Source organism: Ornithorhynchus anatinus, chromosome 1, assembly GCF_004115215.2.
Source record: "Ornithorhynchus anatinus isolate Pmale09 chromosome 1, mOrnAna1.pri.v4, whole genome shotgun sequence".
Taxonomy (NCBI): domain Eukaryota; kingdom Metazoa; phylum Chordata; class Mammalia; order Monotremata; family Ornithorhynchidae; genus Ornithorhynchus; species Ornithorhynchus anatinus.
In genome coordinates this window covers 118,506,064-118,578,152 of record NC_041728.1, presented here as the reverse complement: position 1 = coordinate 118,578,152, position 72,089 = coordinate 118,506,064, and positions in this window count along the sequence as shown.

Genomic DNA, 72,089 nt, shown 5'->3' with positions numbered 1-72,089 from the left:
TCTGATATTGTATTGACAAGGAAAAAAATCAAAACCTTTGATGCAGTTTGGTTTTTCAAAATTTCAGAATCTTTTGTGCAATCACTGGGACTAAGTCTTTTGACAGAATCATAAATGGATATAAATCAGTCCTGTTCTAAATTTGAAAATAGCTGATATCTTAGTTCAAACCAGATGTAGCCAAGAGAACAAAATCATTACTCCTGCAAAAAGCACTTGTTCATTAAAAATTACTTTGTAAAGAAGTGGAAATTAGGTTTGTGAAAGGGCTTGGTCCATATATGGGAGATAAAGTTAATGTTCTAAATCCAGGTGACTAGTCAGTGTGAGTATTGGGGAATAAATCCCTTAGCCTCTAAACCGTAAGCTTGTTGTGGGCAGTGAATGTGTCTACCAACTCTCCCAAGTGCTTAGTCCAGAACCATGGACACAGTAAATGCTCAATAAATATCACTGTTGGATATTTGAATAAACTGAGTCAGTTAGACAGCATGAGTGACCCCATGAGTGACAGAGCCTGTGTCTGATAGCTCATTGTGGGCAGGAATGTGTCTTGGCTATTTGTTGTTGAATTGTACCTTCCCAAGAGCTTAGGATAGTGCTTTGCACACAGTAAGAGCTCAATAAATGATTGAATGAATGAATGAATCTGAATGTATTGTATCTAAACCAATATGGGCACATAATAGGCACTTTACAATTACCACAATACTTATTATTTTTACCCCAACAATAATCATATTATTAATATATTAATTATATTATTGAGGATATATTATTGTATTATTGATAATAAAACTCCTTTTTCTGTTCTAGAATTTCATTTACTAACCACAAAATGCAAAAGCAACACAATGACTAATTTAGATTCTAAATTAACGATTTGGACAAAAATGGGGGCAAGGTTGCAGTTCAATAAATGCAAGTAGGTGACGTGGAAAATTTTGTCCACTGATAGACTCAGGTCTGTGCCTGCATTCCCAAGGGAAGGCCACCAAAGAACTATTCTGAGCAAGAAATGATTCTAGACCTTATCAGGGTTATGCTACATTTTTCTGTTGACTCAGCAGCACTAAATAAAGTATAAGTGTTGAAGCAAGAGTTCGACAAGATTCCACCTTCATGGAAATGAAACAGATAACTGAGAGGTGCGGGCAACTGAAAGACCTGTTCCAGTGTCAATGGAGAAAACTTCCCACAGGGACAAATATATAGGAACAAAATTCTGGGCTCAAATTCATTAATTTCCTGTAATCAATTTCAGAATCACCATTCGAAAATTATTGAAACAATCTGAGATGCTGTGGTGCCATAGTTTGCTTTCAACTCTTCCCTTAATGGATACTTTTGAACAAATCCTAAGACTATCAGAACATAAAGAATCTGGTAAAGAATTAGGTCAGTTATGGAGTCGTGGGCAAAGGAGTCATTTGGGGCCCCCAGAGGCTGCATTATGATGACTGCAAGCCAACCGGACATTTTCCATTTCAATTGAATTTGCTCTAACTGTATATTTGGGAAGGAAAACAGTTTTTAATATGTTGGAGAAAAAGGTTTTTTTTAAGTCACCTCAATTTTAGGTCCAGTAGTCTTTATGTTGGAGACCCAGGGGGTCATTTTGTTTGCCTGCTGCTGAGGCAGCTACTGTTCAGATTCAAACAAAGAATCAAAATTCCCGCTCTGAGAAGTGATCCAAGTATCCAGGCTGGTGAAGTGGATCACACATTGCACTGTGCTCAGCTCTGAGTAATACAGATAATAGAAGGCAACAAAGGTGGAATCTGACGACAGAAAACAAAAAGGTAATCAGAGGAAAACCCTTACCACAATCAGCTTCATCAGATACAAAAGCTGATATTACCTGTAGGAATTCAATGTCATTCATGCTGAACATACTTCATGAAAAGATACATTAATCACTGCTGTTCAAGGCAGATTGTTTTTAGGAATGCAGAAGAGCATGAACTAGTCAGTAAGGCTCAACTTTTGTCATGTTTAGCTAATTTCACCCCAAAGGAATAATAAGCACATCCTATGTGCCAAGCACTGCTCTAAGCACTGGGATAGATGCAAGGTAATCAGGATGTCCCTCATGGGGCTCACAGTCTTAATCCCCATTTTACAGAAAAAGGTAATTGAGGCACAGAGAAGTTAAGAGGCTTGCCCAAGGTCACACAGAAGAAGAGTGGCAGAGCCGGGGTTAGAACCCACATCCTCTGACTCCCAAGCCCATGCTTTTTCCACTAAACGAATGAGCTCAGATAGAGCCATTAGAAAGCAGGGTCTCTTTTTTATACACCTTTCTGGAAACACCATAGCTGTCTGAGCATGTCTATCTGTGTCTCACAACACTGGGAGTCAGGAGACCTGGCTTCTAATCTAGGCTCCTCTCCTTGTCTATGCGACCTTGGCCAAATCACCTCGCTTCTCTGTGCCTAAGTTTCTTCATCTGCAAAATGGATTCCCTCACCTTTATAAGCCCAAGTGGGATAGGGATTAATTGTATTATGATCTAATTGTATGATCTAATGTATTGTTTTTACCCCAATACTTGGCACAGTGATTGGCACTTAGCACTTAAGAAATACCACATTTAATATTACCACGATCAGAAGCAGGGCTAGATTAACGCATGAGGCAACAGCATGGCTTAGTGGAAAGAGCATGGGCTTGGGAGTCAGAGTCATGGGTTCTAATTCTGACTGCCACTATCAGCTGTGTGATTTTGGGCAAGACACTTCACTTCTCTGTGCCTCTGTTACCTCATCTGTAAAATGGGGATTAAGACTGTCAGGCCCACATGGAACAACCTGATAACCTTGTAACTACCCCAGAGCTTAGAACAGTGCTTGGAACATGGAAAGTGCTTAACAAATACCATTATTATTATTATTATCAGAGACTTTAGGGGGCTGGGCCTTGGGCTAAGAAGGGAGCTCTGGACATCCCCAAGTGACATGTGACTCAAGTTGCTGCCTCTTCAGATGGCCATTACACTTAGTAAATAAAATCAATTGTATTTATTGAGCACTTACTGTGTGTAGAGCACTGCACTAAAAGTTTGGGAGAAGTACAACAGAAAAGAGTTGGTAGACATATTCCCTGTTCACACTGAGTTTATAGTCCAGAGAGGGAGAGATACTTTAATATAAATGAGTAAATTATTTATGCCTACATAAGTGCTATGGGGCTGAGGTAGGGATAAATAAAAGGGAGCAAATCAGAGTGATGCAGAAAGGAGTGGAAAAAAGAGGAAATGAGGGTTTAGTTATGGAAGTCTTCTTGGAGATGGTGCGCCTTCAATAAAGCTCCGAAGGTGGGGAGAGTAAGTGCCAGTCAGATATTCATTCATTTATTCACTCATTCATTCATTCATTCAATTGCATTTATTGAGCACTTACTGTGTGCAAATCACTGTACTAGTGCTTGGGAGAATACAATATAGGAACAAACAGATACATTCCTGCCCACAACTAACTCACGGCCTAGAGGGGGAGAAAGGCATTAATATAAATAAATAAATGGATAGATAAATAAATAAATTACAGATATATACAAATATATGCATATATGTTTGGAGATGGGAGGGAGGATGAATGAAGGAGCAAGTAAGAGTGGCACAGAAGGGAGTAGAAGAGGAGAAAAGGCCTTAGTCAGGGAAGGCTTCTTGGAGGAGATATGCCTTCAATAAGGCTTTGAAGTGGGGGAGAACAATTATCTGTCTGATATGAGGAGGGAGGGTGTTCCAGGCCAGAGGTAGGATGTGGGTGAGAGGCTGGTGGTAAAATAGATGAGATCAAGGTACAGTGAGTAGGTTGACTTTAGAGGTGCAAAATGTGCGGGCTGGGTAGTAGTGGGAGAGTGGTCAGGAAAGGTAGGAGGGGCCAAGGTGATTTAATGCTTTAACACCAGTGGTAAGTAAGGAGCTTTTGTTTGACAGGGAGGTGAATGGGCAACCTCTGGAGGTTTTTGAGGAGTGGGGAAAAATGGAGATCCTGGAGGTCCAAGAAAAGATATTGTGAGAAAAGCAGCATCCGTGTTTAATATTTATTTCAGTAATTATTCTGCACAGACCTCTATAATATGATCTTGGGAAAGTACAATAGCGTTAATAGTCTTGATCCCTGATCTCTAGGACCTTATAATTAGAAGGGAAGACAAATACTAAAATAAATTACAGGGCTGGAGAAGAAACAGAGTTTCAAGATACATATATAAATGCATTGGGGACCTGGGGCATGTGAGGGCCTAAGTGTTTAGATGATACAGAAGTGCTAAAGTGGTAGTAGCAGGGGAAATAAGTTAGGGGAGATGAAAGAAGAATCAGGGAGAGCCTCCTGGAGGAGATGTGATTTCAGAGAAGCCTTGAAGATGAGGAGAGCAGTGATCTATTTGATGGGAAAGAAGAAGTTCCAGGCAGAAGGGAGTAGGTATGCAAGAGGTCAGTGGCAAAAAAGACAAAAATTAGGCCGAGGGAGGAGGCTGGCTTGAGAGGAGTGACAAGTTTGATTTAGGGAATAGTAGGTGTGGAACAAGGAGGATAAGTATGGGAGAGAGAGCTGATTGAGTTCTTAAAGCAAGTGTTCAGGAGTTTATACATGATGTGGAAATAAATAATAATAATAATAATAATGATAATGATGGTATTTGTTTAGCGCTTATAAGGTGTCAAGCACTGTTATAAGCGCTGGGGTAGATACCACCTAATCAGGTTGGATGCAGCCCCTGTCCCACAAAGTGCTAACAATCCCCATTTTACAAATGAGGTAGCTGAAGCCCAAAGAAATGAAATGACTTGATCAAGATCACACAGCAGACAGGCAAAGCCGGGATTAGAACCCATGACCATTAGACTCCCAGGCTCGTGCTCTATCCACTACGCCGTGCCGCTTTGCAGAGGCAACCACTGGAGGTTTATGATGAGTGTGCAAAACGGTATTTAAGAAAGATGATCTGAGCAGCAGAGTGAAGTATGGAGAAGGGAGAGACTGGAGGCAGGAAGTTCTGCAAAGTAAGGGCTGCAGTAGTCAAATTGGAATATGACAGGCCCTTGGTCCAGCATGGTGGCAGGGTAGGGAGAAGGGGGGGAGAATAGAGAAAGTGGATTCTGGGGATGTTGTGAAGGATTAATTGACTGGATTAGTTGACTCAGTGGCTATAAGGGGTTAGACCAAGAAGATATATCATGGATAATGCCAAGATTGTGGGTTTGAGAGAAGTGGAATATGGCTGTAGTGTCATCATGGCTGTAGGGTCAACGAGTGGTGTCAATGAGATGATTGTAATGTCAACACACTGAGAAGCAGTTTGGCCTAGTGAGAATCAGTCTGATCTAGTGGAAAGAACATGGATTTAGGAGTCAGAGGACCTCGGTTCTCATCCCAGCTTTGCTATTTGTCTCCTGTGTGACCTTGGGCAAGTCATTTAACTTCTCTGTGCCTCAGCAGAGACCTAGCAGATAACTGTGTTATAAAAGCCAAGGTTAGATAGTGCTTCTAGGAGAAGAAAGTGGTCCAGAGTGATAAAGGCAGCTGGGAGTTCAAAGAGGATTAATCTTGTTGGCTTTATCAATGTGGGCATCTCTAAAAACATTACAAAGCTGGTACCCAGACCTAGCCTTCCCAGAGTGACCATCATACATGTCCAGTATCAGAAGGGATGGGATGGCACTGGAAATAACTGCAGTTCCAGCCGCCTGATTCCTGCAGCTGCCTCTGATGCTGTTCACCTGTGTGGCAGCCATTTAATTTCTCTGTGTGACTGATGGAGGAGGGGAAGTGGAGACAGCATGTGCCTCCACCATCCTCCAATCCAAGCACATCCCCAGGGAGGAGGAAGTCAATGTCGGCAGTCTGCTGTGTGACCTTGGACAGATCACTTCACTTCTCTGTGCCTTACCTCATCTGTAAAATGGGGATTAAAACTGTGAGTCCTAAGTGGGACGGGGACTGTGTCCAACCCAATTTGCTGGTATCCACCTCAGAGCTTAGTACAGTGCCTGGCACATAGTAAGCACTTAACAAATACCATAATATCAATATTATTATTATTATTAATAATGTGTGCCAGAGCTTTGGAAGTCAGCATGGTCCTAAAGGGTCACCACCCTTTAATAATAACAATTGTGGGATTTGTTAAGTGCTTATTCATTCATTCAATAGTATTTATTGAGTGCTTACTATGTGCAGAGCACTGTACTAAGCGCTTATTATGTGCCAAGCACTGTTCTAAGCGCTGAAGTAGATACAGAGTAATCAGGTTGTCCCCACATGGGGCTCACACTTTGAATCCCCATTTTACAGATGAGCTAAGGCACAGAGAAGTTAAGTGACTTGCCCAAGGCCATATAACAGACAAGTGGCGGAGGTTGGATTAGAACCCATGTCCTCTGACTCCTAAGCCTGTGCTCTTTCCAGTAAGCCACATTGCTTCCCATAAGCCAGGCTGTTTAAAGTGGCTTGGCTAGGGCTGGGGCTAACAGGGAATGGGAGGCCTGAGAGAGCAGCTTGGATGTCCTCCAGTCTGGAGTCAGCAGATAAAATATGGCTTTGGGATTCCACTGCCTCCTCTCTCCCACCCTGGTCCCCAGTAAAATATATCAGGGGAGTGAGGTTCTGGAGGGCATTGTATTCTCTCATGTGCTTAGTACAGAGCTCTGTACACAGTAAGCACTCAATAAATATCTTTGTTGGTGGTGATGATGATGATGCTGATGAAAGGAGAACTGGGGCAGGAGCAGTGGTCTTGGCTTGTCAGAAGGTCTCCCTCTGTTGCTCATGTGCATTCGCTCACTCATTCTCCTGCCTCCTTCCCACCACCAGGATCAGAGAAGGGTACTGTGTTTTAGTGAGAAAGCATGAGCAAGGGAGGGAGAGTCAACAGGGATAACGATTGGCAAAAGCCAAGACAACCAGGCACCCACTACCAGACTACATAGCTTCCATTTTCCCCTCAGCTTGGCTCCTGCTCCCCTCCTGGGCACCCCCCGATAGAAAGCAGCAGAGACCAAAGTTCCACCATCCATATGGAAGAGGGAAGGGTCTCTTTGGTGAATAGGCAGGGAGGGCAGCTCACCCTAAACTCTCCCTTGACTGTCAGGTCAGAGATTTCTGATGCCCAACCTATTTTTTGGTACTGAGAGATGCCCTCCTGTCAGTTCCTGGTAGGGGTCTGCAGTGGTGTAGAGAAAAAGTACACAAAGGGGGATAGTACATGAGGAGGGCCCACAAAACTGATCAGACGCAGGTCCCATGGGGATGATTAATCTGGCCCCGGTCAGCATATACCATGATCAAAACTTTCAGGGAAACGAGATCCGATATAAAAGTCACATTTTAAATAATTCCTGGCTGCCTACTGGCCACTTAGAAATAATGTGGGGGTTTTTTTGTTGCTGTTTTGCTATGTAGAAAACAAATCAAACATTTTCCAAATCCTTTGTAGAGGAGTTACAACATTTCTAAATTTGCACCCTGATTCAGCTTCACAGTACTTCAGTTTTAAATTTAGGAAACTATCCCTTTTCGGCACTAACTCTGTTTACTGCCTACAGTACAGTGCTTGATTGGGGGTGGGAGTGGAGAGTGCTTGATCCGCAGGGAAATGAGGAAAGAGCTTTAAAAGCTACACCATGGGGAGATTAAAGGGGGAAAGTTTAAAGAGGGTGGAGATCAGAACAAGAAAGATTGGGTTAGGGAGTAGTTTACCTGATTTCCAGGTGCGATCACTATACGAGGTTGTCACATCCATCTGGGGAAGCAGCAGACCCTAGTAGACAGAGCACAGGATTGGGAGTGGAGTGAACCCGAATCCTGATTCTGCCACCTACCTGTGGTGTGACCTTGGGTAAGTCACTTCTCTTCTCTGGGCCTTAGTTTCCTTATGGGTAAAATGGGGATTGAATACCACTTCATCTCCCTTTTAGACTCTGAGATCCAAGTGGGACTGGGACTATGTTTGAGAAGCAGTGTGGCTTAGCAGAAAGAGTACGGACTTGGGAGACAGAGGTCATGGGTTCTAATCCTGACTCTGACACTTGTGAGCTGTTTGACTTAGGGAAAGTCACTTAACTTCTCTGTGCCTCAGTTACCTCATCTGTAAAATGGAGATTAAGACTGTGAGCCCCACGTGGGGCAACCCGATTACCCTTTATCTACCCCAGTGCTTAGAACAGTGCTTAGCACATAGTAAGTGCTTAAGAAATTATTATTATGAATGAATCTATTAATGGTATTTAATGAGTGCTTACTGTATAGGGAGCCCTGAACTGGCTCTTGGGAGAGTACAAGAAAGCAGAGTTAGTAGACAAGTCTCCTACCATTAATGAGTTTACAGTAAACAATTATTACCTCCAAGGAAGGTGATAATGCTAATAATGATGAAAGCTCTTTGGTGGAGACTCGCTGCCTTTATCTAAATAAATTAATGAAACTATATTTTTCATCTTGATTAAGCACATACTTCTGAATATCTTTGGTTAGAGTAGGATATTGACTTTGATTCAGGAATCAATCCCCAATTTACAATATTTTTCCTGTGAGAAAATTAGTTCTGACTTATGATGTGTTGATTTGAGAGTTTTCGGGAAACACTGTGGCTGTGGGTCTGAGGACTGCCTGAAAAGGACAAATCATACCTTATCTCTGCCTTTCCTATGATGAAAATGTGGCAATTAGGGCTAAAAGTAGGTAAAACAGTCAATTACATGATATCCTCTTCTGGATCAGTAAAAGAAGAGAAAGCATACTTCTCACCTGCCTGCTCTTTGGCCTCTTCTGAGCCAATGTTCTACAGAGAAGATTTTTCTAGCTACTAACCATAAACCCGTGATTCCGGTTTACTTCTGCCAAAACAAAACATTTATATTTTTAAATAGTGTAATTATATCCTATGGGGTAGAACAAGGAGGTGGAAGCGATTGTTGTTATTTGTTTTAATTGTATCTAATCTCATGTGGGGAAAACAGGCCTTTTGAACACTTCACAGGATCTTTGACTCTTAGGAAAACAGTCGATAATCTGGAACCCAACAGAAGAAACAAGTCCAGGGAGTGAGAATTGGACAAATATTTGCAAAAAATTAACTTCATAGCTGAGTAAACCTAAGTGCAATTTTACCTTTCGCCACTCGGCCCATCTGTTTGTTATTCTTTGCACCAAACTGAAATGGATACCTTAAACATCAAAACAACACAGCCATACATTCTGCTTACATGCCACTAACAATACCTCTTCCCACCTGTAGGTCACTGGTTCAGAGGGGAACAGGTCAATCCTGTCAGATCTTCAAAACTCAATCTGGGAATCTTTATAATGCTCAAAGTTGGAGATCAACTTCAGCAAGTTGGAGTAGTTCCTCCTCACAGGTGCACGCCTCTGTTGAAGCTAATTGCTGCCAAGACAGTGGGGTTCTTCCTCTCTTTCCCTTTTAAGAGAGGGCTGTTTGAAGTTGACTTGAGCATTTTCGCCGCTACCTTCCTGCAACTCTATACCATGGATTAAACCAGGGCCAAGGTACACACAATAGAGAAACACATCCCTGTAGTATATGCATCTTGTAACTTTGGAGACATTGTTTAAACTGAATAAAGGCAGATTATTGGAACTACAGGTCACTGTCTACCATAAAAGCAAGATGAATAGAGAATGTAATAGTTCTAAGAATATTGCGACCTCAGTGTATGAATAATTGGTAGGATAATGTCAGTGCTGTATTTTTTTTTCTCTAGATATCATTTACAGATATTTACAGATATCATTTACTTCTCTCTATAGTCCAAATGAATGAACGAATGAATCAACCAGAGGTATTTATTGAGTATTTACTGTGTGTAGAGCCCTGACCTAAGTGCGTAGGAAGGCTGCTAGACTAATCCCTGCCCACAAGAGGCAATTATTTGGTTAGTGTCCTGTGTTGTATGTCTATTATGTCAAAAGAGCCTTTAGCATTTAAAATGGTATTGTTTATGCTCACAGATCACCAAAGTCTGCTGGTTACCTTACAAAACTATTGTTTTTGGATCAGCAAAATGCCAGTAACATCTTAGACTGTGAAACAGTGTTCTTCCTAATGAAATTTTGCTGCATTTGCCAGGAGTCTTGGTTTGCTAGCTAAATCTTCAGACAAGTCAGGACTTTAATTAATTCATTCATTCATATATTCATATTTATTGAGCACTTACCATGTGCACACCATTGTACTAAGACTTCAGCTGCAAGACACAAACTCCATTTGCAGATTGGCAATGAGAGTGAAGAGTGAGAATTTGAATCAGTCAGTAGTATTTATTGAGCACTTATTCTGCAGAGTACTGTTCTAAGCACTTGGGAGAGTACAATAGAGTAAGTAGACATGAACAGATTTTAAGCTCTTGAGATGCATTATGATATAGTGGAAAATGTAAGCACCAGAACGTAAACTCATCTCTAGGCTGTAAGCTCACGGTAGGCAGCGATTCTGTTGTATTATATTTGCCTAAGGCTTTAGTAATAATAATAATGTTGGTATTTGTTAAGCGCTTACTATGTGCCAAGCACTGTTCTAAGCACTGGGAGGAATACAAGGTAATCAGATTGTCCCACGTAAGGCTCACAGTCTTCATCCCCATTTTATAGATGAGGTAACTGAGGCACAGAGAAGTTAAGTGACTTGCCCAAAGTCACACAGCTGACAAGTGGCAGAGCTGGGATTAGAACCCATGACCTCTGACTCCCAAGTCTGTGCTCTAAGCCATGCTGCTTCTCTGAGTGCTTTGCACACAGTAACTATTCAATAAATGCCATTGATTGATTGACTGTAAATAAAGCAGGCCTGGGAGTCAGATGACCTGGGTTCTGCTACTTGTCTGCTGTGTAATCTTGCTGTGTAATTGGCTGTGTGACCTTGGGCAAATCACTTTGCTACTCTGAGCCTCAGTTCCTTCAACTGCACAACAGGAATTCAATACTTGTGTTCCCTCCTACTTAGAATGTGAACCCCATATGGGACCTGATTACCTTGTATCTATACGAAGGTACAATGCTTGGCACATAGTGAGTGCTTAATAGATGATATTATGATTATTATTGTTGACAATAATAATGACTTTGGGCAAGTCAATTAACTTGTCTTTTCCTTAGTTTTCTCATTTGTAAAAATGGGGATAAGCTCCATTCTTCCTCCTCCTTGGACGGTGAGCCCCATGCAGGACAGGGACTGTATCTGATTAGATTGTTCTGTGTCTACCCTAGGCTTTAGCATGGTGCTTGAACTCTAGAAAGTGCTCTGGAATGCCTCTCTCTGTAAACGAAAACGAGGTGCTTACATTTGTACCATTACAATACAATACAGATGAATTTAGAAATCATCTTTTGCTCTATTCAGAAATAACAATAACTAGTATTATTATTATTATTGTACTTGTTAAATGCTTACTATGTGCCAAGCACTGTTCTAAGTACTGGGGTAGGTACAAGTTAATCTGGTTAGACACATCCCTGTCCCACATGGGGCTTGTAATAATAATAATCATCATAATAATAATAATGATATTTGTTAAGCACTTACTATGTGCCAAGCACTGTTCTAAGTGCTGGGGCAGATGCAAGATAATCTGGTGTCCCAGTTGGGGCTCATAGTCATAATCCACATTTTTCAGATGAGGTAACTGAGAGACAGAGAAGTCAAGTGGCTTCCCCAAGGTCACACAGCAGATAAGTGGCAAACCTGGGTTTAGAACACACGTCTTCTGACTCCCAAGCCCATACTCTTTCCACTAATCCACACTGTTTGGGTGTTGGGTAATTCCCTTGCTGTCAACTTGTTTAAATTCTGAGCCTCTGGGAAGGAGATGGGTTCACAATGGGGGTGTGATTTGCATAAAAGAAATTTGGTAAGATTACAAATTTGTCCGGGTGTCCGTGGCTTAGTGGAAAGAGCACAGACTTGGGAATCAGAGGTCATGGGTTCTAATCCCAGGTCCGCCACTTATCTGCTGTGTGACTTTGGGTAAGTCACCTCACTTTTCTGTGCCTCAGTTACCTCATCCGTAAAATGGAGATTAAGACTATGAGCCCTTCGTGGGAAAACCTCATTACTTTATACCTACCCCAGTGCTTAGAACTGTGCTTGGCACATAGTAAGGGCTTAACAAATACCATTATTATTATTATTATTGTTATTATTATTGTTATTGTTAATACTACCAGTCCCTAGTAGAAGGGGTTGAATTATGAGCCAACAGGGGACGATTCCCACTGCCAGTCATATGTCCCGTTCTGGTGCTGGCCTAGTGCCAGCTTCCTGAGTGTGTCAGCCCCCTGAGTGTGTCCATGTAACTGCAGTGGAGACACAGGCATGGTCCCAGCACCCCTCATCCCAGGGTTCCCCCCCTCCTGACAGCTGCTAGCCTTAAGGGAATATATTTTTGTTCCCCTATTTAAAATAAAAACAAAACAAACGTGAGCCTACTCATTTTGTCTCCTCTCTCCACTGTAGGGCAGAGGGTCCAGAGTCTGACCAGGTATTGCCCACTCTGCTCCAGCCGCTGCTCCAGAATGGGGAGATGGAACTCAGGCGGCTCGAATCTTCCTGAGGACGTGGTGACCGCTCTGGAGCCCTGGCTGATGAGTGGGAAAATGGACCTCAGTCCTCCCTGCCCAGGCCAGAGGGTGCCTCTGTCCCATGGAGAGAGGCATGAACACTCCTGAGGAGCTGGGATAATGGGGCAAAATGCCCGCATGCATCCCCAATGGATGATCTGCCTGTTCTATCCTCGTGCCTGTAGTCAGCTCAGGTCCCTTTGCAAATCATTGAAAATCCTGCCTCCCTCTTCCCTGGTGACCTCCTCCAGCTCCATCGGAAAATGGAGATCCTGTAATTAAAACTATGAAGACAACTATGGAGCCAATACAACCAGCTCATTTATCAGATCATCTTGAAGGACTTCTCCTGACTAAAGCCCACCTGATGGAATGCTGACTTTCTGATATCTGGATGTGACCAAAAGGTCCATCTTGGTGATATTTGAGAACGTAGAAGGGCATTTTCCCTGGTTTTACTGATTCTAAATCTCCATCCAACCCGGGCAGGTACAATCTATTTGGAGGTCAATCCAGCAACTAATGTTCAATTGTCTATTAGATAAACCCACATAACTCGTCTAAATCCCATCAGACAGAGGAAACTGTGAACCTGTGACCTTGGACTTTACAGGGATTATTGCAACCCATGATCCCAGTTGTTCAATGGAATCGCCCACCCAGAAAAGTAAACAGTGTCTGGTATAGAACAGTTGTAAGGATTCTGGGGGAAGCTGCCCCTTTACTGTTTAAAGGGCCATTCACCTGTTCCATTCGGATGAACGGAAATCCAACACACATCCGACCCAACCAAGCATTCCCCCCGGCACTAGCTTCCAGAAGCAGTACCTCACCCTCCCCCCAGACAAGGAAAAGGCTCTCTCTGGCAAAAGGACAATAAGTTCAAATCTCTGAGTTACCATTTTTCCATGCAAAACAAAACTCTCTTTTTCATAGCTGGCAGTGGAAACAGCCTGAAACAACTTGTAAATATCATGTTATCTGGGGGGCAGTTATTCAAATGTATGTGTCAATCAATCAATCAGTCAATCAGTGACATTTATTAAGAGCTTATCATGTGCAGGGTACTTGGTACTGAGTGCTTGGGAGTATATCATACAATGGAGTTGGTAGACAGGGTTTCGGCCTTCTGGAACAAAACTGGCAACTGATATCAATCAATTGATCGGTGACATTTACTGAGTGCTTACTATGTGCAGAGCACTGTCCTTGGAAGAGCAAAATGCAACAGAGTTGGTAGACACATTCCCTGCCCACACAGAGCTTACAGTCTAGAGGTAGTACAGTGCTTCACACACAGTAAGCACTTGGTAAATTCGATTGAATAAATGAATGACAGGCCAGATGTTGACTGAGAGAAAATGGGAACTCTGAAATGCCAAGAAAAGCCTTTATGACATGGCTATGCTCAATATCAAATGATCCTGGGGTTTTCATAAGAAAGAAGGAATTATAAAAGAATATTTAGGGTGAGAATCATTTTTCAACTGTTTACATATGATGAGTCTGCACTAGGCAAATGTATTTTTGAGGGTGGATTTTTCTAATAGAATTTAAAATACATATACATAACTAAAAATAAAATTCCCCTTGTGGCCCGCGTCAATGTCGGATAAACACCACCGAAACTAGTTGGTGGGTAAGTCCTGTTCAGGATGCATTTGCATTTCTGAGCTCACTTTAGACTATGACATTGAACTGCTGATTCATTAGGGACTATTGTTCAATCTGGGCACTCACTCTGCCCCTACAGTGCTCTGCAAACAGAAAGTGTTCAATCAATACCACTGATTAATGATGGTACTTGTTAAGCGCTTACTATGTGCAGAGCACTGTTCTAAGCGCTGGAGTAGACACAGGGGAATCAGGTTGTCCCACGTGGGGCTCACAGACTTCATCCCCATTTTACAGATGAGGTAACTGAGGCACAGAGAAGTGAAGCTACTTGCCCACAGTCACACAGCTGGCAAGTGGCAGATCCGGGATTTGAACTCATGACCTCTGACTCCAAAGCCCGGGCTCTTTCCACTGAGCCACGCTGCTTCTCTGTCAACTGCACTTGCTGTGGGCTGGGAACGTGTCTAATTGTTATATTGTACTCTTCCAAGTGCTTAGTACAGTACTCTGTACAAAGTAAGCGCCCCAGTAAATACAATTAACTGACTGACTGACTCCCCACCCTGCTTGCCAGTGTGGGCCATTTCAGTCTCCCAGAGCCCAGAGGTTCATCGGTTATTGTGACCAAGATGTCATTCGCTAATAATAGTTCAGATGGAGTGAAAATGGAGCACATCACCACTGCATTGTTGAAAGCTCTCCCCCTTTGGGAAACTTGGCAATGTCACCCTCTTTTTGAATATCTGATTCCCTGAGGGTTGTGCGGAGCCAGATCTTTTGCTTGATAACAAGTGTATATGCTGCGGAAACTGAAGTTTTCCTTTAAAGAACTTAGGCAGGGATTGTCTCTCTTAATTGCTGAATTGTATTTTCCAAGCACTTAGTTCAGTGCTCTTCACACAGTAAGTGCTCAAAAAATACAACTGAATGAATGAAGAGGCCAAGTCTGCAAGGTGCTAAGATATAAATTGTTGAAAAGACTTTTCTCATGGAAAATTCCTCTTGTGGCCTGAATTGGGAAGGAGGAAGGATCTAACTTTTATAGCTTGGTCCTGCAGCAAAACCTTCACTGACTGTCCTCTCCTAAACATGCCTTGCTTGACCGACAGAAGACATTTTAAAAATAGTATTTGTTAAGTGCTTATTATGTGTCAAGCACAGTTAACTGCTGGGAAGCAACATGGCTGATTGGAAAGAGCATGGGCCTTGGAGTTAGAGGACTTGGGTTCTAATTCTGACTCAGCTGCTTGTCTGCTGTGTTGGGCTAGGTGAGCAGCCCAGGGATCCCACAGGAAAATATTATCACACAACAACAACCCTGCATCTGAAACCAACAGCTTACATCCCAATTCAGCTGTTTATGAACCATTTTCTGATTGGTCAATGCCCTTTCAGTGTGGGTGAAAGAGGAACATGGGGTTGGGATTATTTCAGGGAACAAATATTGATTTTATCAAGAACTAGTGTGCCTCAAATTATTTCTATGTGATAAATGCACAAAAGATTTCAAGGTAGAGATGTTTAAAATAGGTCTTGGTGGCTGCTAAGGTCTTAAAAGGGCATGTGTTTTCAAGAGGTTTTGGAGGCATGAATGGCAAGTCACTTTGTTTGGGAAATGAAAATTGTTCCAGATACAGGATATGAAAATGGATGATTGTGGTGTAGGCAGGATCTTGAAAGGCAATCACAATTGGCTTTAGATAAGCAAGGACAGAGAATTTCCTGGAACAGAAAATCCTAGGAAAAATTTGTGGTATTTTGAGGAAAGGAGAAGGCTAGTCAACACAAACGAGTAAAAGAAAAATTTTAATAAGAAATGCTCACCATGACCTGAGGTGAGAGTGGAAATTGAGGACTGAAGAACAAAAATAGTGAGAAGTTGCAGTAAAGTTATAAATAACTCCTGCAGGGATTTGTGTCTTGACAACTGAACTAAAGAGAAAACTTCTAATGGTAAATAGACTATAGAGAGTGAGAAACCAGGATTGGAGGTGAGGGAAGGTGAGAGAGAGGACTTGATGACACTGAGACTGGGAATATGCAGGATAAAATGTCAGGTTGGTGACTGATGGCATGTTGGAGAATAGAGAGTTTAAGGGGAAAAAACACCACTTTCCATTTAATTAAAACTCCTTCACACCTCAAACACCTTCCCTAAATGTCTCTCTTTGACCCCCATGCTCAAAGCTGCCTATTTGGAATGCATATGTTATTCATCTTTTAGTCATTATATTTCATCAATGAGATTCCCAGATGGCTAGAAGAAAAAAGAAATCAAGATAGTCTATGATAGAGTCCCTGAGACTTTGACAGGTAATCTATCTCCTTGACACTGTCATTTTGCACTATGCCCAATTCATTCCTACCTAGAGTGAGAGTGGCTTTCATTGTAATATAATAGGAAATGCTAATTCTTCAAATTAGTAAATGATTTTCTCCAAGAAAATGCATTCCATCACAAAACAAATAGAGCATATAAGAAATTCTTCATGTTTTTGGGCATGTGAAGTTGTCTATGAAATGATATCTTGATTAAATAATTCTTCACAGAAAAAATACAGCCTGTGTAAACTGTACATGTCACTCGACTAGAAAGCTCTACAAGTAATCTCAGATTGGGGGACTTAATAGTAACTATGTTAATAATAATAATAATAACTTTGATATTTGTTGAGTGCTTATTATTTGCCAGACTTTGTAAAAAGTGCTGCGGTAGAAGCAAACCAATCGTGTTGGATACAGTCCTTGTCCCACATGGGGCTCACAGTCTCAATCCCCATTTTACAGATGGTATAACTGAGGCATAGAGAAATTAAGTGACTTTCCCAAGGTCACACAGCAGACTAGTGGTGGAATGGGATTAGAACCCATGACCTTCTGACTATAAACTGCAATGGTAGATAATGTCATTAGAATATTGACTCACATGCTAAGTCCGCTTTTGGGCTTTGTTGGATAGTATTTTAAATATTGTAGGTCACATGGGAATTTAGAAATTACAAGCATTTCATAAACCATAAAATTTAGAATGTTTCACTTTTTTCAGATTCCTTTAGTTTGGGTTGCAACTTGACATCTTGTTGTAGCTGCTCAGTTGGCTCATGAAAAGAAATCCAGATCTAGCTAGAGGAATTCAGCTCTCCTCTTCAGTCTTTAAGAAATCAAAATTAATCATTCAATAGTATGTAGTAAAATCTTCTCCCACTCCCTTCTGCATCATCCTCACACTTGAATTTGCAACCTTTATTCACCCCACCCTTAGCCCTGCAGTAGTTAGGTACAGATGTGTAATCTATTTATATTAATGTCTGTTTCCCCATCTAGACTTTAAACTCGTTGTGGACTGGGATTGTGTCTATTAATTCTCTTATACTGTACTCTCCCAAGTGTTGAATATAGAGGAGCAGTGTGGCTCAGCGGAAAGAGCCCGGGCTTGGGAGTCAGAGGTCATCTCTCTCGTTCACCCCACACATCCTATCTGTTACCAAGACCTGCCGGTTTCACCTTTACAATATCGCCAAGATCTGCCCTTTCCTCTCCACCCAAACGGCTACCTTACTGCTACGGGCTCTCGTTATATCCCGGCTAGACTACTGTGTCAGCCTTCTCTCTGATCTCCCTTCCTCCTCTCTCGCCCCGCTCCAGTCTGTTTTTCACTCCGCTGCCCGGCTCATCTTCCTGCAGAAACGATCTAGGCCTGTCACTCCCCTTCTTAAACAACTCCAGTGGTTGCCTATCAACCTCTGCTCCAGACAAAAACTCCTCACTCTAGGCTTCAAGGCTCTCCATCACCTTGCCCCTTCCTACCTCTCCTCCCTTCTCTCTTTCTACTGCCCACCCCTCACACTCCGCTCTTCTGCCGCCCACCTCCTCACCATCCTTCGGTCTCACCTATCCTGGCGTCAACCCCTGGGCCACGTCTTCCCGCGGTCCTGGAACACCCTCCCTCCTCACCTCCGCCAAACTAATTCTCTTCCCCTCTTCAAAACCCTACTTAAAACTCACCTCCTCCAAGAGGCCTTCCCCGACTGAGCTCCCCTTCTCCCTCTACTCCCTCTACCGCCCCCCTTCACCTCTCCACAGCTAAACCCTCTTTTCCCCCCATTTCCCTCTGCTCCTCCCCCTCTCCCTTCCCATCCCCTCAGCACTGCACTCATCTGCTCAACTGTATATATTTTCATTACCCTATTTATTTTGTTAATGAATTGTACATCACCTTGATTCTATTTAGTTGCCATTGTTTTTACAAGATGTTCTTCCCCTTGACTCTATTTATTGCCATTGTTCTTGTCTGTCTGTCTCCCCCGATTAGACTGTAAGCCCATCAAACGGCAGGGACTGTCTCTATCTGTTGCCGACTTGTTCATTCCAAGCGCTTAGTACAGTGCTCTGCACATAGTAAGCTCTCAATAAATACTATTGAATGAATGAATGAAAGGTCATGGGTTCTAATCCTGACTGTGCCGCTTGTCAGTTGTGTGACTTTGGGCAAATCACTTAACTTCTCTGGGCCTCATTTACCTCGTCTGTAAAATGGGGATTAAGACTGTGAGCCTCATGTGGAGAGAGTAAATAGAATTAGTAGATAAAATCCCTACATACATTCTAGTTGGGGAGGCAGACTCAAAAGTGTGTTATAGGTAGAGGGAAGCAATAACACAATAATGGTGATAGAAGTAATAGTATTTAATATTAATATTTATTAAGCACTTATTGTGTACAAAGGACTATACTAAGCTCTGGGAAAGAATATGTGGATGGGAATTAGTCATAGACCCTTACATTCAAGTGGCTCATAATCTATGGTTAAATGGCAAAAGGGACAGGTGACGTACTTCTAAGTAAATAATTAAAAAAAACAAAGGAACACAAAAACCACAGAAATGGCAATTTCTGCTATCCCTGATCTTTTTAATGTCTATCAAACCCTTTAGACTGTAAATTCACTGTGGGCAGGGACTATGTCTACCAATTCTGTTATATTCTCCCAAGTGTTTCTTACAGTGCTCTGCACACAGTGCTTAATAAGTACAATTGATTGATAAATACAAAAATAAAAAATATAAAAGATTTTGAGGCTTCCCCAACAGGGTAGAGAATCAGCAGGAAAGTAAAAAGATACATTTCCAAGCCATCTAGACTGAATGCTTTTTGTAGGCAGTGAACATGTCTGTCAACTCTATTATACCGTATTCTCCCAAGAGCTTATTACAGTTCTCTGTACATAATAAACACTTGATAAACACAATTGATTGATAAGTGCTACACTGTTTTAAGTGCCTGAAAATGCTGACATGACTGTTGGTGGATGTAAGTTCAGAAGCCCAGAATTAGTTGGGGAAGCCCTACTGGAGAATCTAAAAAAAATGGGAATAAGAATGTAAAGGCACTGTCTTCAGGAAAAGCTTTCTTCAAGTAGATCCAGGAGAGAGCTAAGTCAAATTCAACTAGAAAACAGTGAGAGGATGTTTGGAGGAAATGACAGAGCGATCAAGAGCCTCCATTTGGCTGATCCCATATAGCTCAACATCAATCAATCAATTGTTCAGGACATGTCACCCACTCCTCAAAACACTCCAGTGTTTTGGCAGTGCTGGGCAACCTCTGCCTCAGACAAAAACTCCTCACCACTTACTTTAAAGCAGTCCACCACCTTGCACCCTCCTATCTCACCTCTCTTCTCTCCTTCTACAACCCAGGCTGCACACTCCACTCCTCTGGTGCTAACCTCATCACTGGGCCTTGATCTCTCCTGTCTCGCGATGACACCAACTCACGCCCTGCCTCTGGCCTGGAATGTCCTCCCTCTGCAAATCTCATAAATAATTTCTCGGCCCCCGCCTCTCTCCCCAAAACAAAGCCTCACTGAAGGCACATCTCCTCCAAGAGGCCTTCCCAGACTAGTCACTCCCTTTCCTCTTCTCCCGCTCCATTCTGCATCACTTTGACTTGCTCCCTTTATTCTCCCCCACTCCCAGCCCCACAGCACTTATGTACATATCTGTAATTGATTTATTTATACTGATGTCTGTCTCCCTACTGTAGACTGCCAGCTCATTGTGGTCAGGGAATGTGTCCATTTACTGTATTTTACTTTCCCCAGCGCTTAGTACAGTGCTCTGCACACAGTAAGTGCTCAATAAATATGATTGAATGAATGAATCAATGTTACTTATTGAGCACTCGCTATGCACAAGAGCACTTTACTAAGCGCTTGGGAGAGTACAATAAAACAGTTGTTAGACATGTTCCCTGCCCCAAATGAGCTATAAGGGGAGTCTATAAGGGAAGACAGACATTGATATAAATAATTTATTGTAGGTAATTTAAAGATATCTACATAAGTGCTGTGGGGTTGAGGCCAGGGTGAGTATCAAATGCCCAAAGGTCACAGATCCAAATACACAGACAGTGAAGAAGGGAAAGGAAGAGGAAGGGAAAGGGAGTCAGGGAAAAGAGGGCTTAAATGGGGAAGCACTCTTGGCGGAGTAGATTGGGAATGAGAATGGAGATGAAGATTCGAAGAGCAATCTATCACCTCCTTTCCCTAACTTACATTTAAGCATGTTTATTTCTCAAGATGCCTCTAATGTTCTCTTAGAGCTGAGATGCACAACTAAGAACATGTGCTTATTTATGTTTTTACCATTAAGGCATTATCTAACTGTGATCCTGAGATTAACTGACCAGACTCATTCCCAGCCCATAAGGACAGAGGCCAAAATAACTGAACTATAGTTTCGTGCTCAAAAAGTAAATGTAAGATTTAAGTCAAAATTGAAAATAAACTCATCAGTTTACATGGCTCAAATAACATGCATCAGTGAATTAAATAATGGTAGAGTTTTATCAAACATCACCCTCGTTTTCTTCTCCAACTTGACCTAAATATGCTGCCATAAACATATTTAGATGGCCAAATTCTCTCCTGTCATATAAGGAAGGATGCCTTGGGAATCTTTTATATGGGACATTGGGAAACAAGACAAAAATGGAAGAAAATCTTTAAAGTCTCCGGCATGAAGGCTTGGGAGTTGGAGAGGAGAGGATGTTTGAGGAGTGGAAATCCCTATATTAATAGTTGCCACTGCATGCAGCAACTTTAGGTTCCTGTCTGCTCTTTGGCCGGTGACAGTTCTGTCCCTTACCTCATCCCCATCCCCATCCCCTAGAAAATCCCAGTGAGCCGAGGCCCACATAAACACTGGCTCACTGGGACTTTCTAGGGTTCCCAGTGGGTCAGATTGGCCCTCATGGGGAGGAAATTACAATGACTCAGTTCATGGGCTGATTGGAGCCACCTAGAAGTGCTGCTGCAGTGTAAATTCTGAGACACTCAAAGTGTTCGGGGGTGCAGGCAAGGGGCAGAACAGTCGGTTGCCTGACAACATGACTCTGCCTTACTGGAAGATGCTGCCATGTACCTCAACAAGTGGAATAACTTCAGATACTTCAAAATAATGGTGGTAGTCGTTAAGTGCTTAATATGTGGCAGGCACTGTCTGGACATCATTTATTCACCTCCACTATGTGCCTTAGTGGAAGGAGAGCAGGAATGGGAGTCAGGGGACCTGGGTTCTAATTCCAGCTCTGTGGCTTCCCTGCTGGATGATCTCATGCAAGTCACTTAACCTCTCTGTGCCTCAGTTTCTTAAGTATAAATGAGGATAAAATACCTGTTCTCCTCTTTCAGACTGTTAGTCCTATATGGTACAGGGACTGTGTCCAATCTGATTTTTTAAAAATAACATTTTTTAATGGTACTTGTTAAGCGCTTGTGTCTACCCCAGACACTGTACTAAGTGCTGGTGCAGATACAAGCTAATCAGGTTGGAAATAGTCCATGTTCCACATGAGGCTCACATTCTTGATCACCATTTTATAGGTGAGGTCACTGAGGCACAGAGAAGTTAAGTGACTTGCCCAGGGTGAACAGCAGACAAATGGCAGAACCTGGATTAGAACTCAGGTCTTTCTGACTCCCAGGCCCATGCTCTAACCACTAGACAATTCTGCTTCTGTCTTGGTGAGACAGGGCCTACTGGTGAGAGCAATGCTTGACACGGAACTAGCATTTAATGAGTATCATCATCATCTCTGCTTATTGTATGCTTAAATTCTGCAGGTTGCCACACATATAAAATCTGAGGTCCCACTTGAATGCTCTCTTCTGAATTATTTTAATTTTTCCCTTCATTAACCCTCCTTCCCAGGATCCTCCAAAACAGGTTGTTGGAAGAGGTTGGCCCATTTTCTCCCCTCTGTCTTGATTTGGGTCAGGCTTGACCTAAGAGGAGACTATGAGACAGGGACATGGAGAGATTTGCCTCGCTTCTTTACTTCGGGAAGCTCTGGAGGAAGAAGAGGACTCAGAGTGAAACACATTTCCTTATTACCCAGAGTAGATGCTATCAAAAATAAACAACATTTTGATCATCGCAGCAGGCAAAATCATTTCCAGGTTGGAGCTGCTTTTCTCATAAAAAGGCTTGCAGTGACTCAGCCCCACTCTGCCACATTTTTTAAAGGAAATGGGAGCAATTAATTGTCTTATCTGATGAAACATAATGCTGCTAATGATTTATTAATTATCACACAGCTTATCTTTCCACTTATTATTAATCAAAGATGTTCTGGGGCGGAATATCATAGTTGGCTTAACATAAGGAGACCAGACATCAGAACAGAGAGAAACAGTTTTTCCTTGTCAAAGGCCATGCAAACACTCTGGATTATTTCTCTTGAGTTCAGTCCCATGTTGATGCCTATTTCTCTGCAACTTTTGAGCCTTGAACTTGAGCTCTTCTATGGATTTAGGCTCTGTCACTCCCTCAGAATTGCTGATATTTTTGGAGAGAGACGAAATGGGAGTCCATACGGGAGGACAGTGGGACAGTCAGAGGAGGAAGAATGACTCAATCATGGAACTTAACAGAATTGTGTTCGCAAACCAAGCAACTCAGTGCATTCAGGGATGTGATGTTTACAGGCAGAGTTCTTGAGGTCTATGGGTTTAAGGGACCCTGTGGGTTTTTATCCCTGTGATTTGAAATTGAGGTGTTCACCTCTGTTTCGCTTTGCTTTCAAATTCATTGGTGTCCACTGAGTTCATATGGCATGACCAGTCATCCAGTTTTACATCCAAGAGTTCAATTTTCAGCTGGTCCATGCCCTGTCTGGTACAGGTATGGCACCAGATGACTTTATCGCTGCTGTGTTTTTGTTTTTTTTCACCACCCTCCTGAAGCTGTCACCACAAGACCTGACAGCACCCATGATTATGCAAAACTGGCGGAGTTAATCAGTCAGTCTTATATATTGAGCATTTACTGTGTGCAAATCACTGTACTAAGCACTTGAAAGAGTACAGTACAATAATAAACAGATATATTCCCTGCCCACAGTAAGCTTACAGTCTAGGAACACAAAGGTTCTGGAGTAAGTGAACTGGGTAGTCTAGTAGTAGTAGATATTGTAGTGTGGTTCAGTGGAAAGAGCTCGGGCTTGGGAGTCAGAGGTCATGGGTTCTAATCTTGGCTCTGCTGCTTGTCAGCTGTGTAACCTTGGGCAAGTCACTTCACTTCTCTGGGCCTCAGTTACCTCATCTGTAAAATGAGGATTAAGACTGTGAGCCCCCCGTGGGACACCCTGATCACCTTGTATCTACTCTAATGCTTAGAACAGTGCTTGGCACATAGTAAGCACTTAACAAATACCAACATTATTAATAATATTCATTATAATAATTACTATTATCAATAAAATCCCTATTTTACAGGAAAGAAAATCAAGGCACAGAAAAGTCAGGAGATTTAATCAAGCTCTCATTAGTGTCCACTGTGTCAGAGGACCCCCCATAGCCCTCCTTCAGAAAAACTCCAGGTGCAGGTCAGCTCAGCAGATTAGCACAGAGTGGCACCTGTATTGTCATCACACTAGAAAACATGCCCAGCATAACACATATAACTTGATGTGCCTCGAAGTGCCTACCATCAGCTCTTGTTCCAAGTAAACTGTAAGGAGCAGAATGCCACATCTTTTGTCGGGAGGTTGCATGTGCTCTAGTGAGAAGAGTCATGAGGGACTTTTATATTTGTTTCCTCTGTATACCTGAACTAATAAATTGGACTCTAGGTGGGTTTTTTCTTCCACAAGATGCTGCCAAAATGACATTCTGGTATCTGTTTCCTCACCTAAGAAGGCCTCAGGTCTTATGAACCAATGACAAGTTCCTTTTAGTAGATAACTGCCTCACCTTCAGCAATAGCTTGCTCCCTCCCTCTCACCTGCTTTTTTCCTTCCCCCACTCCTCTTCTTCCCCAAGGGGAGCCATAGAGTTGGGAGCCACAGCACAGGGATGGAGCTCAGTCCTGCATGCTAGACTGTGAGCCCATCATTGGGCAGAGATTGTCTCTATCTGTTGCCAAATTGTACATTCCAAGCGCTTATTACAGTGCTCTGCACATAGTCAGCGCTCAATAAATTCTACTGAATGAACAGCAGCAGCAGCAGGAAGTCTTCAAGGTTCAAGAGAATCTCATTTGTTTTCTTCCTTTTTTGGGTGTAGTTCCCTCTGAGTGTGTGTGGGGTGGTTGCAGGCACAGGAGAGGAGAGGTTGTGTTTCTCATCTACATCCCAGTCCCATTGGGTCTAGAAAAAAAAAGTATTTTTCTTCATTCTATACTCTCCTTCCCTTCCCATCCCCTTAGTTTGACTTTTTCCTTCTACACTTCTCATTACTCCCTGATCTCCGAGGTGGCATTTCTTGGCAAACTCTTTCCATTTTTCACTGTTCCATTTCTCAGTCAATCAGTGGTATTCACTGAGTGCTACTGGATGTAAAACACTGTACTAAGTACTTCGAAGGGGACAATAGAGTTAGTAGGCACATTTCTTGCCCTCAAGAAGCTTACATCTAGTGGGGGAGGCAGACATTAAAATAAATTACTAGTAAGGGAAGTGTTGGTATAAGGATAAGTACACAAGTGCTTTAGGAGTGAAGGGTGGGGTAAATATCAAAGGGCTTAGGGGTACAGACTTAAGTGCATAAACAATACAGAAGAGAGGGAGAGTAGAGTAGGGAGGATGAGATGTTAGGCAGGCTTCCAAGAAGAGATATGATTTTAATAGGACTTTGAAGATGAGGAGAGTGGAGATTTGTCAGCTGTAGGGAGGGAACATATCTCCTAAACCTTGTGTCGTACTCTCCCAAAGCGCTCTGCACATAGTAAATGCTCAGTAAATGCCAATGATTGATTGATTTTTTGATTTGAGGCTGGAGGGAGTGTTCCAGTTTCTCTTCTCTTTTCCTCCAGTTTGGGGCTCCATCTGCTATATAGTTCCCACATATAGTAGGAGCTCAATCGAAGTCTTCATTGATTTGATTTCTAAATTAAATCAGGCTCCTTTCTTTTTTCTCTTCCAGGCAAACTCAGTAGTACTTTGTTAACCAATTTTAACCTGGCCAAACCTAGGTGGGTTTTATGGTTGAGAGCATCTTATGGGACAGAGAACATGGCAGATTTCCAAACTCCTTTTTGAGAGTTCGCCCAAGCTCGGTATTGCCTGATGTGAGGGTAGTATCCTAGTAAGTCATCTGGATTTCAAATCATAGTGGTGTTCAATCTTTGTATTTCCCTTCTCCTTATTTTCCTCTTTTTCTCATTAAAACCCTGGTCTCAGTTAACCTACAGTCTCAAAAACGTCCCAAGTCACCAGGATGAAGAAAATAAGTCAAACTGATACAAAATCACCACTAATGTATTATCCACTACTCTAGATACCCAGTTGAAGTCAGAGAAGCTCTACTTCAAGGAAAGAATTGAAAGTTGTAGCGAGGGATGCATGTGCTCACTTCATTCCACCCCTCTTCAACATGGCTGTTGGTCCATACTGTGAAAGTGTGGGGGAACCTCAGCTTTACTATGATGGTATTTGTTATTATTATTATGATGGTATTTGTTAAGTGCTTTCAATGTGCCAGGCACTATACTAAGCGCTGGTGGATGTAAGCAAATTGGGTTGGATGCAGTCTCTGTCCCATATGGGGCTCACAGTCTAGATCCCCATTTTACAGATGAGGTAACTGAGGTTCAGAGAAGTGAAGTGACTTGCCCATGGTCACACAACAGACAAGTGGTGGACCCAGGAGTAGAACCCATGCCCTCTGACTCCCAGGCCTGTGATCTATCTCCCAGAGATAGAGCCCAAGCAACTCAGAGCACAGCTTTGGCTTCAAAGCTCTCAATCACCTTGCCCTCTCCTACCTCACCTCCCTTCTCTCTTTCTACTGCCCACCCCATACACTCTGCTCTTCTGCTACTCACCTCCTCACTGTCCCCCATTCACGCCTATCCCACCATCGACCCCTGGCCCACGTCCTACCACTGCCTGAAATGCCCTCCCTCCTCACGACCGCCAAACTAACTCTCTTCCTCTCTTCAAAGCACTACTGAGAGCTCACCTCCTCCAAGAGGCCTTCCCAGACTGATCCCCCCTTCCCTCTCTTCCCCCTCCTTCTTCTCCCCCCACCCTCTGCTCTTCCCCCTTCCCCTCCCCTCGGCACTCTGCTCATTTGTATATATTATTTGTATATATTATTTATTACACTATTTATTTTGTTAATGAGGTGTACATCCCCTTGATTCTATTTATCTTGATGATGTTGTCTTGTTTTTGTTTTGTTCTGTTTTGCTTTGCTATCTGTCTCCCCCAGACTGTGAGTCTGTCAGTGGGCAGGGATTGTCTCTAACTGTTGTGGAATTGTGCATTCCAAGCGCTTAGTACAGTGCTCTGCACATAGTAAGCACTCAATAAATACTTTTGAGAGAATCATTGAATGTATGCCAAGCCAGCTCAGCTCCACACTAATAGTGGATTTGCCACCAGCAATACCAGCTGTTCTGCACTAACTCCCTCTCATGACTAGGGCATGTGTACCACGTAGCAACTTAGTGCAGGGAGGGAATGTATCAATCATTGGTATTTATTAATAATAATAATCATAATGATGGTATTTGTTAAGCACTTACTATGTGTTAAGCACTGTTCTAAACACTGGGGTAGATGCAAGGTTATCAGGTTAGATGAAGTCCCTGTCCCACGTGAGGCTCACAGTCTTAATCCCCATTTACAGATGAGGTAACTGAGGCCCAGAAAAGTGAAGTGACTTGCCCAAGGTCACAGAACAGACAAGTGCAGAGCCGGGCTTAGAACTCACATCCTTCTGGCTCCCTGGCCTGTGCTCTATCCATTATGCCAGGTTGAGTTCTTACTCTATGCAGAGTACTTGTACTTTCTCACTTCTAAATCCAAAGAGGTATCATTCTTTTTAATGGTATTTGTTAAGTGCTTACTATGTGTCAAATACTGTTCTAAGTATTTGTTTTTGGTATTTGTCAAGTGTTTACCAGATGTCAAATGCTGTTCTAAGTACTGGGGTAGATATCGCTTTATCAGGTTAGACACAGTCCTTGTCCCACATAGAAATAAATAAAAAAATAAATAAATGTTGGTATTTGTTAAGCGCTTACTATGTGCCAAACACTGTTCTAAGCGCTGGGTGGGGTAGACACAGGGGAATCAGGTTGTCCCACATGGGGTTCACAGTCTTAATCCCCATTTTACAGATGAGGTAACTGAGGCACCAAGAAGTTAAGTGACTTGCCCAAAGTCACACAGCTGACAAGTGGCTGAGCCGGGATTCGAACCCATGACCTCTGACTCCAAAGCCCATGCTCTTTCCACTGAGTCATGCTGCTTCTCTAACTCACAGAACTCATAGACTCATAGACTAAGTAGAAAGGAGTAGGATTTAACCCCCACTTCACATTTGAGGAAAACTAAGCACAGACAAGTTAAGTGACTTGCAAAAGGTCCCAAAGCAAGCAATTGGCAGAGGCGGGATTAGAACTCAGGTCCTCTGTCTCCCAGACCCATGTTTTTTCCACTAGGCCAGGCTGCTTCCCATCATTTTGCAGATGAACAACAACTGGCTCTGTCGGGCTAGCAACAGAAAAGAAAGGGGTACAGATATTGTAATTTCACTAACTTCACCCAGAGATCTTTTTAGAAGGCTCACAGATGTGAGATATCTATATATACAACATAAACAGAGCTGGAGAAGAAGAATGACTGTACTTAAAACTGGAGCAAAACCTGGTTGCTACCTTTTGAGTAGAGCTGACTACACCAAGGCTGTATCCTTTCCTAAAATAGTTAGCATTTTTGTCCTGGATCACATTCAAAACTTTAACCTTTATCCTCCAAACTCCAAATGTCTCAGAAATATTAGTGCAGACCAGCAAAAAACTATGTAATGGGAGAGAAGGATTCATTCATTCATTCAATCGTATTTATTGAGCACTTACTGTGTGCAGAACACTCTACTAAGCACTTGGAACGTAAAATTCAGCAATAAAGAGAGATAATCCCTGCTCACACTGGGTTTAGAGTCTAGAAGTGGGTAGACAGATATCAAAACTAGTAAACAGGAATCAGTATAAATAGAATTGTAGATACGTACACATCAAACCAAGTAAACAGACATCAAAATAAAGACATATATATATATATATATATATATATATATATATATATGTATATAACTGCTGTGGGGCGGGGTGGGAGCAAAGGAAGTGAGTTGAGTTGATGCAGAATGGACTGGGAGCCGAGAAAAAAGGGGGCTTAGTCTGGGAAGACCTCTTGGAGGAGGTGAGCCTTCAGTGGGGCTCTGAAGAGGGGGAGAATTTGAAGGGGGGAATTTGAGGAGGGAGGATGTTCCAGTCCAGAGGTAGGACGTGGGCCAGGGGTCAACAGCCTGACAGGTGAGAATGAGGCACAGTGAGAAGGTTAGCACCAGAGTAGTGGATTGTGTAGTCCAGGATGTAGAAGGAGAGAAAGGAGATCAGGTAAGAAGGGGCAAAGTGATGGGGAACTTTGAAGATAATAGTGAGGAGTTTTTCTTTGACACGGAGGTTGATAGACAACCATTGGAGATTTTTGAGGAGAGTTATGAGATTCCCTGAACGTTTCTGTAGAAAGACAATTTGAGCAGCAGAGTGACATGCTAACATGGTAGCAGTTTGGATGGAGAGGAAAGGGCAGATCTTGGCAATGTTTTGAAGGTGAGACTGGCAGGACTTGGTGATGGATTGGATGTGTGGGATGAATGAGAGAGCGTAGTCAAGGATGACACCAAGGTTGTGGGCTTGTGAGATGGAAAGGATGGTTGTGCTAGAGAAGCAGCGTGGCTTAGTGGAAAGAGCACGGGCTTTGGAGTCAGAGGTCATGGGTTCAAATCCCGGCTCGGCCATTTGTCAGCTGTGTGACTTTGGGCAAGTCACTTAACTTCTCAGTGCCTCAGGTACCTCATCTGTAAAATGGGGATTAAGACTGTGAGCCCCACGTGGGACAACCTGATTCCCTTGTGTCTACCCCAGCGCTTAGAACAGTGCTCGGCACATAGTAAGCGCTTAACAAATACCAACATTATTATCCACAGTGATGGGAAAATTTGGGACAGGGCAGGGTTTGGGAAAGAAGATAAGCAGCTCTGTCTTGGAGATGTTGAATTTGAGGTGGCGGGAGGACATCCAAGTAGAGAAGTCTTGAAGGTAGAAGCTGATTAGTCCCCGGAGGGAGAGAGAACAGGGGAGGAGATGTAGATTTGGGTATCAACTGCATAGAGATGATAGTTGAAGCCGTGGGAGCGAATGAGTTCATCAAGGGAGTGAGTGTAGATGGAGAATAGAAGGGGACCAAGAACTGACCCTTGAGGGACCCCTACAGTGGAGGGATAGAGTACAGTAGGTAGGAATAGAGAGTGGAGGGGTAACAGACTGAAACAGAATGGGTAGGGGAAGGTTTGAGGAAGACAAAGACAGGAGGATCAACACCAAAAACAAGTCCAGCTACCTATACCACTTCATCCTTTCCACCCGTTTCCTACACCAATCAACCAATTGTTATTATTATTGTTATTATTTCTTAAACAGCATTGGACTATTGGATAGAACATGGACCGGAGAGTCAGAAGGCCTGAGTTCTAATCCCAGTTCTGTCACTCATCTGCTGTGTGACCTTGGGCAATAATAATCATTATTATTAATATTATACTATTTGTTAAGCATTTACTATGTGCCAAGCACTGTTCTAAGCACTGGGATAGATACAAGGTAGTCAGTTTGTCACACAGGGGGCTTTCAGTCCTTGAAGATATGGATAGTAGAAAATGGATCTACTAGATACATAATTAATTATGGCATTTGTTAAACACTTACTATGTGCCAGGCACTGTACTAAGCACTGAAAGATACAAGCAAATTGGGTTGGACACAGTCACTGTACCACTTGGGGCTCACATTCTAAATTACAGTCTAAATCTAGCTTTGAGGTGGGAGGGAATTCCAGGCAGGAGGGAGACTGTGAGAAGGAGAATGATGGCAAGAGAGATGAGAGCAAGGCTTGGGAGTAGTTAGGCATTAGAAGAGCAAAGTGTGCAGTTTCTTTGTTTCTTTATTTCTGCCATCTATTTTTGCATATGGGGATAACACACTGAGCCCCAAATCTCCAGATTCTTCTCTCCTCTTTGGACCTTTAATCAGCCACCTGTATACATCAGTTGCCTTCTGAGTCCAGCTGTCAAGCAACTGGTCCTGGAATGCTGGGGGACTCCCTAACCCAAGACCTCTGCCTCAATCCTTGCCTCACGCTATCCACGGGATGAGGAAAAATCCACCTCTGCCCTCAAACTTTCCCAGTGGAGTAGCCAAAACAGAGCATTTTTCCTTCCACATGTCTCCAATATCTCATGTGTCAAGGTCCCTGGGTGATACATCATACTTCATCTTTCCCATCCCCCTTTTGTAGAGCATATTTTTCAAAACATTTTCTGAATAATTACATTTATAATGACTTTCTGTTTATCTTCAAACCCTACAAACTTCTAATGTTTCTGCTTGGTATAGATTTCTCTGCCTTCATAATTCCAAATATACCTTAGGGAGCTTACTGACATATTATGAAGACTCTAGAATTAGGCATTACACTAGGAGAGAAGTAGCATGGCCTAGTGGATAGAACATGGGTTTGGAAGTAAGAAGGACCTGAGTTCTAATTCTAGCCCTGCTGTTCATTCATTCATTCAATCGTATTTATTAAGCACTTACTCTGTGCAGAGCATTGTACTGAATGCTTGGGAGAGTACAATACAGCAATAAACAATCACATTCCCTGCCCACAATGGGTTTACAGCCACTGCACACAGTTTATTTACAGTCTAGACTTGGGGAGGCAGACATGAATACAAATAGATAAAATTACAGATACGAACATAAGCCACTTGTCTGTTTTGTGACTGTGGGCAAGTCGTTTAACTTCTTAACTTCTCTCTCTCTCAGTTACCTCATCTGTAAAATGGGAATTGATTCTGTGAGCTCCATGTGGGACATGGACTTCGTACAACCTGATTAGCTTGTATTTACTCCAGCACTTGGTAGAGTGCCTGGCACAAAATAAACAGTTAACAAATACCATAAAAAAAGGACATTTGCCAGAACTGATCAACTGGAAGTCTATTACTCCTGAATGGATTATCCAGGGCAGATTTTATTTTTTAAAATGCTCCCTAGTTCCCAATCTGCCTTCCCTCCAACCTTCCCCCAGTGGTTCTCCCCAGGTTTCACTAACTCAGGACCATTTGTCTTTATCATTAGATCCCAGAACCACCTTTTCCCAGGTTTAGGTCTCTATTACCTTTCAGGAATAGTTGAATGGTTTCAATAATTGGAGGCAGTCAGTTCATACCCCTGCTAGTCCCCTGGTAACTCTGAGGTCACCTGCTGAGGTACTGCAAAGGGTGCAGTGGTCAGCTTCTCCTGGAGATGGACTGCTATTCTTTCATTCTCCTGGGCAAAAACCTGGGGGAAAATGCAGAGCATTCAGGAGTAAGATCTTTATTGTTTGGCACTGGGGAATATATGTATTCCTTCCTTGAAGGAGGTGATTTGAGCTCATTATCAATTAAGTGTTAGATAAGTTGGGTAAGGCACGAATGCAAGAAAACCCCCTAAACCAAATGGAACTTTTAGTTATGTTATAGATTGCACCTTAATTATTATTTATTAAGCATTAATTATAATGATGATGATAATCATAATAATAATTTTGATATTTATTAAGGACTTATCATGTGCTAAGTTCTGTACTTAGCTCTGGGGTAGTTATAAGATCACCAGGTCCCAGATGGGGCTCACAGTCTAAGTAGAGTCTAAGCATTGAATTCCCATTTTGCAGGTGGGGGAACCGTGGCAAAGACAAGTTAAGTGACTTGCCGAAGGTCACACAGGAGGTAAGTGGCAGATCCAGATTTAGAACTCAGGTCCTCTGACTCCCAGGATCTTGCCACTAGGCAATGATGGTTCTGCAAGCAGCATGGCCTAGTGAAATTTGTGACATGAAGTATGTCATAAATGAATAATCTGATGCATAATATTGTCAATCTGTGGAACACAGTTGTTGTTCTGCTCTTATTTCCCTCTGACCATAATAGGCTATGAAGGGAGGTTGGGTTATCTCCACCCTTGGACCTCTCTCTATCCCTGGAGCATCTTGCATGATGCTCTTGACCCCACTCCAGTTATCACCCTATCTCCCTACTACCCTTCCTTTCCAAAATCCTAGAACAAGTCGTCTACAATCGATGCTTAGAATTCCTTAACTCCCATTCTCTCCTAGACCCCCTCCAATCTGGCTTCCGTCCCCTCCACTCTACCGAGACTGCTCTCTCTAAGGTCACCCTTGACCTCCTTCTTGCCAAATCCAATGGCTCCTACTCCATTCTAATCCTCCTTGACCTCTCTGCTGCCTTTGACACTGTCGACCATCCCCTCCTCCTCCATACCTTATCTCACCTTGGCTTCACGGACTCCGTCCTCTCCTGGTTCTCCTCTTACCTCTCTGGCCGGTCATTCTTGGTCTCCTTAGCTGGCGCCTCCTCCCCCTCCCATCCTTTAACTGTTGGAGTTCCTCAAGGGTCAGTTCTCGGCCCTCTTCTGTTCTCCATTTACACTCACTCCCTCGGTGAACTCATTCGCTCTCACGGCTTTGACTACCATCTCTACGCAGATGACACGCAGATTTACATCTCTGCCCCTGTCCTCTCCCCCTCCCTTCAGGCTCGCATCTCCTCTTGCCTCCAGGACGTCTCCACCTGGATGTGGGCCTGCCACCTAAAACTCAACATGAGCAAGGCTGAGCTCCTCATCTTCCCTCCCAAACCCGGTCCGCTCCCAGACTTCTCTATCACCGTGGATGGCACGACCATCCTTCTCGTCTCTCAGGCCCGCAATCTTGGTGTCATCCTTGACTCGTCTCTCTCGTTCACCCCACACATCCTATCCGTTACCAAGACCTGCCGGTTTCACCTCTACAATATCGCCAAGATCCGCCCTTTCCTCTCCACCCAAACGGCTACCTTACTGTTACAGGCTCTCGTTATATCCCGGCTAGACTACTGTGTCAGCCTTCTCTCTGACCTCCCTTCCTCCTCTCTTGCCCCGCTCCAGTCTATTCTTCACTCCGCTGCCCGGCTCATCTTCCTGCAGAAACGATCTGGGCATGTCACTCCCCTTCTTAAACAACTCCAGTGGTTGCCTATCAACCTCCGCTCCAAACAAAAACTCCTCACTCTAGGCTTCAAGGCTCTCCATCACCTTGCCCCCTCCTACCTCTCCTCCCTTCTCTCTTTCTACCACCCACCCCGCACGCTCCACTCCTCTGCCGCCCACCTCCTCACCGTCGCTCGGTCTCGCCTATCCCGCCGTCGACCCCTGGGCCACATCCTCCCGCGGTCCTGGAATGCCCTCCCTCCTCACCTCCGCCAAACTGATTCTCTTCCCCTCTTCAAAACCCTACTTAAAACTCACCTCCTCCAAGAGGCGTTCCCAGACTGAGCTCCTCTTCTCCCTCTACTCCCTCTGCCACCCCCCCCTTTACCTCTCCGCAGCTAAACCCTCTTTTCCCCCTTTCCCTCTGCTCCTCCACCTCTCCCTTCCCATCCCCACAGCACTGTACTCGTCTGCTCAACTGTATATATTTCCATTACCCTATTTATTTTGTTAATGAATTGTACATTGCCTTGATTCTATTTAGTTGCCATTGTTTTTACGAGATGTTCTTCCCCTTGACTCTATTTATTGCCATTGTTCTTGTCTGTCCGTTTCCCCCGATTAGACTGTAAGTCCGTCAAACGGCAGGGACTGTCTCTATCTGTTGCCGACTTGTTCATTCCAAGCGCTTAGTACAGTGCTCTGCACATAGTAAGCGCTCAATAAATACTATTGAATGAATGAATGAATGAATGAATGAATGAATGAATGATTTAGGAGTCACTTGCCTGGGTGTCGCTCTCAATCAGTGGTATTTATTGAGCACTTACTGTGCGCAGAGCACTGTACCAAGTACTTGGGAGAGTACCATTTGACAGAGTTGGTAGACAGGTTCCCTACCCATGATGAGCTTATAGCCTATAGAGGGAGATAGGGGATTCTAGGGGATTACTATCTACAAGATTCTGGCTGTCAGTAGTTCCCTGACTAAGCCTTCCTTTCCTCTTCTCCCTCTCCCTATATTCATCCCTCTTCCAGCCCCACAGCACTTACTTACATATTTGTTATTTATTTATTTATATTAATGTCTGTTTCCCCCTCTAGACTGTAAGCTCACTGTGGGCAGGGAATATATCTGTTTATTGTTATACTATACTCCCTGAAACTCTTAATACAATGCTCTGCATGCAGTAAGTGCTTAATAAATATGATTGAATGACTGACTGACTGTGGCTGAGTTAGACCTGGAGCCTGAAGCTCTGTAATTGCCATGGCCCCTACAAATGATGGAGAAGGGGGGCTATGCCCCATCTACAATATTTAAGCACCACAGAGTGACACCCCCTGGAACTAGTTTAGGGAAGAATCACAAGAACCTTCAGGAGCACATGGTACTCTGGTACCCCATTAAAACTATCTTTCCCTTTAAAAAATGAGTTCAATTGGCAGGATGATTCTTGAATTGATATCTGTAGTATTTTCAATCTTGCTCCCCCTGTACCCTAAATTTCAGAAGCCTTGGGTTTTGGATGACAGGCTCAGTCGCTCGAGCATTGAAGTAAAAAGTGACTCTGCCCAAGGCAGCAAATCTGAACCAAAGGCCAATTTACGCTCAGAAAATATTTGGAGCCAGTGATCTAAAAGCAAGAAAGGTTCTGAGTGAGTATGTGTGTCTCTGGCTCGCTTCAAGAGGTTTTATTCCTTCTTTGACTCCAGCTGCAAACTCCTAAACACATACTTTTTTAGGTCATTATGGCCTAATGTCTGTGGCATTACATTATTTCAGTGACATATCTTTGAACATATTGTAATTCCAGCAACCGCAGGTCATCTTTCAGCTAACCAGAGAGCAAGGATTTTTATTAACTCTAAACTTTGCCTCATTCTTCCTTTGAGAGGAATGGAGGCAAGACCTTCCTGATTTCACCCAATCTACATCTCTTCAAGAGAATAACTCCTTTTGACTGGCTCAAACAGTGCAAAACTATGGAAATAGTGCTGACCTCTCGCCCATGTCCTCTCTATGGCCTGGAACCCCCTCCCCCTTCATACCTGACAGAAATCCACTCTCCCCATCTTCAAAACCTTCCTAAAATCTCATTTTTTCCAAGGGGCCTTCCTCAACTAATCCCTCAATTCCCCATCCTCGAGCCCCACGGAACTAATGTACGTACCCATAATTTATTTATTGATATTAATGTCTGTCTCCCCCTCTAGACTGTAAAGCTCCTTGTGGACAGGGAATGTGCTTACCAATTCTATTGTACGATACTCTCCCAAGCACTTAATACAGTGCTCTGCACATAGTAAGTATTAAATAAATTCCAGTGATTTATTAAATGATTAATGAACCACCTCTTGCAATTTGTTGTAGCCCTTTACATCCTGGTGTGGAATCACCTTCAGGCACAAATTGAAGATCTTCCAGAGAAGCCTCCTCTCTGGATACACAATGTTCAGCCTTTGGGTTGCTTTCAGTATCAGTTTATTTTCTGACACTTAACTTACCCAAGAAAAGAAGTACCATGGTTTTGTATTTATAATTCCACTGGGCGATATGAAATTGAAAATCAGCTTTTGTGGTCACAGAACACATTCATTCTTAGAGTCTGATGGCAATTTCCTGTCTGCCCATTTTAGCACCCACTCCACTGAACTCCTCCCTTTCTTTTTGTTCCTGTTTCTAAAAACAAACAACCCCCCTCCCCCCCAAACCCTCCTTTTTCATTTTGTGGTCACTTCCCTGCTGATCAGAAATCATAAATAGAATGACTGCAATCCCCAGTCAAACAATGGCATTTTTATGAATTGTTTATTGTGTACAGAGTACTGTACTACATACATAGGAGAATATAATATAATGGAGTTGGTAGGTACAATTCCTGCCCTCAAGGATTTTACAGTCTAATGAGTTGAAGAGCTTACCTCCGAAGGAGAGGAAGGGAAACAAGAACAAGAGAAGGGGAAGAATGGTGGGGTGGCCTAGTGGACAATGTATGGGCCTGGGCATACAGGATCTATTTTTTAATTTTATTTTATGGTATATGTTAAGCACTTACTATTTGTCAAGCACTGTTCTTAGTTCTTGGGTAGATAGGAGTTAATCAGGTTGGACACAGTCCCTGTCCCACCTGGGGCTCACAATTGAATGAATGAATAAATAGCCGTCACACTGTAACTTGATTTCAACTATCTCTCCACCCACCCCTAGCCCACATCCTGCCTCTGGCCTTCAACGCCCTCCCTCATCAAAACTGACAGACAATTACTCTCCCTGTTTTTAAAGGCTTATTGAATGCACATCTCCTCCAAGAGGCCTTCAACCACTAAGCCATCCTTTCCTCTTCTCACTCCCTTCTTTGTTGCCCTGACTTGCTCCCTTTATTCATTTCCCCTCCCAGCAGCACAATACTTATGTACATATCTGTAATTTATTTATTATATTAATGTCTTTCTCCCCCTTTAGATTGTAAGCTCATTGTGGGCAGGGAATTTGTCTGTGTATTGTTAAATTGTACTCTCCCAAGCTCTTGGTACAGCACTCTGCACACAGTAAGTGCTCAATAAATATAACTGAAGAGCTGCTTTAGTATTATTAGTTATCAGGGGAAAGTGCTATTTGGCAATGGCTCTGGTTCCCTCTCATTCATTCATTCATTCATTCATTCATTCATTCATTCATTCGTATTTATTGAGCACTTACTATGTGCAGAGCACTGTAATAAGCGCTTGGAATGTACAAATCAGTAACAGATACAGTCCCTGCCCTTTGACGGGCTTACAGTCTAATCGGGGGAGACGGACAGACAAGAATAATAGCAATAAATAGAATCAGGGGGATGAACATCTCATTAACAAAATAAATAGGGTAATGAAAATATATACAGTTGAGAGGACGAGTGTAGTGCTGCGGGGTTGGGAAGGGAGGGGGGAGGAGCAGAGGGAAAGGGGGAACTCAGTCTGGGAAGGCCTTGGAGGAGGTGAACTTTAAGTAGGGTTTTGAAGAGGGAAAGAGAATTAGTTTGGCGGAGGTGAGGAGGGAGGGCATTCCAGGACCGCGGGAGGACGTGGCCCAGGGGTCGACGGCGGGATAGGCGAGAATCGGGGACAGTGAAGAGGTGGGCGGCAGAGGAGCGGAGCGTGCGGGGTGGGCAGTGGAAAGAGATAAGTGAGGAGAGGTATGAGGGGGCAAGGTGATGGAGAGCCTTGAAGCCTAGAGTGAGAATCTCATGATTCCAGCAGTGGTTATATGACCAAAGCCATCACACCTTGAAGACAACCACCCACCCAGGCAAGTCATCACCCGCTCCCCTCACCTTCCAAAGCTGGCCACAAGTTGTGTGTTGCTTAAATTCTAGGTCTTAAACATCTTGGCTTAAGAGTTAGATGTGGCCAGTGCCCCAGATGTTAACTCTCTACTAGCAAATTGTGCTGGACTTGCATTTTTTTGTTATTTGACTGTTCAGTGCACTTTCTTGGCTCAGTGAATCAGAAGGCACCAAGAGCTCCATGGAAAAAGAATAGAAGAGCACTGTTCTAAGCACTTGGGAGAGTACAATTCAACAGAATTAGCAGATACTTTTAATGGTACTTGTTAAGTGCTGACTATGTATCAAACACTGTTCTAAGCACTATCCCCACAGAAGAGGAATTGGGGCTGTGAACCCCCAACAAAGACCTGGGACTCAGACTTCTAGTTTTCTATTTGGTGGCTCCATTCTCCAGTTGAATGAGGGGAGTTGGTTATGACTACTTTACTTTCCCACAGGTTTAGTACAGTGTATTCCACCCAGGAGGTGTTTAATAAATACAATTACTACTTCACACAATGAAGTAACATTCACAAAACGCTCCAAAGTCCTCAGAGAGCAGATGCTTTGGAAATTTAAAGCAATTTCAGTAAGTCTGGAAATGACCTACTAAAAAATTGGAATGATGCTCTGTGATGAGGCAGGAATAAAAGCTTGTTACCTGTTGATCTGGACATAAATAATAATAATAGTACTTGTTAGGCACTTACTATGTGTTGCAGGACTGGCGTGAGAAGCTAAGGGACTAGGATTTTTATTTGCTAGCCGAAACTCATAAAGTTGAGTTAGCAACTATGTGCCAAGCACTGTTCTAAGGGCTGGGGAAGATACAAAGTGGTCAGGTTGGACACAGTCCCTGTCCCACACTGGGTGCACAGTCTTAATCCTCATTTTACAGATGAAGTAACTGGGGCCAAGAGAATAATGTTGGTATTTGTTAAGCGCTTACTATGTGCAGAGCACTGTTCTAAGCGCTGGGGTAAACACAGGGGAATCAGGTTGTCCCACGTGGGGCTCACAGTCTTAATCCCCATTTTACAGATGAGGGAACTGAGGCACAGAGAAGTTAAGTGACTTGCCCACAGTCACACAGCCGACAAGTAGCAGAGCTGGGATTTGAACTCATGAGCCCTGACTCCAAAGCCCGTGCTCTTTCCACTGCGCCACGCTGCTTCTCCAAGTGAAGTGACTTGCCCAAGATCACACAGCAGACATGTGGTGGAGCTGGTATTAAAACTCATGACCTTCTGAGTCCCAGGACTGTGCTCTATCCACTAAGCCACGCTGCTTCTCCTAATTACTTCTCACCACATTCCAGTTAGGCTAATCAGACGACTGTGAATAGAGAATGTTAACCTAAGAATGCCAGAAGAAAAACAAACAGAAACCTACCAAAATCAAATGATAATTGTGTCATGGGTAATAGGGACAATAAACAAGGATAATAATAACATTTGTGGAATTTGTTAAATGCTTGCTATGTGCTAAGCACTGGGGAAAATACAAGGTAATCGGTTGGACACTGTCCCTGTCCCACATGGGGCTCACAGTCTTAATCCCCTATTTTACAGAGGAGGTAACTGTGTCACAGAGAAGTGAAGTGATTTGCCCAAGGACACAGAGGAAACATGTGGAGGAGCTGGGATTAGAACCCACGTCCCCTGACTTCCAGGCCTGGACTCTTTCCACTAGGCCACTATGCTTCTCAAGGATAAGAACAGCAGTAACTAAGAAAAATGAACCATTTTTTTCTTTTGTAAATTAGATATCCAGTCATAGAGTTGACCTTAAAGATCTGAGAGAAAAAAAAATAGATGTAAAAAAATAAAATATGCCATTACCAGGTCCTGTAATTGGTCTTTTCAGCACAGTGTCTGACAGTGGAAGCAGATTGCCTGTAGAAAGCGTGGGTTGCTTGCCCTGCTTGACAACCATCCAAACGATGATGATAATAAAAGCAATAATATTCTTACATTCTAATGCCGCAAGGAAGCGGCATGGCCTAGTGGATAGAGCACTGGCCTGGGAATCAGAAAGTTATGGATTCTTACTCTGGCTCTGCCGCTTCTCTGCTGTGTGACCTTGGGCAAGTCACTTCACTTCTTCGTGCCTCAGTTACCTCATCTGTAGAATGGGGATTGAGGCTGTGAGCGTCACAACGGACAGGGACTGTGTCCAACCCGATTTGGTGGTATCCACCCTAGCACTTAGTATGGCGCTTGGCACATAGCGCTTAACCAATTCCATAATATTATTATTAATAATGGTCATAGTATTTAGACTGTAAGCACCTTTTGGGCAAGGAATGTGTCCCATTATTCTGTACTCCCCAAGTGTCGAATAGAGGACACCACATCAAGTGGGTGGCCAATAAATGTTACTACTGCAGCTACTTATTCTGTGCAGAGCACTATACTAAAGTGCAGGGATAGATATGAAATAGTCATATCAGACTCAGCCCCTATCCCTCATGGGGCACAAAATCTGAAAGGTAGGAAGAGCGGGTAATATCCCCATTTTACAGCAGAGGAAACTGAGACACAGGAAGGTGAAATGACATGCTCCAGATCACACAGTAGGCATTGTCAAAGCTTGCCATTAGCAGTAGCATTCATTCATTCATTCATTCATTCATTCATTCATTCATTCATTCATGCACTGAATTGTCTTTATTGAGCACTTGCTGTGTGCACAGCACCATATTAAGCACTTGGAAGAGTGCAATACAACAATAAACAATGACATTCCCTGATGACAACGAGCTCACGGTCTAGAGAGATGAGTTTATAGTCTAGAGGGGCAGAACTGGGACCAGAATCCAGCGGTCCTGATTCCCTGTCCTATGCTTCTTTTACACCTTGCCACCAATGATGAGGAAGCCTTACCAAGAAAAATGCCAGTATGTCCTTGGGAAGCAGCATGTCTCAGTGGAAAGAGCACGGACTTGGGAGTCAGAGGTCATGGGTTTGAATCCCGGCTCTGCCACTTGTCAGCTGTGTGACTGTGGGCAAGTCACTTAACTTCCCTGTGCCTCAGTTACCTCATCTGTAAAATGGGGATTAACTGTGAGCCTCACGTGGGACAACCTGATTACCCTGTCTCTCCCCCAGCGCTTAGAACAGTGCTCTGCACATAATAAGCACTTAGCAAATACCAACATTATTAAAATAGGCAAGTGGTGGAGGGAGGATTAGAACCCAAGTCTACTAATCAATCAATCTGTGGATTCACTGAGTGCTCACTGTCTACAGAGCACTAGACTGAGAGCTTGGGAAAGTACAATTCAATAAGGTTGGTATACATGATCCTTATGCATATGCTTACAGTCTATAACGGGAGACAGACATTAAAATAAAGTACGGATAGGGCAAATAGTAGAGTACAAGGATATATAATAAATGCTGTGGGACTTTAGTGAGTATTAGTGCTTAAGGAGCACATGGACAAGTGCAAGGATGATATAGAGGAAAGGGTGGATGGGGAAATAAGTGTTTATCAAGGGAAGATCTCTTGGAGGAGTTGTGATTTTAGTAGGGCTTTAAAGGTGGAGAGAGTAGTGGACTGTTGGATATGAAGGGGCAGGGAGTTCCAGACCAGAGAGAGGGCATGGACAAGTGGTTGGCAGTGAGACAGATGAGACTGAGGTACTTAGAGGAGGTTACATTAGAGCAGGGAAATGTGAGGGTCAGGTTGTAGTAGGAGATTGACGAGTTAAGATAGGAGGAGGGAGAGAGCCAATTGAATGCCTTATAGCTGTTGGTTTCTACCCTCTCAGAGTCACCCCTGGAGAGTTTCCAGTACTCTACCAGTCTTGACTATGAGAGGGAGAGTCAAGCAGAGGCATGCCCATTCCATTCCTAGCTTAGGCAGTGGCTAGCACTCTACCACAAGTCAAAACTCTCATGAGCTGGGCGGCGGCAGCAGCATGGGATAGAGTAGAAGGCTGAGATTTGTTTCCTGCATGGAAGGAGGCAGTGGTAGACCATTTCCATATCTTCTACCAAGAAAACTCTACAGATACACTACCAGCATGATTGCAGTTGGAGAGTGGGGCGTTCCGGAAGCATTGTGTCCATGGAGTCGCTATGGGTTGAAAACGACTTGACAGCATAAGGCAAGACAAGAAGTTTCTGTTAGATGTCAAGGTGGATACAAAACCACTAGAGGTTCTTGAGGAGTGGGGAGAAATGGGATGAATGTTTTTTCAGAAAAAATGGGCAACACTGTGAAGTATTGCCTAGAGCAGGGAAGAGACAGGAGGCAGGTAGCTCAGCAAGGAGACTGATGCAGCAGTCAAGGCTCAATATGATAAGTGCTTGGATTGGTGTGTTTGCAGTTTGGATGGAGAGGAAAGGGGCAGATTCTAGATATATTATGAGGGTAGAATTGAAAGGATATAATGACAGATTATATGTGTGGCTTGAATGGGAGACATGAGCCAAGGATAATGCCAATGTTATGGGCACTAGCATAGTCTAATAATGTTGGTATTTGTTAAGCGCTTACTATGTGCAGACCACTGTTCTAAGCGCTGGGGTAGACACAGGGGAATCAGGTTGTCCCACGTGGGGCTCACAGTCTTAATCCCCATTTTACAGATGAGGTAACTGCGGCACAGAGAAGTTAAGTGACTTGCCCACAGTCACACAGCTGACAAGTGGCAGAGCTGGAATTCGAACCCATGACCTCTGACTCCAAAGCCCATGCTCTTTCCACTGAACCACACTGTCTAGTTTGAGAACACAAGGAACATATATGCTGCATGTCAGATATAGGAGAAGTTCTGGAAACAACATCAGATCCTCTTCAAGGTATTTGCCGGCCAGCCAGAAGTGCCTCCCATCAGCAGCAGGCCGGGTCTCTGGCCGTATTCAACAAGACTGACTGCTCTGAGGAGTTGAAGAAAATCTTTAAGAAGTTTCAGAAGGCTGCTCTGCAATGCCATGACTGGCCATAGAAAAGGTTGAGGTACCCTATCTGCTCTTTTTCCCAGTACTAAAAGATAGAGCATCATCATGATGAAGGATGCAGTAAGAGCACTGGCATGTTCTTCCAACTCAATAGGCCAAGAGGAACCCATCAAGAAATGGTATTTATTGAGCACTTGCAGAGTGGGGAGTACTGTATTAAATACTTGGAAAAGTACAATATACCAGAATTGGTAGACACATTCCCTGTCCAAAATTTGAATCAATCATACTGATGCTGATACACACTGATGACTGTTCCCTAGGAACGTACTCTCAAGAACTCCTTACCATTGGTTTTAAAGACTTAATCCACTTGCTGCCTCCAACCTCACCTCTCTGATTTCCTACTACAACCCAGCCCACACACTTGGCTCCTCTAATGCCAACCTACTCACTGTACCTCGATCTCATCTACACCTACGCCAACCTCTCGCCCACATCCTAAATCTGGGCTGAAACTCCCTCCCCCTTCATATCTGACAGACAATCACTTTCCCTACCTTCAAAACCTTATTAAAAGCACATCTCTTCCAAGAGGCCTTCCCCAACTAAGCCCTCATTTCCTCTTCTCCCACTTCCGTCTTTGTCACCATTGTACTTCGATTTGCACCTTTGAGTCTGTTCTCCTAAAGCACCACAGCATTTATGTCCATATCCATAATTTATTAATTTATATTAACATCTATCTCCCTCTCTAGACTGTAATCTTGTGGGCAGGGAATGTGTCTACCAACTCTGTAATCTTGCACTCTCCCAAGTGCTTAGTACGGGGCTCCTCATACAATAAGTGCTCAATACAAATGTTTGATTGATTGAAGTGATGAAGGATTTGCTGAAAGAGCTATGGCCTACCTATGGCCTACCAATTAGCCTGGAGAAGACAGCAATTATGAACCAGCTGGCTTTTGGAAAGCCCTACATTCCAACAAAGACTCCCATTGGTAAAACAGAGTTAAATACTGTGATTGAATCCTTCTACCTAGATAAGACACTATCTAACAATGCAAGGAAAGAAAAAGAAGTGGAAAAAGCTGAATCAAGAAAGCCAGCATGAAGACAGAAAGTAGCATTCATATATCCAGCTTTAATTGAAATTGAAAGCCTCCATTAACGGGTAGTGACCAAACCTATCTCTGGACCTAACTACCACAGGCATCACATCCATGTTCCATCTGTGTTCCTTAAGTTCCCTACTCCACACCAGAAGGTAATCACTCCATCAGTTGATTAATCATATTTATTGAGCACTTACTGTGTGGAGAGAACAGGGATTGTGAGAGTACAATATAACAATACATCAAAGTTGGTAGACATGGATAGATATGTAAGTGCTGTGTGGCTAAGGGAGGGGTGACTACAGGGAGCAAATCTAGGTGCAAGGACAACACAGAAGGGAGTGGGAGAAGAGGAAACAAGGGCTTAGTCAGAGAAGGCCTCTCGGAGGAGACGTGCCTTCAATAACGTTTTGAAGGTGGGAAGAGAAACTATCTGTTATGAAGAGTGAGGACATTCCAACCCAGAGGCAGCAGGTGGGTAAGGGGTCAGTGATGAGAGAGATGAGATGGAAGCACAGTGAGAATGGTAGAATGCATTAGAGGAGCGAAGTGTATGGGCTGGGTTGTAGTAGAAAAATAGTGAAGTGAGGTAGAAGTGCTGAATCACAGTGAGTGCTTAACAAATATCCTCATTATTATTAGGAGTTCTCCAAGGGAGTGAGTGTAGATGGAAAATACAATAGGTTGTTATATTGTTATATAAAAGGGCAGTATTAGTGAAGTATTAGTATTAGTGAAGCTAAAGTAGGATAATGTTTCCAGGAGAAAGGGGTGGGTGACAGTGTCGAAGGCAGCTGAGAAGTGGAGGATTAAGATGCAGTAGAGGCCGTTGGATTTGGCAAGAAATAGATCATTAGTGACCTTTGAGAGGGCGGTTTCTGTGTAGTGAAGGGGGCAGAAGTCAGATTGGAGAGGATCAAGAAGAAAATTGGAGGAGGGGAACTTGAGATAGTGGGTGTGGACAACTCACTCGCTGAAGGAGCTTGGAGAGGAATGGTAGGAGGGAGATGGAGTGATAACTAGAGGAAGCCATGGGCTCAAGGGAAGGCAAGAAAAAATATTCTCCTAAAACATTAGTTGAGTGTTCTGCACAGAGTAAGCATTCAAGAAATACTTTGATTAAATGACTTTACAAATATCAAGTTTCTGGAATACAATCAGTCTATTACCAAACAAAGAATATCATCAAACACAGCTTTTCTCAGCAGGTCATGTGAAAAGAAGGGAGGACTGAAGTGAAGTGACTAAATTTGGATACCGGCAGCAGAATACCAAAATAAGTACAATCTCAAATGATGCAACACAGTAGTGAACTTCTTGGGAAGCAACATTAGCATTTGAGCTGCCTGCTAGGCAGCAATCAGGAGCGATTCCTGAGTAGAAACTTTGGAGATATATTTTGCCAAGAGTCAGAGTAGGTTGCATTTCTAGATAGCAAATCCCACAATGGTGTCAAAGATGCCCTTTATATGCACAGTGAAGAGGGGACTTTGGTTATGTTTTTGTCCTTTCAGTTCCACACAAGAAATAATTTTATCCTTGTCTTTGAAGTCAAAGAACACATATGTTCATATATGCATGTCTGCATAAAAATGACTATTGTTTGTATGCTCTTTCAGCTATATGCATTGTAAGCAGCGAGGCTCAGTGGAAAGAGCCCGGGCTTTGGAGTCAGAGGTCATGGGTTCGAATCCCAGCTCTGCCACTTGTCAGCTGTGTGACTTTGGGCAAGTCACTTAACTTCTTGGTGCCTCAGTTACCTCATCTGTAAAATGGGGATTAAGACTGTGAGCCCCACCTGGGACAATCTGATTCCCCTGTGTCTACCCCAGCACTTAGAACAGTGCTCGGCACATAGTAAGTGCTTAACAAATACCAACATTATTATTATTATTATATTTCTTCCTTGTGTATCTCTTTGTGGTAATTTACTCTTTCCTAATGACAGTAAGCACCCTTTGGGTCCTTACTAAAGACCATGTCTTATTACTTTATTTTTGTAGTATTCTCATTGTTCAATAAAGCCTGTTTCACACAGTGGGTAATCAGTAAGTCCCTAATCATTTGAAAATCATCAGTGTTTTTCAACCTGTCTTTTGGTTCCATAGTTCTGGTGTAAGAGGAGAAATATAATCCCCAACAGGTTTTAATCAATACACCCCTTTCTGAAAATGGGTCATGGTACATGTAGCCTAATAAAAAAAAAATTAACTATGTATTGCTTCACAACAAATCTAAACTGATTTTTTCAATTAAGGAAATAAATTAAAAGCATATACTATATCTCAACAAAAATTTGCTTAACCACTCACAAAAGGAAGCCCATCTGGTGTGGATGGCCTTTTTGGGTCTTTCATCCTTCTTACTGCAATAAATACTCTGTGATTTTGCTAGCTCTTATTGACATCACGGATGGAATGGAACAAGGTTAGCAACTGCCAAGACCGCTGCATTAGGATTCTTGTTTCCTCACGGTCCTAAATATTCTAGGAAGCTAAAACTGCAACCAAACTCTGTGAATACAAAGTGAATGATTTCACCTTTTATGCAGGAAAAAAAAGTTGATGCCTGCTACATTTCATCATTTAGATTGCTGAGTTAATTTGAGATGACAGACACTGCACTCAGCTGAAGCTTGAAGGTACTTAGTTAAAGACTTTCTCTGTTCTTAATTACTAGGGCTCTAATAGAAGGGTTGCAGTCAGGTGGTTATCAACATCCTGAAACTAAGACAATGCATTAGGCTTAATGTAAAGTTTAACCTCCAGGGTTGATATTCTTTATTATGTCAATAATAATAGCTGAAAGAAAGCAATGTAGATCTATTAGTAAGGAGTGCCACATATAATAATAATAATAATGTTGGTATTTGTTAAGCGCTTACTATGTGCCGAGCACTGTTCTAAGCGCTGGGGTAGACATAGGGGAATCAGGTTGTCCCACGTGGGGCTCACAGTCTTAATCCCCATTTTCCAATTGAGGGAACTGAGGCACAGAGAAGTGAAGTGACTTGCTCACAGTCACACAGCCGACAAGTGGCAGAGCTGGGATTCGAACTCATGAGCCCTGACTCCAAAGCCCGTGCTCTTTCCACTGAGCCACGCTGCTTCTCCCATCACCTACATGTATATGTACAATATGTGATACTGAAAGGATATTCAGAATAACCTTTCCATTTTCAGAGGCTGCAGGTTTAATAATTGTTGTAGTGATCAATCTTGTGTATCCTCTGTACTGTAAACTCGTTATGAGCAGGGAATATGTCTAATTCTCTGTAATGTACTCTCCCAAGAGCTTAGTACAGTGCTGTGTACATAGTAAGTGCTCAATAAATGTCATTGATTGATACTGTAAGTCTCAACCTACAGAAAGCAGTATGGTCTAGTGGAAAGAACATGGGCCTAGGAGTCAGAGGACTTGGGTTCTAACCTCTGCTCTGCAGCTGTGTGACCTTGTGTAAAATCACTTAGCTTCTCTGAACCTCAGTTTCCACAGATGCAAAATGGGGATTGAGTCCAACTCCTTTCACTTAGACTGTGAGCCCAAAGTGTAACAGGGACTGTGTCTAACCTGATTATCTTATATCTACTCCAGCACTTAGTACTGTGTTTGGCACAAAGTAAGTGCTTAACAAACACCACTGTCATTATTATTTGATAGGTGACCTGCAAAGTATTTTACTAAGGACTGGAGTAGATCCAGGTCATACATAGTCCCTGTCCCACATGTGACTCACTGTCAGAGGGGAAGGGAGAAAGAAACTGAGGCAGAGAGAAGTGAAGTGGCTTGCCCAAGCTCACACAGCAGACAAGTGGCAAAGCCAGAATTAGAACACAGGTCTCTCGACTACTAGGACTATGTTTTTATACTAGATCATATAAGACATCTTGCAGAAAAATGGAAATGCTTGTATTTAATCATGGAGCTGTATTTCAGAAAGCAGCGTGGCTTAATGGATAGAATAGGGGCCTGGAAATAAGAGAACCTGGGTTCTAATCCTGCTCTGCCACTTGTCTGATATGTGACCTTAAGCAAGTCACTTCACTTCTCTGTGCCTCAGTGACCTCATCTGTAAAATGGAGGTTAAGACTGTGGGTTCCACTTGGGACAGGGACTGTGTTCAACCTGATTTGCAACCTGATCTACCCTAGCGTTTGGAATGGTGCCTGGCACATAATAAGTGCTTAATAAATACCACAGCTATTATTATTACTATCCATATATGGTAACTTGGTTGAAAAAACAGGATCTCTGCCTCCTGATCACAATTTTTCAATTTATCATTTCACCCTGACACTTTATTATTTTTATTGTGATTATTATTAGTGATCAACAGTTAAATGTCAAAGTATTTATCCTGCATATGTTATATGCAGATATTTATTCATATGCATATAAATTATATATTATACATTATTTATATCACTGTATGCCTCGAGCCTGTAAACTTATTGTGAATAGGGAACCCATCTGCCAACTCTGTTGTATTCTCTCAAGCACTTCATTCAGTTCTCTGCACATACTAAGTCTTCAAAAAATACCATTATTGATGATGAATGTGATGATGTGCTTCTTTCACAGGATTCCTATTTTGGAACTCCATATTTGTCTACCTCTTATCTAACTAAAAAAAAAATGGACAAAAGCAGCCTGGCATAATGGATAGATCATGGGCCTGGGAGTCAGATGGTCATGGGTTCTAGTCCCAGCTCTGCCACTTGTCTGCTGTGTGACCTTGGGAAGTCACATCACTTCTCTGTGCCTCATTTACCTCATCTGTAAAATGGTGACTGAGACTGTGAACCCCACGTGGAATAGAGACTGTGTCCAACCCAATTTTCTTGTATCCACCCAATGCTTAGTACAGTGCCTAGCACATAGTAAGGGCTTAACAAATACCATTATTATTATTATAATTTCTCCACTATTTTGGTCTATTTTAACTACAGAAGGGCATGGCTGTTCGTCCACAAATTGTTCTGGCTCTAATGCCTGTCAAAAAGAGTCTTCAGTCTTTTGGGAGTATAGAAAGTAGCAGGAGATAAATCTGCTATTTAATCCTTAGCCAAGTTCATGTTTCTAAGATGTATAGATGAGCATAAGATCAACTTGACAACATTTTGTGGACAATTATTCTAGATCCTTGCATGTTCCTATTCTGAACATGCTTTAGAAATATGAAGATTTCTAATAATAAGCCCAGTAGACAAATGTAAACCCTCATCAAAAATCCATTTTCCACTGATTTTCCACACTGACAACTCCTTCGCTTGGCATTTAAAAATGCCTTTTCAAATGGATTCCTTTATGTGCCTTGTGGTCAGTTAAATGAAGCAGTAAAAAGAAGCAGTGTGTTTAAGAGGATCGAGTTCTGGGCTGGGATTGGATAGATCTGAGGCTAATTTCTTTCTCCTAAATAGATTGGCTATTTGAGTTTGGAGAAGTCCCTAGATTTAAATTCTTCATCTGCACTGTGTGTTTGATTTTAGCTAAGCTATTACTTCTTCATTCTCCCAAGCTCTCCCTGTCAGGGTTGTAACTGGAGTTTCCAGTACTCTACCAGCCTCAACTAAGGGAGGGAGAGTCAAGAAGAGGGATATTCATTCCATTCCTAGCTTGGGCAGTGCCTAGCAAGTGGAAGGCAATCTGCTGCAAGTCAAAACCCACCTGTTCTGGGCAGCAGCAGCAGCATGGGAGAGACTCAAGGGCAGAGACTTGAGTTTACTCTGTGGAAGGCAATGATAAACCACTTTTGTATTTTTACCAGAAAAACTCTATAGATATGCTATCAGAATGGTTGCAGATGGAGAGTGGACCGTTCTGGGAGAGATGTATCCATGCAGTCACTTTGGGTCAGAAACCACTCAACAGCATAAGACAAGACATTACTCCTTTGAATATATTTCTCTTTGTTTTCTTTTTCTGCATATCCTCTGAGCCTCCTATACAAAGTTCCATATTCCAAAGGAATTCAATGATACTGTTGACACTGGAGATAGTGGAATTAGGGATGTTGCACATAAAAGGTGTTCAATAATGTCATTGTTGCTGATGTTGTTGTTTGGGTTGTTGTGATGTTTTATAGGCAACATCCTCCATCCTTGAGCTCTACTTTGGCTTTTTCGTTCATTCATTTATTCATTCATTCATCCTTATTTATTGAACACTTGCTATGAGCAACTGGGGAAAGATATAAGGATGGTGATTCAGACACTGACTCACATAGTTGGCTCAAAATCTAAGATGTGGAGAAAAGAAGAGAGGGCTTCAGATACTTATGGGAAAATCAAATCAATTAAACAGTAGATCAATAAATACCACTGTTTGATCACAGAGCACTGCACTAAGATTTTGGGAGAACACTGTTGGTAGAGAAGCAGCGTGGCTCAGTGAAAAGAGAGTGGGCTTGAGAGTCAAAGGTCACGGGTTCTAATCCTGACTCCACCACTTGTCAGCTGTGTGACTTTGGGCAAGTCATTTTACTTCTCTGTGCCTCAGTTACCTCATCTGTAAAATGGGGACTAAGACTGTGAGCCCCACTGGGACAAACTGATCACTTTGTATCCTTCCCAGCATTTAGAACAGTGCTTTGCACTTAGTAAGCACTTAAATATCATTATTATTATTAGGCATGATTTCTGCTGACTGGAGAGGAAGAGGCAGAGTCTAGAGATGTCATGAAGGTAGAACTGACAGGATTTTGTGAGAATAGAATGTAGAGGTTGAATGATAGAGATGAATCATAGATAATGCCAACTTTACATGTTCGTGAGACAGGGAGGATGGTGGTGCCATCTACGGTGAAATAAAAGTAATGGGGAGGACAGGGTTTGGTTGCAAAGAAGAGGAGTTCTGTTTGGACGTGTCAGTGGGCCAACCAAGCAGAGATTTCCTCCAGTGGTTGCCCATCTATTTCTGCATTAAACAGAAACTCTGCACTCAATCTCCTTGCCCCCTCCTACCTCACCTCACTACTCTCCTACTACAATCCAGCCCAGACACTTCACTCCTCTAATTCCAACCTTCTCACTGTACTTCAGTTTTGTCTCTCTCTCTGCCAAACTCTTACATGTGTCCTTCCTCTAGCCTGGAATGCCCTCCCTCCTCATTTGTCACAGACAATTCCTTTCCCTGCTTCAAAGCCTTACTTGAAGGCACATCTCCTCCATGTGAAGGAGACTATGCCTTCTTTTCCTTTTCTTCCACTGTTTTCTGCATTTCACTGACATCCTCCCTCTATTCATCTCCCCTCTCAGAGCACATATGCCATATGTGTAATTTGTTTATTTATGTTAATGTCTTTAATGTCTTTCTCCCCCTCTAGGCTGTAAGCTTGTTGTGGGCAGGGTTATATTGTTATATTGCACTTTCCCAAGCACTTAGTACAGTTCTCTACACACAATAAGCACTCAATAAATATGAATGACTGACAGAGTAAGAAAGTCATGGGTTCTAATTCTGACTCCACCACTTGTCTGCTATGTGACTTTGGGTAAGTCACTTCACTTCTCTGAGCCTCAGTTACCTCGTCTGTAAAATGGGGATTGAGAATGTGACCCCCACATGGGACAGGGACTGTTTCTAACCAATTTGAATATATCCAGCTCTTAGTACAGTGCTTGGAACAAAATAAGCACTTAACAAATACCATAATTATTATCCATCCCAGCACTTAGTGTAATGTCTGGTACAGAGTAAGTGCTTAACAAATGCCATTATTATCATTAGTATTAGTATTACTGTTTAATAACATAACCTTTCCTCCTCTCTCGCCCCGCTCCGGTCTATTCTTCACTCCGCTGCCCGGCTCATCTTCCTGCAGAAATGATCTGGGCATGTCACTCCCCTTCTTAAACAACTCCAGTGGTTGCCTATCAACCTCCGCTCCAAACAAAAACTCCTCACTCTAGGCTTCAAGGCTCTCCATCACCTTGCCCCTTCCTACCTCTCCTCCCTTCTCTCTTTCTACCGCCCACCCCGCACGCTCCGCTCCTCTGCCGCCCACCTCCTCACCGTCCCTCGGTCTAGCCTATCCCGCCGTCGACCCCTGGGTCACGTCCTCCCGCGGTCCTGGAACGCCCTCCCTCCTCACCTCCGCCAAACTGATTCTCTTTCCCTCTTCAAAACCTTACTTAAAAATCACCTCCTCCAAGAGGCGTTCCCAGACTGAGCTCCTCTTCCCCCTCTACTCCCTCTGCCATCCCCCCTTTACCTCTCCGCAGCTAAAGCCTCATTTTCCCCTTTTCCCTCTGCTCCTCCACCTCTCCCTTCCCATCCCCACAGCACTGTACTCGTCCGCTCAACTGTATATATTTTCGTTACCCTATTTATTTTGTTAATGAATTGTACATCGCCTTGATTCTATTTAGTTGCCTTTGTTTTTACGAGATGTTCTTCCCCTTGATGCTGTTTATTGCCATTGTTCTTGTCTGTCCGTCTCCCCCGATTAGACTGTAAGCCCGTCAAACGGCAGGGACTGTCTCTATCTGTTGCCGACTTGTTCATCCCAAGCGCTTAGTACAGTGCTCTGCACATAGTAAGCGCTCAATAAATACTATTGAATGAATGAATGAATGAATGAACCTTTCCCACCTACATTCCCAAGATATGAGTGCAGATTTGAATTTGACAGTTAAACTATCAACAATAAGGTATGTTTTCCACACAGAGCACTGTAAACCTTAACGTCACCTAATACAATAATATTAGGTTGTAAATACATTGAAGGCACATATCTTGTCTTTTACTTCATTGGCATTTACTAAACACTTATTCTGAATGAAGCAATTTGGGGTAGGTACAAATTAATCATTATTAGTCTATTCTACATTGGCTCAAAAATATTTCTCAAGTGCTTAGAACAGTGCTTGGCACATGGTAAGCACACCATAAATACTCTTGTCTCATGCGGTCAAGTCATTTATGACCCACAGTGACTCCATGGTCACATCTCTCCCAGAACGCCCCACCTCCATCTGCAATCGTTCTGGTAGTAGATCCATAGAGTCTTCTTGGTAAAAATATGGAAGTGGTTTACCAGTGCCTTCTTCTGCACAGTAAACATTAGTCTCCTCCCTCGACTCTCTCCCATGCCATGATTTTGACCCTTATCTTTAACTGCCCCACCAAGCAATCTATCTGTTAACTACAGGTGTAAAATTTTCCGGCTCCTAAGATTTACTCTTTCCCATCAGCAGTCCTGAAGAAGCTCACAGTAACATGCCTCCCCATAGAATATAAACATGCAGAACTGGGAAAATAATTTCAAAAGAATAAATATTAGAAGTAATATGATGTAGTAGATAGAGGAAGGCCTGGGAGTCAAAAGGTCATGGGTTTTAGTCCCGGCTCTACCACTTGTCTGATGTGTGACTTCGGGCAAGTCACTTCGCTTCTCTGGATCTCAGTTACCTCATCTGTAAAATGGGGATTGAGACTGTGCACCCTATGTGGTACAGGGAAACTGTCCAACCCGATTCACTTATATCCACCCCAGTACTTAGTACGGTGCCCAGCATACATTAAGCGCCTAACAAATACCATCATTATTATTAAATATTAGGATAAATGGAATTAAAAAACAAACAAGAGTGCATAATTACAGGACCATGCAGTTTCATGTTTACTAGTACCATTTCATTACCCATGATGGAAAGTGGGAATGTCTACCAACAAACTTTCCTAGAATTCTAAGCCAAATGGATGGCTGGCTGCCTTTTAATTTGGTCTTCTCACCATCCCCAGAGTAGCCATTACCCAAGGAAAATGCAGGTGTGGCTGAGCTTTAACAGAAGAGCTCTCCCGGAATGAGTGGAATTCTTCTGGTCTGCCCTCCCCAGCTGCCACTGCCTTTTGTTTCTCTGTATCCCATTTTCTCTTAACTGCAGCCACATCCCATTTCTGAACGGATGACAGACAGCTCCCAAAACTTGACCACCTGGTCTTTATCAATAGGAGAAACCAGAAAAGCCCTCAGGACTTCAGCCAGATGGAAAGTGAAAATCAGCAGTGATCATCATCAAAGGCACTTAAAGTTGCAAAGTTGTTGTCGTTTCTGGGCCAAGTTGGGTATTGTTTACTGACAGGGCATCACTAAGGGTAAATAGCCTCCTGAAGAAATGTGTGTCCCTGCTCTTCATTCAAGACTAATTATCTCTCCACTTGTGTCACCTACAAATATCATCTTGGTTAAAATGAACAACAATTCAATAACATACAAAGGAGAACTGGCCATGGAATACCTCTCCACCTGTTTCTACATTAAGGAAATTCCCTAGTAAGAAAATTTTCCAGTAAAATGTCAATATTCTCCAAATATAATGATCAAGTGGTATGCAATTGAATTCAAAAAACGATAAACCAGAATTACAGTATGTTTCTTTGGTAACAGATAATTCTATCTCAGTGTTAAAAAACTCTACTTTTGCCTTCCTGGTGCATATACATATTCATTCTTTTTTAGTCAACATTCAAATTCCTCACCACCAACTAGTACTTAGAGCATCATGCCTTTTATTTTGTCATTTGGAGTTTTTATTCCATTATTTTTGCTCATTTTATTTTGGGGGGGGGTCAAAGCAGTGTTTATACAGATAGAATGAAGGGAGGATTAAGTCACTGATATGACTTATTCAGGAAATAAAAAACATGCTATCATGGAAAAAAAAGGACTTGGATATTAATCACGTACATTGAATCACTGTCAAAAGTAGCAAAGCAAAGTGCAAAGTTGGATTATTCAGCTTTAAAATTCATCTCTCTTCTGAAATAAGTCAGATATTTTAGGCCAAATATTTTTTTAGGAAGGTATTCGGTAAGGTAACTTTAATATGCTGGATAAATTCCTCATATAATAATAATAATAATAATAAACATGATGACATTTGTTAAGTGCTTACTATGTGATAAGCACTGTTCTAAGCACTGGGATAGATACAAAGTAATCAGGTTGTCCCACATGGGGCTCACAGTCTTAATCCCCATTTTACAGATGAGGTAACTGAAACACTGAGAAGTTAAAGGACTTGTCCAAAGTCACACAGCTGACAAGTGGCAGAGGTGGAATTAGAGCCCACTACCTCCGACTCACAAGTCCATGCTCTTTCCACTAGGGCATGCTGCTTCTCCAATATTGGTATTTGTTAAGCACTTACTAAGTAATAATAATAATAATAATAATGTTGGTATTTGTTAAGCGCTTACTATGTGCAGAGCACTGTTCTAAGTGCTGGGGTAGACACAGGGGAATCAGGCTGTCCCACGTGGGGCTCACAGTCTTAATCCCCATTTTACAGATGAGGGAACTGAGGCACAGAGAAGTTAAGTGACTTGCCCACAGTCACACAGCTGACAAGTGGCAGAGCTGGGATTCGAACTCATGACCTCTGACTCCAAAGCCCATGCTCTTTCCACTGAGCCACGCTACTAAGTGCCAAGCACTGTTCTAAGGTCTGGGGTAGATACAAGATAATCAGGTTGTCACATGTGGGGCTCACTGCCTTAATCCCCATTTTACAGATGAGGTAACTGAGACACAGAGAAGTTAAGTGACTTGCCCAAAGTCACACAGCTGATGAGTGGCGGAGCTAGGATTTGAATCCACATCCTCTGAATCCCAAGTCTGGGCTCTTGCCATTAAGTTATGCTGCTTCTCGATCAAACCTGATCGCCTCCCCGAGTCCCCATCTTCTGCACGCCCCCAACTCTGGCCTGCAGGCCAGACGCAATCCCTAGCTGCCAACCCCATCCCCACAGGCCACCTCCAAACTAATTATTTGGCTGTAATGTGCTCTCCCATGCTCTCACTACAGGGCTCTGCACATAGGAAGCGCTCAGTAAATTACCATTGACTGATTCACAACTAGTAATCATATTTACTGAGGGCTTACTGGGTGCAAAACACTGTAATAATAATAATAATTGTGGTATTTGTTAAGCACTTACTATGTACCAAGCACTGTACGAAGCCCTGAGGTAGATACCAGCAAATCAGGTTGGACACAGTCCCTATCCCACGTGGGGCTCACAGTCTCAATCCTCATTTTACAGATGTGGGAACTGAGGCACAGAGAAGTGAAGTGACTTGTCCAAGGCCACACAGCAGATAAGTGGTGGAGTCATGATGAGAACCCATGACCTTCTGATTCCCAGGCCCATGCTCTGTCCACTACTCCATGCTGCTTCTCTATCTCCACTTAACTTTTATGGTGTAAGCCGGTCTGTCTTGCTAGAGTATCAGAATAATTGGTGATTTAGCATATTACTTTACTTATAAAGACACAAATTGAGTGTCATGATTTTGCTAGTTTGAACTGCCATTAGCAGACACTTGTACCTTAAATTTAGTCATCTGGGGGTTTCTGTTAGGACTGTCTGCAAACTTCAAGCTATTATGCTTTTAGATAATTAGAAATATTACTGTTTTGTAATGTGATATCTGAAGCAACCTTTGATATTCTAAATACTTCATCCTAGGATCACATGAAACAAAACTCTCTGTCTTATTCAATCTTCTTTTTTTCAGATAAAAACCTAAATAGAGCTCTTTCTTTAATAAGGGAACTTCAACTTAATTCTTCTTGAAAATGAAATTCTTTATGATGGGAGCCAAGGACCAAGAAAGAAGTTCCTCTTCTCGCGGCTCTTCTGGTTAACTATGACACTGCTCTGCTCCGTCAAGGTTGAGTTTCTAGTTCTTACTATGGATGTGCATCCTCTCACCCAAGTGATTCCCTTCAAGGCAATGGGAATGTTCTCCTTGAACTGGCTCAGGCTTGGCTTGAGATAAAATCACTTAGGGTGTGCATTTCTGGCATTCTCCTGTGATACAATGATGGGTAATAATAATAGTAATTGTGCTATTTTTTAAGCACTTAGTGTGTGCCAGGCACTGTACTAAGCATGGGTTGGATACATTTCCTGTCTCAAGTGGGGCTCACAGTCTTAATCGCTATTTTACAGATGAGGGAACTGAGGCACAAAGAAGTAAAGTGACTTCCCCAAGGCCACACAGCAGACAAGTGGTGGACCTGGGATTAGAACTCATGACTTTCTTACTCCAAGGCCTGTGCTCTAACCAATACGCCAGGTTGCTTCCCGAGGCACAACCGTCCACGTGTCAGAGCATGTCATTTTTTTTCTCCATTGCATCTCTAAATGTGTTCCCTTCTTCAACTCTCATCCAGGTCCATGCCATATCTTGCCTGGATTATTGTCACCCTCTGGCCAAAGTGTCTCCCTTCAATTTTGGCTAAATTCTGGCACCAAAATCAATGTGATCTTTTCATTCTGCTCAAAACTTGAAAAAAACAAACCCATTTTCTTCTGGAAAAACATGTTTCTGTGAGGGTGTCTCTTGGGCAGTGCAGCTGATGCTGAGGCCTCTTTAGAAAAAATGCAAGGGTTCTTGTTTTAGAATACCAATTTGCAAATTATTTTCCATAATTTCATATTAGGGGTTCATCATGCCATGAAATTTAAGAATTAGTGCAACCTACTGCAAAGGCATTCAAATGTTGAAAAGCAAAACACCCATGAAATTTAGGATAGACAAATTTCACTCAGTCTAGCAGGAACACAACTGGACAAAACTGCTCACTAGCATGTGCTGTAATGAGGTCCAGGTTTACCTTCAAGGGTTGAGTCAGATCTTGCCACACCTCTGAAACACACTCCCTTGCTTCAATCAAGCAAACTCTGACCTTTCATCCTTTGGAACCAACCAAAAATAACTGTTCTACAGACTATTCTTCTTTGAACTAGAAAAAATAGTATTCACCAGTAGCCTCCAAACTCCTCAAACACTTAGGAGAAATAATAAATATGATTGATGAGCATTATTCCCTTATTGAACTGCATTGAATTATATATGCTTGCATATCTGAATATGCATATAACATAGAATAATTCTGGTATTTGTTAAGTGCTTACTATGTGCCAAGCACTGTTCTGAGTGCTGGGGTATATACAAGGTAATCAGATTGTCCCACATTCATTCATTCATTCAATCATATTTGCAGAGCGCTTACCGTGTGCAGAGCACTGTACCACGCACTTGGAAAGTACAAATCAGCAACAAATAGAGACAATCCCTCCCCAACAACAGGCTCACATTCTCAATTGCTGTTTTACAGATGAGGTATCTGAAGCACAAAGAAGTGAAAGTGAGTTGTCCAAAGTCACACAGAAGACAAATGGCAGAGCTGGGATAAGTACCCACAGCCTCTGACTCCCCCAGTCTCTTTCCACTGAGCCACGCTACTTAACTTGCCTATTTGCCTCCACCTGCTCATGTTTTATTGGATCAAAAATTGGGAAGATAGTGAAGCAATTATGCTTGTAAATACATACACCATGGTATAGGTTTTCACAGTTGTCGATGCATAGTTGTCTGTGCTTCTTACTTCAGTGCTTGCCAAGGTATGGCTTACTTCTCATTAAGCTGCTTTATGTGAGGATTGGTTGAGGTTTCATATAACATCCTTTGAGGTTAGATTGTAAACCAGATTGTAAGCTCTTTGAGAGAAGGGTTGATGTTTATCCAACACTCTCCTAAGTGCTTAGTACCTTGTTCTGAACACAGGAGGAACTCCATGAGTGCTAGTGATTGAATGATTGATTGATGGGTGTTAGTTCTTCATCATCCTCTAGACTTAAGCTCCTTGTGGGCAAGTAATGTGCCTACTGACTTCATTGTATTGAATTCTCCAAGTGCTTAGTACATGGTTCTGCACACAGGAAGTGCTCAATAAATACTATTGACTGATCATCATCTTCATCATAAATATCAATGTTTATTGACTGCCTAGTGTGTGTGCAGAGCACTGCATTGCACTAGGTCTTGTTTTGCTTATGCTGTCAAATTGTCTCTGACACGTAGTGATGCCAAGAATACATCTCTCCCAGAACCCCCCACCTTCATCTGCAGTGGTTCTGGAAGTAGTTGGCAGTATACAGTAAAAGTAGAAGTTACCATCTTGGCCCTTTGCCCTTACAGAGTTTACAGATTAATAATGCTCTCCAATGTATCTGAGGGGACACACACACACACAAACACACACTCACGTTGTATTTTCTCCATGTACTTTCATGATTCTCTGCTTTCCCCCAACGTGATATGCTTTTTGAGATCAGGACCTATTTTTCATTCATCCATTCATCCATCCAATTGCATTTACTGTAGTAAGCGCTTGGGAGAGTACATTATAACAATAAACAGTCACAGTCCCTGCTCACAACGAACTTACGGCCCCTTACATTCTCTTAAAATTTCCCATGTGGTCTACCGTCTTGTCCTGCATTTTTTAGAGATTCAAAAGATATTTTTGGAAGGCAATGATAGAGGCAACTGAACATATGGATGTGTCTATCGAAGATGCTGAGCAGCTCTAAGGAATTAGTGCTCTAAATTTAGACTAATCAGCTATCTATTGACTATTATTGGCAGCTGGGTAGATGGCTAATGGGCTGCATTGTCACATCAGCATCACCAGAGGGCACCGCTCATCTAGCTAGTGGGCTTGTTTCCAGCAGAATTTGTTCTTCTGACCACCCCGTTCTTCATCCCTTCCAACCTCTTTGATGATCCCATTGTTCATGCTAGGATATGGAACTCTTCTAGGAAGAACCCAATGTCTACCAAGTATGGATTCCTTAATAAACGGTCCATGGTGTGCCTTATAATTAACTGAGTAAATGTGGAAACTCATTCGTTTTGGCTGGTGTGTTTCCTTTTGTGTATCTGCCTGAAGGAAATACTAGAGGAAAACACACTTCATAAGGCCTCTTGGGATATTTGCAGAGAAGAAATCTATATACATTCCACTCACTAGAAGCTTAGTCTTCAAATCAGGTATTTTAGCCAAGCCATCCCCAAAGGTAAGAAGCTCATTATAACCAGCTATGATAAAACGTATTCTGGTCAATTAGGGTTGCTGTCTTTAAGAGCATATTTTGAGTTTAGAGAACTAAGTGCATTTCACTTACAGCTGGAATATGTTTTAGTTTCATTAAAAACTTTGCATGCTAACATTCCCAGGTGAATTTAATGCCATTAACCTGTAGTTAAACTGTGCTGAGCCATGCCTTTCCCTAAGTTCTTGTGATTCTCTTCTTTCAGAGATGTGTATGGTAGGGAATGCCTATAGTAACTAAGCTTATAGTAATTTCATGATTGACTTTATATTCCTCATAAGGACATTTTCTTCTTAGCAGGTTTTCTCTATCCTTCTCCTAGGCTTCTTCTTTGTCATTTTAGTCTCCTCGTTGGAAGTTGGATGATGAATTTCTCACTGAAAAGATGTTCAACTCTTGGAATTACCATCTCTTTGAGTTACTTGACTTTCTGAGCCTTGAGTAGTAATATAAGTAGGATGAAAAGTGTTGAAATACAATATGTGCTATAATTAAGGTCATCCTTGAGTTATTTTATAATCAGTATGTTATTGTATTTTTTCCATCTATCTAGGCCCTATTCAACATAAGCATATGGATTTCCTAAATGGTTAAAGCCAAAAAAGGAGTAAAACACATCCTAGTCTGTGGTTGAGATCCCATTAATATAAGATGTTGTAGAAAGTCACAGTGGATTTTTCATTGCCTCTCATTTGTCAGTGAAAGCAATCAGATTTACATATGACTGATTCCAAACTGTATTCTACGTCCCTAAGATGCAGAAAACTTAATGTTAGGATCACCTAATGTTGTACTTGACTACCTCTGGATGCTTAATAAACATCTGATGAATGACTGAATGACCTTCTCCTGTTACCACCCCCATGGCCCTGACACACACACACACACACACACACACACTTTTTAAGAAAAATCTTAAATGAAGAGTAATCTGGCCAAAGAAAAACAATCAATTGTATTTATTGAGCACTTACTATGTGCAGAACACTGTATCTAAGAACTTGGGAGAGTGAAATAAACCCAGATTACATTTTGTTAGTTTTGTCATATGGGCTCACACATGGCTAAATGCTTGTCCGTGTGTTTCCTTGGGAACACTGTGCAAATGCCCAGGCTTGGAAAATCCATGGGGCAAATGCTCTTTGATTGTTACTTTTCTTTATATCTTCACCTACTCATTTAAGAGGAGGCAGTCCTTTCCAGCCTCCTGAGGGTCTGAAGAGAATGAGTCAAATAATACAGACGAGGAGGATGTCAGATGGAAAGGAAATTTAACAATCAGAAATAAAGACTTTTTTATGTAAATGGGAAATAAATATTAAAAGAACACTTAATAAGGCTCTTTCACTCCCTTTAGGATTACTTACATTTAGAAAAATGTGTCTACTGAAAAGCAGCATGGCCTAGTGGATAGGGCACAGGCATGGAAGTCAGAAAGACCAGGGCTCTAATCCCAGCTCCATCATTTGTCTGGTGTGTTACCTTGGGTGAGTCTGTTTAACATCTCTGTGTTTCAGTTATCTCATCTATAAAATGGGAATTAAGACTGTGAGCCCCATGTGGTACATGGACTGTGTCCCACCTTAATAGCTTGTATCTACCCCAGCACAGTGTCTGGTAGGTAGTAAGCTCTTAACAAATACCATAAAAAAAACCCCAAACCAAAAAAACTAGATACAATAAAACAACTTGAGAGACTGGTACATTTCCATTTATGAATAATCTGAATTTGGTGTAACTAGAGTAGGAAAACATGCACATGAATATGTGTACTGAACTTTATGAAATTCATCATCAGTGTTGTTTCTGAGACAATTATCCTTTAAGTGATATTTTGTGACCAAAAAGACCAGTGTGAGGAACACAATCATAGCCACATTGTGCAAACAAAAGGGCTACCCTTTTTGTCCTGTTTGATGTTTGAAGTGTCTGCCATGCTGTTTTCTTGCCTTTCCTTCAAGATCAGATTATGGGAATTATTGAGTTATTTCTTTACTCTCCATTGCTGGCAAGAGCATAAAGGGAGTATTCCTGGACTGGCTACTAAAGAATATCATCAACTGAACACTCCAGGCATCACAGTTTGGGTTCAGACCACAACATGGCACAGTGGACATGATCTCTGTTAGATGTCAAATCTCGGACCCCATTCCCTCTCACCTTATTAAAACCATCGCCCCTGCCCTCCTACCTTCCTTAACTTCTATTTTTAACCACTCAATCTCCAAGGGCTCCTTCCCCTCTGCCTTCAAACATGCCCACGTCTCCCCCATCCTAAAAAAAAATGCTCTTGACCCCACTTCCCCCTCCAGTTATCGCCCTATCTCCCTACTACCCTTCCTTTCCAAAATCCTAGAACGAGTCGTCTACAATCGATGCTTAGAATTCCTTAACTCCCATTCTCTCCTAGACCCCCTCCAATGTGGCTTCCGTCCCCTCCACTCTACTGAGACTGCTCTCTCTAAGGTCACCCTTGACCTCCTTCTTGCCAAATCCAATGGCTCCTACTCCATTCTAATCCTCCTTGACCTCTCTGCTGCCTTTGACACTGTCGACCATCCCCTCCTCCTCCATACCTTATCTCACCTTGGCTTCACGGACTCTGTCCTCTCCTGGTTCTCCTCTTACCTCTCTGGCCGGTCATTCTCGGTCTCCTTCGCTGGAGCCTCCTCCCCCTCCCATCCTTTAACTGTTGGAGTTCCTCAAGGGTCAGTTCTTGGCCCTCTTCTGTTCTCCATTTACACTCACTCCCTCGGTGAACTCATTCGCTCTCATGGCTTTGACTACCATCTCTACGCAGATGACACGCAGATCTACATCTCCGCCCCTGTCCTCTCCCCCTCCCTTCAGGCTCTCATCTCCTCCTGCCTCCAGGACGTCTCCACCTGGATGTGGGCCTGCCACCTAAAACTCAACATGAGCAAGTCTGAGCTCCTCATCTTCCCTCTCAAACCTGGTCCTCTCCCAGACTTCTCTATCACCGTGGATGGCACGACCATCCTTCCCGTCTCTCAGGCCCGCAATCTCGGTGTCATCCTTGACTCGTCTCTCTCGTTCACCCCACACATCCTATCCATTACCAAGACCTGCCAGTTTCACCTCTACAATATCGCCAAGATCCGCCCTTTCCTCTCCACCCAAATGGCTACCTTACTGTTACGGGCTCTCGTTATATCCCGGCTAGACTACTGTGTCAGCCTTCTCTCTGACCTCCCTTCCTCCTCTCTCGCCCCGCTCCAGTCTATTCTTCACTCCGCTGCCCGGCTCATCTTCCTGCAGAAACGATCTGGGCATGTCACTCCCCTTCTTAAACAACTCCAGTGGTTGCCTATCAACCTCCGCTCCAAACAAAAACTCCTCACTCTAGGCTTCAAGGCTCTCCATCACCTTGCCCCTTCCTACCTCTCCTCCCTTCTCTCTTTCTACCGCCCACCCCGCACGCTCCGCTCCTCTGCCGCCCACCTCCTCACCGTCCCTCGGTCTCGCCTATCCCGCCGTCGACCCCTGGGTCACGTCCTCCCGCGGTCCTGGAACGCCCTCCCTCCTCACCTCCGCCAAACTGATTCTCTTTCCCTCTTTAAAACTCTACTTAAAAATCACCTCCTCCAAGAGGCGTTCCCAGACTGAGCTCCTCTTCCCCCTCTACTCCCTCTGCCATCCCCCCTTTACCTCTCCGCAGCTAAAGCCTCATTTCTCCCCTTTTCCCTCTGCTCCTCCACCTCTCCCTTCCCATCCCCACAGCACTGTACTCGTCCGCTCAACTGTATATATTTTCGTTACCCTATTTATTTTGTTAATGAATTGTACATCGCCTTGATTCTATTTAGTTGCCATTGTTTTTACGAGATGTTCTTCCCCTTGACTCTATTTATTGCCATTGTTCTTGTCTGTCCGTCTCCCCCGATTAGACTGTAAGCCCGTCAAAGGGCAGGGACTGTCTCTATCTGTTGCCGACTTGTTCATCCCAAGCGCTTAGTACAGTGCTCTGCACATAGTAAGCGCTCAATAAATACTATTGAATGAATAAGGTAAAAATGCAGGGGACATCACAATGACCTATATACAGTTTTCACAGATGTCATGGAAGTATTTCATACCATCAGTGGATGCAGGCTCTAGAAATTACTTAGCAAACTTTACTGCCCTGAAGATTCTTCAAACTTCTGAGAATTCTCCATCCGGGCATGACTGGCTGGGTCAGAGCTGAGGGTGCCCTCTCCCATCTATTCCCCATTGACAGTGGAGTGAAGCATAGATGCATAGTTGGCCTGATCTTATTCAATAACACTGATTTATCCTATTAAAATTATTCTCCTCAGCCAGGCTGGAAGATGAAGTGAGAGATCAAGATGCAGATGTTATAAAATGCTTCTGTACAACTGGGAAACCCTCCCAACTCAATAGATGTAAAACAACATTTAAAGTCCTAAACATGGTAGATGGTCATTCAAGAACTACAGTGTGCAGATGACTGTGCTCTGGAGACACTCACCCAAGAAGATATTGATCAAACAATACACTGAATCAGTTGCGCTCCACCTGTTGACAATAAGTCTAAAGAAAACTGAGCCTTCCCTGACTAAGCCCTCCTTTCCTCTTCTCCCACTCCCTTCTCTGTTGCCCTGACTTGCTCCCTTTATTCATCTCCCCTCCCTGTCCCACAGCACTTATGTACATATCTGTAATTTATTTATATTAATATCTGTCTCTCCCTCTAGACTGTAAGCTCATTGAGGGCAGGGAATCTGTTTATTGTTATATTTTATTCTCCCAAGTGCTTGCTCCCTTTATTCATCTCCCCTCCCTGTCCCACAGCACTTATGTACATATCTGTAATTTATTTATATTAATATCTGTCTCTCCCTCTAGACTGTAAGCTCATTGAGGGCAGGGAATCTGTTTATTGTTATATTTTATTCTCCCAAGTGCTTGCTCCCTTTATTCATCTCCCCTCCCTGTCCCACAGCACTTATGTACATATCTGTAATTTATTTATATTAATATCTGTCTCTCCCTCTAGACTGTAAGCTCATTGAGGGCAGGGAATCTGTTTATTGTTATATTTTATTCTCCCAAGTGCTTAGTAAATAAAGTAAGCACTCAATAAGTACGATTGAATGATGAAAACCTGCCTGTGGGAAGCCGTACACACAACCAAATTTCCTATTGTCAAAACAGACTAGACCCTGTCACAGAATTCTCTTCCCTAGGGAATCCTTGACTGTTAACAATGTAAACAGTGAAAGCCAAATCAAGAAGGCCAGCACATCCTGGAAGACTAGAAGACAGTCAGAGTGCAGTGGTAGTGTAGTATCAGGCTACAAGCCAAAGCGAAGAGCTAGAGAGCTGTAGTGTTGGCCAAACTCCTCCTCAACCATGAGACTTTCACCATACAGAACGTCTCCTCTGGTTCCTGGAGTAGTTTACATCAGTATCACTTATGGGCCACACTCAGGATCAAAATGGCAAGATAAGATCACGAACAATGACATTCATTCAATTATTCAGTCAGCCATATTTACTGAGCACTTACTGAGTGCAGAGCACTTAGGAGCATGGCGTCATGGATAGAGCACAGGCCTGGGAGTCAGAAGGACATGTGTTCTAATCCTGGCTTTGCCACTTGTCTGCTTTGTGACTTGAGCAAGTCACTTCACTCTCTGTGCCTCAGTTACCTCATCTGTAATTTAGGGATTAAGACTCCAAGCCTTATGTGGGACAGGGATGGTGTCCAACCCGATTTTTACTTGTTTCCATCCTGGCGCTTAGAACAGTGCTTAGTACACAGTAAGCACTTAACAAACCACTACAAATTTGCAGACTAAAGGGGGTAGACAGACATTAATATAAATACATAGTATATAATATATAATTTACAGAAATACACATAAGTGCTGTGGGGTAAAACCAAATCTGTTGCAGGAAGAATACTACTTAATTCTCCTTTCAAGTTCTATTTGATTGTGTTTTAGAAGAACTGGGTGCACATTATTTTTCATTTAGTAGGGTCTCAATAAAGAATACTGACTGATGAAGAGTAAGGCGGTTGTCTGATGCCTGACTACTTGTTTTGTTTTCTTGTCTGTCTCCCCCTTTTAGACTGTGAAACTGTTGTTTGGCAGGGAATGTCTCTATCTGTTGCCAAATTGTACATTCCAAGCACTTAGTTCAGTGCTCTGTACACAATAAGTGCTCAAAAATATGATTGAATGAAGATGGTAAATGCCCAAGTCCTTAGTCAGGTAATAATAATAATGACAATAATAATAACTGTGACATTTGTGAAATGCTTACTATGTGCCAGGCACTGTACTAAGCACTGGCGTAGAGGCCGCTAATCCGGTTGGATACAGTCTCTGTCCCACAGTGTCTGCTTACAGTCTTAATCCTCATTTTGCAGATGATGTTTCTGAGTCACAGAGATGTTAAGTGACTTGCCTAAGGTCATGCAGCAGACAAGTGGAAGAGCTGGGATTAGAACCCAGGTCCTTCTGACTCTCAGGCCCATGCTCCATCCTTGAGGCCATGCTGATTCACTTCAGGATATTGTGGAATGACATCAAATACTTAAACAGATGTCAGACATACAAGCTTATTTGACATTGTTAGATATTTATTGGCCATTAGCTACTATTAAATGTTTAATACAGCCCACCGCTCTCCCCATCTTCAAAGCTTTATTAAAATCACATCTCTTCCAAGGAACCTCTCTGCCCAAGCCCCCATTTCCCCTACTCCCTCTTCCTTCTGCTTCCCCCTTGTACTTGGATTTGCACTTGATTTTCACCCCACCTCCAGCCCCACATCACTTATGTACATATCCATAACATATTTTAACATCTGTCTCTCCAGCTAGACTGCAAGATCCTTGTGGGCAGGGAGCATGCCCATCAACTCTGTTTTACTGTACTTTCACAAGTGTTTAGTACACTGCTTTGAACACAGTAAGTGCTCACTGAATATGACTGATGGATAGATAGAAGATATTCCTCTAATATCTGATTATATCTATCATATTAATCTATTCTAAGATAAGATCCATGACTCAGAGCCTTTAAAAACTAAAATTATTAATTGCATGTCAGCTCAATCCTGGTAGTTCCATTCGGACGTTGATGGTGACATCTGTTGTAAGTTTATATGCTTTGCTGCTTTATCCAAGTACTTATATGCCATGATTGCTAAAGTCTCAACACCTGCCTCTGATGAAGAGTGGTTGTTTATTCACTTCCCTTGTTCATCCAATTATTTTTATCTTGTTTATGTTCATCTTGTATTACATATATCCTCTTACAGCCCAGTGCCCTAGAGGGTGACAGAGAAGGATTATCAGCCAGTAACCAAGAAGCCAGGACAAACTTGACAGAAAAGGCAGTGGGAAATGGTCTAGAAATTTGGAGGTTAAGGAGGAATCCTTTGCCATTTGGTTTTGCCCCAGATGTGATCACCCCATCTTGGTGTGAAAGGAATCTGCTGCTGAATATCTGAAAATGATCTGGAACTTTTGATAAGTAGGGAAAGAGCTCCGTAGACTACCCTAGTCCCTTGCAACTTTTTTTTTTTTTGATCTGAGCTTCTAATAACATCTTGTGGGATAGATAAGAGGCAGATATTCCCATTTCAGTTTTATGGATGAAGAAACTAGCTCACAGACAAATTGAAACTCAGTGACACTGGAAATGTAACCATAGAGTCCTTTTCCAACTGCAGGAAATATGTTTCATTTGAAAATGAAGGCTCTGGACATCTGTTGGTTTTTGAGTAACAATCATTTCCAGTTAGTCTACATGTTCATTTAACATAAGAAATTACTTAGAAGTTGCTTTACTAAAACACTTCTCTGTTCAGTCATTTTATTATTTCTGTCCCTTTAAACATGACCATTAGTGTCTTGTTCCTGTAGAATATTTATGGAAAGACCTTAATGTTAAATTTGGCTGAAATACTCTCCTAAGAAAGATGAAAATGAAATGCATTAAGAAGTTCATTCTTAAAAAGTGACAGATTAATGAATTTGCAACAAATTAATTAAATACCTTCTCAATTTAAATGATAGGAACCACAAATAGATGATCGATTTACTAATCATCAGATCTGCCCACACAGTGATTGTTTATATACTAACTTATAAAAATGCATCCAGTATGTAGACTTCTGGGTTCCTGAACATATCAATGTTATTTTTTGATAAATACCAGCTTGACTCCCTGCACTCTAACAAATGCCTGCTGAACTTCAAAGTGAAGGGAATTCCCACAATAAGGGTCTATCACAACCTTCAAGCATGATGGCTGTGCTGAAAGTTGTATTATTCGGAAGTGGATCTTCCAGGAGAAAAATTGTATCCTAGACTAGATTCTGCCTTCACACCTGTACCATTTGAAAGTTGTCAGTCTTTATGCTGGGCAGGTGCTCCTTTCCCCAGTTGTCCTGTATGCAAGTCTGGGCTTCCTGAGCAGAAAGGAGATGAATAAAAATGACTTTTTAGAAATATGTACCCAGGAGATATAGAGATGATAGCTAAAGCCAAGGGAGAGGATTGAGTCCCCAAGGAAATGATTGGAAAGGGAAAAGAGAAGGGGAGCATGAAAAGAGCCATGAGGGACGACAATTGAAACGGGGTAAGAAGCAGAAGAGGAGACAGGAAAAGGGACTGAGGAGGAGTGGTTGGAGGGGTAGGAGGATAAGCAGGAGAAAAATGACTCTGTAAAACCAAGGTGAGATAGTATTCAGGGGAGAAGAGGGTTGGGGGGAGGAGCACATGGTCAAGGAGACCTGAAAGCGTGAGCAAGGTTAGGCTAGAATTCATAAGATTTTTCAAGGAGTAGGTCATCGGAGAGAGTGGAATCTGGAATGAAGGGGATGGAAACCAAATTATAAAGCGTTGAGAAAGTAATGGAATGAAAGAAAGTGGAGGCAGTGAGCACATATAACCTATTTGAGGGGATTGGACAGAAATAGGAGGAGAGAGATGCAGTAGTAGCTAGAGAGCACAGTGTGATCAACATGAGTTTTTTTAGCGATTGAATGAATGGCTTTCACATCTATGAAAGGTTTTACCTTACAGGATTCTAACCAGTTATTCTCTGTCCACACTGCAGATGGTATAGGAAGATAGGAGCTTCAGTGAAAGGAGAAAGTATTTTGATTACTCAGAACATCTTAAATGGGTGAAAAGACATTGGAATAAGCTATTGAGAGAAAATGAAGAGTTCAAACATCTACCTCAGATGATTTAACCATACGCCTGCCTGAAGACATATGGCTGGACCAGAGCGTCTTTGGAGTTTCCTACCTACAAAAGGATTCATTTATTCCTCATAAGTGGAGTTGGAGAGGAAGTGGTGTATTGCAGAGAAAAGTTTGGGAATTAGATGAATTCTCAACTTGAGTCATTTCCAGCCATTAGCTACCTCTAATACTTTCATATACCTTTCCTAGGCACTTGTGTATTTATGATAATAATAACAATTAATATTATTGTTATATTTGTCATCTCTCACTCAACCCACGAGAAGCAGCATGGCGTAATGGATAGAGCATGGGTTTGGGAGTCAGAAGCTCATGGGTTCTAATCTCGGCTCTATCAAATGTCCTCTGTGTGACCTTGGGCAAGTCACTTTACTTCTCTGTGCCTATTACCTCATCTGTAAAATGGAGATTGAGACTTTAAGCCCCAAGTGGGATAGGGACTTTGTCTAACCTGACTTATTTGTATCTACCCCGGTGCTTAGTACAGGGCCTGGCACATAGTTCTTAAAAACACCATAATTATTATATTCAATTTGTCACCAAAACCTATTGGTTCTACCTTCATGACATCACCAAAATCTGCCCTTAACTCTCTATCCAAACAGGTACTATGCTAATTCAAGAACTTATCTGAATTTTCTTGACTACTGCATCAGTCTCTTCACTAACCTCCCTGCCACCTGCATCTTCTCTCTCTAGTCCTTACTTCATTCTGCTACCCAGATAATTTTTCTAAAAAAAAGTTCAGTCCATGTCTCTCTTCTCCTCAAGAACCTCCAGTGGTTGTGCATTCACCTCCACATCAAACAGAAACACCTTACCATTCACTTCAAAACACTTAGTCACTTTGCATCCTCCTATTTTAACATTGTTAATTTCCTACTATAACTCAGCACCACATTTCACTCCTCGAGGGCAACCTACTCACCATACCTCAATCTTGTTGATTTGTTCAGCACTTGCTATGTGTCAAGCCCTGTTCTAAACACTGGGATGAATACAAGTTAATCAGGTCAGATCCAGTCCTTGACCCACATGTTGTTAACAATCTAAGTAGGAAGGAAAACAGGCTTCAAATCCCCATTTTACAGATGATGATGATGATATTTGTTAAGCCTTACTATGTGCCAAGCAAGATGAGGAAACAGGAACAGAGAAGTGAAGTTACTTACCCAAGGTCATATTGCAGGGAATTGCCACAGCTGGGAACCACAGAATCCAGGTCCTCTGACTCCCAGGCCCATTCTCCTTCCATTAGGTCATGCTGCTTCTCAAGTGAATATATTCACAAGTATATTATATATATGTGCTTATGTGTGTGTATACATATAAATATATATATCATATGTATGATATGTATGAGTGTGTATGTATAATCAATCATCAAATCAGTTACTTATTCTGATGAAAATATTTGCAATTACTTTTATGACTATATCCCCAATTAGGGTGTAAGATCCTTGTGGGCAATAATAGTAATAATAATAATGGTATCTGTTAAGTGCTTACTATGTGCTGAGCACTGTTTTAAGCACTGAGGTAGATACAGGGTAATCAGATTGTCCCACATGGTTCACATTTTTTAATCCCCATTTTTACAAATGAGGTAACAGAGAAGTTAAGTGTTTTGCCCAAGGTCACACAGCAGACAAGTGGAGAAGTCAGGATCAGAACCCACATCCTCTGACTCCCAAACCCGTGCTCTTTCCACTAAGCCACGCTGCTTCTAGGGCAAGGAAAGAGTCTTTTTTTTTTAAATGGTATTTGTTAAGGACTTACTATTTGCCAAGCACTGCACTTAGCACTGGGGTAGATAAAAGCTAATCAGGTTAGACACAATCCCTGCCTGACATTGGGCTCACAGAATGGTTAAATGATTTGCCCGTGGTCACACAGAAGACAAGTGACCGAGCTGGATTAGAACCCAGGCCCTTCTGACTCTCAAGCCCCTGCTCTTTCCACTAGACCACACTGCTTCTCCTCTGTTTCTTTTGAACTTTCCCATGGGCTTAGGTATAATGCAGTGTATACCCTGTGGGTGCTTAATAAACACCACTACTATTGCTACTGTTAAATGGTCATCTCTAGTCCGAAGGGATGAGTGCTATTGATGCCTGTTTACTTGTTTTGATGTCTGTCTCCCCTATTCTAGACTGTGAGCCCGTTGTGGGTGGGGATTGTCTCTATTTGTTGCTGAATTGTACTTTCCAAACACTTAGTACAGTGCTCTGCACACAGTAAGTGCTCAATAAATGTGATTGATTGAATGAATGAATGAACGAATTAATTAATTAATTAATTAATTAATTAATTAATTAATTAATTGTCACACTGATCATCAGACTTCCCTGCTGCCACTGTTGGAAACAGAATACCAGGCTGGGTGGACCAGTGATCTGATGATGGACTATGACATTGCTTATACTCTACTTAAGGAGAAAGGAAGATAGGCAGATATCTTGAGGAAGATATAGGAAGATATCGTGAGGAAGATATAGGAAGATATTTTGAGGAAGATAGCCTTACCTCAAGAAAATGCCTTCTGAAAGTATCAGTCTGTCACAAAATCCTGCCAGTTATATCTTCACAACGTGGCAAAAATCTGCCCTTTCCTCTCCATCCAAACTGATACCATGCTGACCCAAGTACTTATCATATCCCACTTTGACTACTGCATCAGCCTGCTTGCTGACATTCCTGCCTCCTGCTCTCCAGTTCTTATTTCACTCTGCTGCCTGGAACATTTTCCCCCCAAAACACTCAGTCCACATCTCCCTACTCCTCTAAA